General features: G+C 30.6%; 5 protein-coding genes and 1 long non-coding RNA gene across 17 annotated transcripts in view; 3 read left to right on the plus strand and 3 right to left on the minus strand.

The window, feature by feature from the left end:
• Positions 1-27,458: 27,458 nt before the first annotated feature.
• Positions 27,459-29,107, plus strand: LOC105125002 (E3 ubiquitin-protein ligase ATL6). Its single transcript, XM_011025249.1, has one exon. The coding sequence runs from the start codon at positions 27,635-27,637 to the stop codon at positions 28,775-28,777; it is 1,143 nt and encodes a 380-aa protein (XP_011023551.1). The 5' UTR covers positions 27,459-27,634; the 3' UTR covers positions 28,778-29,107.
• A 2,402-nt stretch (positions 29,108-31,509) lies between these two features.
• On the minus strand, positions 31,510-33,416 carry LOC105125001 (uncharacterized). Its single transcript, XR_842170.1, has 3 exons — positions 33,398-33,416; positions 32,433-32,503; positions 31,510-31,775 (listed from the first exon to the last, which is right to left on the minus strand). It is a non-coding gene; the product is annotated as an uncharacterized LOC105125001 (long non-coding RNA).
• Positions 33,417-40,178: 6,762 nt separating this feature from the next.
• LOC105125003 (serine/threonine-protein kinase CDL1) lies at positions 40,179-42,798 on the minus strand. The gene is made up of 6 exons (XM_011025250.1): positions 42,359-42,798; positions 41,911-42,155; positions 41,224-41,603; positions 40,748-40,880; positions 40,532-40,621; positions 40,179-40,438 (listed from the first exon to the last, which is right to left on the minus strand). Exons 1-6 carry the CDS (start codon positions 42,651-42,653, stop codon positions 40,277-40,279), a joined length of 1,305 nt encoding a protein of 434 aa, XP_011023552.1. The 5' UTR covers positions 42,654-42,798; the 3' UTR covers positions 40,179-40,276.
• A 1,221-nt stretch (positions 42,799-44,019) lies between these two features.
• On the minus strand, positions 44,020-47,763 carry LOC105125004 (UDP-N-acetylglucosamine transferase subunit ALG13 homolog). Of its 3 annotated transcripts, none has more exons than XM_011025252.1 (4): positions 47,625-47,763; positions 46,550-46,873; positions 45,511-45,610; positions 44,020-44,530 (listed from the first exon to the last, which is right to left on the minus strand). In XM_011025252.1, exons 2-4 carry the CDS (start codon positions 46,730-46,732, stop codon positions 44,274-44,276), a joined length of 540 nt encoding a protein of 179 aa, XP_011023554.1. In that variant the 5' UTR covers positions 46,733-46,873; positions 47,625-47,763; the 3' UTR covers positions 44,020-44,273. The 3 variants fall into 3 exon arrangements, with proteins under 3 accessions (XP_011023554.1, XP_011023553.1, XP_011023555.1); XM_011025251.1 differs by having other exon boundaries at positions 46,550-46,768; positions 47,625-47,762; XM_011025253.1 differs by lacking the exon at positions 47,625-47,763 and adding an exon at positions 47,050-47,618 and having other exon boundaries at positions 46,550-46,768.
• A 6,507-nt stretch (positions 47,764-54,270) lies between these two features.
• LOC105125006 (probable E3 ubiquitin-protein ligase LUL4) lies at positions 54,271-57,895 on the plus strand. Its single transcript, XM_011025254.1, has 3 exons — positions 54,271-54,981; positions 56,793-57,309; positions 57,425-57,895. Exons 1-3 carry the CDS (start codon positions 54,368-54,370, stop codon positions 57,539-57,541), a joined length of 1,248 nt encoding a protein of 415 aa, XP_011023556.1. The 5' UTR covers positions 54,271-54,367; the 3' UTR covers positions 57,542-57,895.
• A 14,093-nt stretch (positions 57,896-71,988) lies between these two features.
• The window catches only part of LOC105125007 (collagen alpha-1(XI) chain-like), a 3,207-nt gene continuing 3,106 nt past the window's right edge, over positions 71,989-72,089 (plus strand). For 8 of the 10 annotated variants that reach the window (XM_011025255.1, XM_011025258.1, XM_011025261.1 and 5 more), the window contains exon 1: positions 71,990-72,089. This exon is cut by the window's right edge and continues 340 nt beyond it. The gene's annotated coding sequence lies outside the window, so the exon portion shown is untranslated. The other 2 variants (XM_011025260.1, XM_011025265.1) reach the window with 2 other exon arrangements.

Here is a 72,089-nt window from a genome sequence, read left to right on the forward strand (position 1 = left end):
GAATAAAAAGTAAAATAATTTTTTTTAAGGAAAAAAATAGAAAGAAAAGATAGATATATATTACTTACTAGATTCATATTTCACAATATAAGACTCATATGTACTTGGACTCAGCTTGTAACTGAGGCCAAAAGTGATGGATCTCGAAGCTTGCCAAACCCATATATAATTGAGCTTAATGCGTACCTAAACCCAATGATGTTGGATTTGGCAACTCACTAAACCCGCATATACTTGAGCTCATCACGTAGTTGAACTCAATATCATTGGAAATAGTATCATTGGACTTAGTACATAGCAGAACCCAAAGATATTAGGTTAGACAGTTCGCCAGACCTATATATACTTGAGCGTAACACGTAGTTGAAAAAAAATTTAACTCTGACAACTCTTTAAACTCACTTATACTTGGGTTAATATATAATTAAACATAAAAATGTTATGTTTTGAAATAAGTCAAACACATATTATATAAACTTGGTATTCTATCTAATTTAGATATGTTGAATTATCACCCTACCTTTAAATTTTTTAAACATGATATATATATTAGAGAGAGAGAGATAAAAGCTATCCATTGATTTTTGTATTTTTTTTGTTTTAGCTATTTTAATGAAATATCTAATTTTACATTTTTATCTAGCTTCCATCTATATTAGGTTTTCTAAAAGATATAATTTTAAAAGATAGTATCTAAAATATAAGTATATAAACATAAATCTAGCATTCACTAATCAATCATTTAAGTAATTTTGAACAGCAGTAAACAATATATATATAAGCTTCCTCCAAATATCTCGTACCCAGTAATCTTAACCCATTAATTAATCAATAATCTAAGTTGCTTTCTGAGGTTCTTTAGCAACAACAACATTATTGACATCTTTTCAGTGGTCCTAGTTCTACAGCAAGTAAAGTACACAGTAATTTTATAGCTACTAGTCGGCCTGTAGGTTTAATTATGCACTTGGCACTTTGCAATGGGAACTGAAAATTGGATCTTGTAATTTTAAATCCATCAGTCACGAATAATAGTAAAGTATGCAGACATTCCATCACCAAGAAAAAAGAAAGAAAGTTGTAGGACATCATAAAACAGATGCTGCACTGCTAATTTTTTTTGCTTTTGTGTGAGCAATCAATCATCAAGCAATATGATTTGATACACAGAACTGTGATGCAAATATTAAAATTCATTAAACATTTTGATTAATTAGTTGGGTCTTTAGATTATAATTAAGGTTAATTAGTCGGCTTGAACATTTTGCTGTCTGCTACTGGTTTTTCTCCATATACTTTGGCTGATGTTGTATCTTACATTCATAAAATCATTTGATTGTCTTTACTTATTTCTTGAGTATTAAACTAAGTGAAAGAAAAAAGAAAAAAAAAAAGCAGGACAAAAGATTGGAGTATTTATGAATCTTATGAGAATGTTCGGACAGGTAGACCAGACAGAAAAAAAATTAATAAACATTTTGTCTAAAAAAAGAAACTGTCTCACTATACTTGATATATAATCAAAACCCAAAATCTTTTATTAAGTGGTTCGTGCATCGGCAATCCAACAAATTTAGGGCAATTGACTGATTGTCTTTATATGAGAAATGTCGTCGTTGCCTATTGCTGCCAATATCTATACCCAATCCGTACCATCTGCTTTCACACTATTTATAGGTTTTGTGTGTTTTTTCTTTCTTACTTACTAATTTTATTTGAGAAGAATAGTGGAACTTGAATAGGAGAGTTCACTCACTTCCATCTAGTCATATTGATATATATGATATTTGTTAATGGTCATGGTTTGGTTTGGCACTGGTAGGGTTTTTTTTTTTTTATCAATTTCCTTCTCTTTTTTACCTTTATAAAAAATTATAGTTTAGCCATTTTGATTGTTGATATTTTAATTTTAATTCTTATTCTTTTAATTTTTAAGTTTTGGTGTTGGCTCTTTTTGGGTAAGTTTTATTTGTTTTCAATTTCATCCTTTAATCTCAATTTATGAAATATTCTATTCTCCAATATGATCCTCATTCAATTCAAATTGTTGCTATTATGTTTTTCAATTTAGCCCTCATGTTTTGTTTTGTAAAACTTTCTTTTTAGTTATACCTTTTTATTACAATATTGTTTTTTTATTTAGCCAAATACAAAGTTGCCCCTGAGCTGATTTGATAATTACAAAAAAAATTATAATAATAATAATAATAAATGGGCCATGTGAAAATACTCAAATTCCCTTAGACGCCTCTGTTATGTTTTTTAGATGGAAAGAAAAAGGAGTTTTTACACTGTTCCAAAGAGCAATGTAAATGTATTTGCAGCTATAGTGGTTTCAAAAGGCCAATTAACTCCTTTTAATATTAGATCAAGAATATTTTCAATGATCAAATTAAAGAAAAAGAAGTTAATAGCTATTGTGAAAACACTATAGGCATAGATTCATTGCATTCTGAATTAGAACAATGCAATAATATCTTTCCCTCTAAGGCCAAAAACGAATGAACTTCGTTAGGGGGTAAAATGATCTTTTTCACAAGATATGTTTGTCATTTTAAACTTATTAGGGTTTTAATGACATTTCCACTTATTTATAGCACAATAAAAACTATGTATTTACCCTCAAAAGAATAAAAAAGATACAAGGGGCTTTGACATCATTTCCTTTTTAAAAAAATGATAAAATAAAATTAGTGCCTTTAAAGAAAAAATTGTAAAAATAATTTCTATAAGCTTTTTCATTTTTTTTCAAGTGTTTTTTTATGTTGTAATCAAGTTGGTTAAAGGCAATTTACTACTTTAATAAATATATAATATTAAAGAAAAATGGCTATTACATGCTACAACAAAGGTAAGAGGCAAGATTGAAAAATAAGAGAGCATTCAAAAATAAATAGGTGATCATATTGAGAATTGAAGAAAATTGCCCATAGTAATGACACAAGGCAAAATTGATTATGAAAGATTTTAATTACATGAAGGGAAATGATTTTGAAAAAATCTTTTCGCTCGAGGTCAAAGATGTCTTTAATCCGAGTCGTGCTCGATTTAGCTGCTAGTTTGAGTATTAAAATTGAATAACTTGGTGACTCATATGAGAACATCTATATGGAGAAGCTTCATCCTTTGATGGTAGAGCATGGTTATAATAGAACCATTTACAATCATAGGGTGGAAGCATAGTAGCCACCCTAGCCATGTCTCTCCCCTGTTTTCTCCTATAAATATAGGGGAGATGAGGGTAGATGAAAAGAGGAATAAAAAGGAGAGATAATTGAAATAAATGAAGAGGAAATAGAGAGAAAGGAAGGAAGAAAGGCAGAAAATAGAAGAGAAAAAAAAATAGAAGAGAAGAAAAAGAAGAAGAAACCACCGTCCACTTGCCACCCCCAACTCCCTAGTTCACCACTGCTAGCACTAGCAACACTTCTACAAAGCCATTGCAGATAGGGAGAGCGTTATTTGTAAAGGGAACGAAAAGCAGAGGAAGAAAACAGAAATGCAATAGAGGGGAGAAGAAGAAGAGCCATTGTCTGCCGCTACAATCATTCACTGAGACAACAGCACCGCCGCCACCAGCAGCAGCACTTCGACGCCACCCCAAGTAACCTCCTGTTGCCTCGTTTATTTCCTTCTTGCTTAGATCATGCTTGCATTTGCATGCAAAACATAAAATAATTCACGTTATGCAACAAATGATAAGGGGCTTGTTACTCTACTTATGCATAATAACTAACCTATTTGGTTTTGGACCGAGTCTGGCCTAATTTAAAAAAAAAAAGAATATATATCTCAAATTTGTGATTTCCTCGCATGTATTGTTTTACGTTGTTTTGTTTAATCTCAATCTATACTTTTTATTTTAAAAAAATACAAATCTAGTTTTATAATACCTAATTTTTGTCAACTCTGAAATAAAAAATAAAAAACTTTTTTAAAAAATATTTTTGTGCATACGGCTAAGTGTCTCAAAGCTAAAAAATAATTTTGTGTTTTTTTTATATACCAAGAAAAAAATATTTTAGCATGTATTTTGGCTTTAATAACCAGTTTATTAAAATCAAGAGAACACTGACCACTATTTCAAAAAATTCAAAAAAAAATTTTGTTTGGTTTTAGTGTTAGGAATTATGAATTTATATGTAAAAAGTATTCCTATTATTATTATTTATTTAATTTTGCTTAGATTTTTTATCATACTATAAAACAATGCAATTTACCTTAGGTATGGCATATTTAGGATGCTAATACCTTCTATTTGCACAACCAGTCTCCGTACCTCATCTCTAATACTAGTTAGGGTTCCTTGTGACCAAAATATTAGGTGGCGACTCCCATTTTATATTTTATTGATAAAAAACAAGAATTTTTTATCTCTTCATATTTACCAGATAGACCTTTATTGAAGAGTGGACGATTCACCGCGATGTCGCGCAATCACGTACGACAAAGGTATACAATACCTCATGTTTAAAAGCAAAGGGAATGCATTTTTTTTTTTAGAATATCCAACCATCCTATACAAATTTTTGTAAATGTAATATTCAAAATTCTTAAACTATCAATCAAGACATTTATTTTATTTTATTCTAGAAAACATTCCAAACCATGAATAGACGCATGGTTCTAAGATGCATGGTTCTACGATATCTCTTTGTTAAAAAGTATTAATAATGTTTTCTATGTAATGTTGAAAAAGCTCAAACTATCTCAAGACAATTTTCTATCTCATCCCTGAAAACTTTTTGAAACTATGAAAATGCATGTTTTGATATACTTCATGTTAAAAATAAACGTAATGTCTTTTGTTAAAACGCATTGAAGTTTGAAATATCTAGTTTAACATATGTATCATAATATCGCATGTTAAACATCTGATTATATCATGACTCCGTTGAATCAGATGTTTCAAACATTCAGCCATTTATTACAGATTTCTGTATCAATTATTCAAAAGTTTCAAACATCTATCAAGACTTTTTTCTATCTCATCCAAGAAAACATTTCAAAACTAGTGCGAGTGAATCATCCTAGAAAACATTTCAAAACTAGTGCGAGTGAAGAATCCGAAAACACTTGAGAAAGTGCCAACAAATGTCATAGACCACTAATGCAGCTGAAGTTAGCAGGTGTAAAATTTTGATTTCTTTTCCTTGTGGCTTAAAATTGGTCTGTCAGAGGTGTTGGCTAAGTGGCATGCATAATCCATTGGATCCTATAAATGGGAAGAAAAAAAATTGAAATAGCTAGATTCTAGACCCTCCAATGCATGTCCTGTTACGCGTTGTCACAAGTTACGACAGAACTTTCTGCCTAATTGTCCATTCTTTATTAGAAAACTCATTAAATTTTGGAACACAAAATCCCATATTTTATGCCTCCATCCTCCCTGCCATCATATAGCCAATATTTTATACCCGCACCCTACAAAATAAAACTTGGATATCGACTAATTTGGTAATAGAATACCTTTGACAATTTTCATTCTGCTTGTGTAACCTAATTTTTCTGATTTCTCGAAATCCATGCTCTAAAAAATGAAAGCCTCCGTGCGTGTCTACACACATACACTCAACTCCCCGATAGGTCTTCGAATTATAACATCAGCAACTCCTCATAATTGCCTGGCAACCAAACACACACGTAATGAATAAAAGAAAACAAAAATCAATATTCGACCACCACCAAGAATTAAAATAAGGGAAAACAAAATGAAGTGTCTAAAAGGGATTGGATGACCGGTCCGAGGATCCTAAAAATTGAGCAGGTGAAGTCCTTTGCTTTCTAACATTATTAAAGTGACCATAATTGAGACTAGCTAGGCCGATTACACCAGGCATTAGGGCTAATTAGGCCAATCAATCTTTAGACTACTTCCAAGATTGATCCTCACAACAACCAAAAAAAATCGCAAGGGGCAACATGCTAAGCCACTAAAGGAAAGGGTCTTCTAAATGCAAGTCAAAACCTTCTCCAAATAAATAATTATACCAAGTCAACATTAAATTAATTGCATCAACTAACTCACATCTCTCTTTAGTGAGGTTTAAAGTTCAGATGCAATGGATGCCGCCTTCCTCAGGGAGTTGTTACTGTTCATAGAAAGCAAAGGGGCTTACCATCTGGACATATGTAGGTTTGAACTTTGAAGAATTGAGAAGGATTTGGTTTGACCAAATGGCGATCGATAGGGATACTGGCAACTTTGGCAGTATCCATTCGAGTTGTGAATGAAACCAAATTGTTTTCAAGGATTTAGATTTTGTTGTTGTTGATTGAGGGTGAATTGTGTTGCTAAGATCTCAGCTGGCCTATTTTAGGTTTTGTCCCTTTTCTGAAATCTTGAAATCTAAGGAAATGACCCCTATGTATCACAGCTCACCCTCTACTTAAATTAGGCCATACGTAAGTATGTTTAGACACAATAACTTACCTAACAATTAACATTTCATTCAATTTTTTATGTATTTTCTATAGGGTCTATACTAATTAATCTATATTATCTTCGACAAACGCGCATTATACAGAGCAATTAAGTCAATAAATGACCTCAAAAATTTCATAATATAGTTTTTTCTTCAGCTGTTGTCCAAAGCAGTTTAGAAAAGAGCAAGTCTTCAACACACACATGTCTAATCTGTTCCAGAATATAAGGATTCTTGCTCATAGCTATGGAAGACTCCAATTTAAAAGTCCCAAGGTAATGTTCTTGGTGGTGTGTGTGTGTCTATATATATATATATATTCCCATATCATAAATTGTTGATCCAAGTAGTCCCCAACTATGTATAACTTGTGATCAGATGCTTTGTATCTTGATTGTATATATGTCTCTTCTAATTTTATATATAATATCAAGATAGATTATGCCAAGCCAGTATAGTTCTACAATTTGTTTTATAGGCCAATTACCGTTATATATGTGAATAAATGTATGAAGAAAAACAAATAATTATATATATTAGACACAATAAAAAATTGAAAAAATAATGAATATTACGGTATTATGAAAACTTCTTTCTGGAATAAGAAATTCGGTAATATGGAGAAATCTTAGTGAAAGAGATCATTAAGCATTCAAAGGAGGAAGTCTGCTATTAATTATTTTATCTAAAACCCAGGTATAAAACTAATTCTAATATTATCAATCTCAAAAATATGAACTATGTACGTATATAGTGACATTGACAGTTCATAGTATGTCATCAAGGGAACACTTTATAAGAATTAAAATCTTGGATTTTCAATTCTTGACTCCGTTGGATAGATCATAGATTAAATTCAAGACTAAATATTTACTGTTTAATCAAAGATCCATCGAACTCTCAGTGAACAAAAAATACATTCATGTTGTGAATAATCCTGTCATATATTCTACCTGTAAATACTTGTAACTATCTTAATTAAAAAAAAATCTCTTATAATTGTAATTATAGAAAACCAAATTCATATAGATCAGTTTATAAAACCATGTTTATGAAGATTAATTGAATTTTAATGAAAAATATGTTTTCAGTGAAAATCTTTATTTGTTCTCCCTTACTCTCTATTACCTTTTTATTTGTTTATTTGTTGTTTATTTTTTTTCTTTTTCGTTAGAATTATTAGCAAGGAGACTCATAAATTCTTGCAGAATATGTCAACCCAGGTAGCTAAGAGATCGCTACTTATCCATAAAAACCAAAAAGTTGCTGCTTTAATTTCTTTCCCCGATCATGCATCCAAGCAACAGTTTGAGCATGGTATCGTTAAATTTCAAAGGCATTAATGTACACAGAGGGATCATTTCACATTCGTGGTAGTACTTTAGGCCATGCAGGGAGACGTTCTTTGAATTATTTCAACAAGATGGCCAATAAACATGAAGCAGAAACTGCAAAACCACTCCAGAAAGAGTAGAAGTTGTGTGCGTGCGTGTGTTTAATGAGTTATAGATGAAGCTGAAAAGACAACGTATATGACCAATGATGCAAAGTGAGAAAAAGATACCAAAATTGCAGAATCCTCACATGCATGTTGGATAAAATCAACGATAGCCACCATCTTAATTAATTCGAAAGCATTTTAAATTTATGATTTCTCATTTTTTTTTTTCCCACAAATTAATCTAGCCAACAATCGTGGATTGTGGACTATCCATGACATCAAGCCAACATACACTGAATTTCCACCAAATATGGTGGGATTCACAATAGCAGTATGTGGACGAGATAAACTGAATTTCCATACTTAACTAAATAAACATAAAATGGGGAGGCTTCTCCTTTTCAGGCCAGGAAGCTCGTTTTCCAATTCTATTAAAGTCTTCAAGACCCATGATTAAAATGGAATTAAAATGCTTTTTTTCCTCTTGGAATGTCAAATTTTTCTACTAGAAAGAGAGCCCAGATTAAAAAAAAGTACTAATGAAAATGCCATTTTTTCACTGTTTAAGACAAGGCTGCACACGGAATATGAAAAGGTTGATTATAGAAAAGCTCTCTCATCAATGGGGTAGCCTTTGTTTTTAAAAATATATTTGAAAAGAATATTTTAATATATTTACTAACTAAGTATATTTTTAAAAAATATTATGCATCATATAAGAATTAATCCAAGGAACATATTTCATTTGAAGACTGTCCTGCTAACAATGTTTATTTTAATATAGCTAATCCATGCTTTGTTGAGAAAAATGAGAGATATGACATTGGTATGACATTGGCTTTACACCCATTTCATATAGAAAAACAAAGGATTAATTTAGAAGATAAAAAGAAATTAAAAAATGCGACAAAGACTCCTCCCTTTTAAGTCATTTCATCAGTGAAAGCACAAATTTTTGTGGGGTCTCATAATCTATACTATATATTCCCTCAATCTCTTTGTCTTTCTCCAGATTTTAGTGTTTCATGTGAGTTTTTGGCATTGGCATGTGAGTTTTTGGCATTGGCTTCTTCTCATAGGACAGAAAAAGAAATCCAGAAACATTTGTATTTAGTTCCATTAATTGAACCAGCCCTCGAAACGTCTCTGTAGACTATATATATTATTGCTCGAAGCATATAAAATAATTTACAAGAAACGTAATCATAAACTAATTCCAAAGGACGCACTTTTTCCAGATCAATATCCTAACAACCTGGCAAAAATCATTGTCGTCTAAAACCCTAATCAAATCTATCTACTTCTCACAATCCTCACCTACCAACCCCACATACGATATACCTTTGATTCATTATTATTTGAATCTCATAGCAAAAAGTCGATTCCCATCTAATCAATTTCTTCTCAAGGTTAATTCTAGTGTTGTGCATGCAGTGTTGGCATCGCCTACCCTATTGTGTAAGGCATAATAATTACCTTTGGATTGCCAATGAGTCCAAGGTTGGCTCTTGTTACCTTGCAGCAAGGGAATGTGACCTGCAAATAGTACATGGTCGGTACCATAAAAGAGGTCAGACGACAAAAAATAATTGGAGAATAAAATGATATTAGTTTGGATTTTTTTACAAATATTGGAATTACTTTAACTTGGATTATTTGAAATCCACTTTCACTTTCAACCGTTGAAATGATACGTTAAAGGCTATTCACACACATCGAAGTCTGAGTGTGTAGTTACTCGACCATGGATATGGATGATACCTCTGATCTAGGCTGCCGAGTGGATCTGGGATTTGATTTTGATTCTTTTTCATTAAAAAAAAATATAGAAAAAGATAAAGATCAATGTCTCTTGAATAATCTCTGGCAAGGGCTTCAAGGCGAGGGGGCACGGGTGTTGTTGGAGGCTCACTTTTATCTTCTTTTTTCTTTTCTTCCTTTTCTTTATTATCATCTCGGTATTAATGCCATCTTTTATCGATTATCTTAAATGTTAATTTTAATTTTAATTTTTTTAATTATTACTATTTTTTCCTTTGAATTCTCATTTAATTAAATTATTTTTTAATTGTATCATTAAATATTAAATTGTCATATGATTGAGTTTCATAAATTTTTTAAATTAATCCGAATTAACTTGAGTTTTTTCAATTTTTTTTTTAATTTACTCTTCAACACTATATTGGTTTATAAATTGAGTTTTGCAAAAAAATTTAATTTCTTTTATAAAATTATTTTATTCTTGTAACTCGATTCACGAGCCTAACAAGTTTAATTGCAAGTGGTTTTTTTATTTTTTTAAATTAAATTTATTTTTCACATTTTTATTGGTTGACACATTGAGATTTGGACTTTCTAATTAATTTTGATTTGCTTACTATAGAATTATCCCTATCTCATTATTTACATCACATATTTTATAAGTTGACAAGAATTGATCTAAATCGTTAAATATATTATCTAATATATTATTATTTTAATATTAAAAAATTGTCATATGATTGAGTTTCATAAATTTTTTAAATTAATCCGAATTAACTTGAGTTTTTTCAATTTTTTTTTTAATTTACTCTTCAACACTATATTGGTTTATAAATTGAGTTTTGCAAAAAAATTTAATTTCTTTTATAAAATTATTTTATTCTTGTAACTCGATTCACGAGCCTAACAAGTTTAATTGCAAGTGGTTTTTTTATTTTTTTTAAAAATTAAGTTTATTTTTCACAGTTTTGTTGGTTGATATTAGATAGATTAAGATTTAAACTTTCTAATTAATTTGATTTATTTACTATAGAATTATCATAAGAAATATTATAGTCTTATCATTTAGATAATATATTTTATAGATTAACAAGAGCTTATTTGAATCGTTCTAATATATTATTTAATATATTATTATTTTAATATTTTAAAAAATATCATTCAATATGCATTAAATTTTAAATTTATAATTAAATAATAAAAAAAAACTTCTCTTTATATTTTTTAAAATTTTAAAAAATATAAAGAGAAGTTTTTTTTTATTATTTAATTATAAATTTAAAATTTAATGCATATTGAATGATATTTTTTAAAATATTAAAATAATAATATATTAAATAATATATTAGAACGATTCAAATAAGCTCTTGTTAATCTATAAAATATATTATCTAAATGATAAGACTATAATATTTCTTATGATAATTCTATAGTAAATAAATCAAATTAATTAGAAAGTTTAAATCTTAATCTATCTAATATCAACCAACAAAACTGTGAAAAATAAACTTAATTTTTAAAAAAAATAAAAAAACCACTTGCAATTAAACTTGTTAGGCTCGTGAATCGAGTTACAAGAATAAAATAATTTTATAAAAGAAATTAAATTTTTTTGCAAAACTCAATTTATAAACCAATATAGTGTTGAAGAGTAAATTAAAAAAAAAATTGAAAAAACTCAAGTTAATTCGGATTAATTTAAAAAATTTATGAAACTCAATCATATGACAATTTAATATTTAATGATACAATTAAAAAATAATTTAATTAAATGAGAATTCAAAGGAAAAAATAGCAAAAATTAAAAAAATTAAAATTAAAATTAACATTTAAGATAATCGATAAAAGATGGCATTAATACCGAGATGATAATAAAGAAAAGGAAGAAAAGAAAAAAGAAGATAAAAGTGAGCCTCCAACAACACCCGTGCCCCCTCGCCTTGAAGCCCTTGCCAGAGATTATTCAAGAGACATTGATCTTTATCTTTTTCTATATTTTTTTTTAATGAAAAAGAATCAAAATCAAATCCCAGATCCACTCGGCAGCCTAGATCAGAGGTATCATCCATATCCATGGTCGAGTAACTACACACTCAGACTTCGATGTGTGTGAATAGCCTTTAACGTATCATTTCAACGGTTGAAAGTGAAAGTGGATTTCAAATAATCCAAGTTAAAGTAATTCCAATATTTGTAAAAAAATCCAAACTAATATCATTTTATTCTCCAATTATTTTTTGTCGTCTGACCTCTTTTATGGTACCGACCATGTACTATTTGCAGGTCACATTCCCTTGCTGCAAGGTAACAAGAGCCAACCTTGGACTCATTGGCAATCCAAAGGTAATTATTATGCCTTACACAATAGGGTAGGCGATGCCAACACTGCATGCACAACACTAGAATTAACCTTGAGAAGAAATTGATTAGATGGGAATCGACTTTTTGCTATGAGATTCAAATAATAATGAATCAAAGGTATATCGTATGTGGGGTTGGTAGGTGAGGATTGTGAGAAGTAGATAGATTTGATTAGGGTTTTAGACGACAATGATTTTTGCCAGGTTGTTAGGATATTGATCTGGAAAAAGTGCGTCCTTTGGAATTAGTTTATGATTACGTTTCTTGTAAATTATTTTATATGCTTCGAGCAATAATATATATAGTCTACAGAGACGTTTCGAGGGCTGGTTCAATTAATGGAACTAAATACAAATGTTTCTGGATTTCTTTTTCTGTCCTATGAGAAGAAGCCAATGCCAAAAACTCACATGCCAATGCCAAAAACTCACATGAAACACTAAAATCTGGAGAAAGACAAAGAGATTGAGGGAATATATAGTATAGATTATGAGACCCCACAAAAATTTGTGCTTTCACTGATGAAATGACTTAAAAGGGAGGAGTCTTTGTCGCATTTTTTAATTTCTTTTTATCTTCTAAATTAATCCTTTGTTTTTCTATATGAAATGGGTGTAAAGCCAATGTCATACCAATGTCATATCTCTCATTTTTCTCAACAAAGCATGGATTAGCTATATTAAAATAAACATTGTTAGCAGGACAGTCTTCAAATGAAATATGTTCCTTGGATTAATTCTTATATGATGCATAATATTTTTTAAAAATATACTTAGTTAGTAAATATATTAAAATATTCTTTTCAAATATATTTTTAAAAACAAAGGCTACCCCATTGATGAGAGAGCTTTTCTATAATCAACCTTTTCATATTCCGTGTGCAGCCTTGTCTTAAACAGTGAAAAAATGGCATTTTCATTAGTACTTTTTTTTAATCTGGGCTCTCTTTCTAGTAGAAAAATTTGACATTCCAAGAGGAAAAAAAGCATTTTAATTCCATTTTAATCATGGGTCTTGAAGACTTTAATAGAATTGGAAAACGAGCTTCCTGGCCTGAAAAGGAGAAGCCTCCCCATTTTATGTTTATTTAGTTAAGTATGGAAATTCAGTTTATCTCGTCCACATACTGCTATTGTGAATCCCACCATATTTGGTGGAAATTCAGTGTATGTTGGCTTGATGTCATGGATAGTCCACAATCCACGATTGTTGGCTAGATTAATTTGTGGAAAAAAAAAATGAGAAATCATAAATTTAAAATGCTTTCGAATTAATTAAGATGGTGGCTATCGTTGATTTTATCCAACATGCATGTGAGGATTCTGCAATTTTGGTATCTTTTTCTCACTTTGCATCATTGGTCATATACGTTGTCTTTTCAGCTTCATCTATAACTCATTAAACACACGCACGCACACAACTTCTACTCTTTCTGGAGTGGTTTTGCAGTTTCTGCTTCATGTTTATTGGCCATCTTGTTGAAATAATTCAAAGAACGTCTCCCTGCATGGCCTAAAGTACTACCACGAATGTGAAATGATCCCTCTGTGTACATTAATGCCTTTGAAATTTAACGATACCATGCTCAAACTGTTGCTTGGATGCATGATCGGGGAAAGAAATTAAAGCAGCAACTTTTTGGTTTTTATGGATAAGTAGCGATCTCTTAGCTACCTGGGTTGACATATTCTGCAAGAATTTATGAGTCTCCTTGCTAATAATTCTAACCAAAAAGAAAAAAAATAAACAACAAATAAACAAATAAAAAGGTAATAGAGAGTAAGGGAGAACAAATAAAGATTTTCACTGAAAACATATTTTTCATTAAAATTCAATTAATCTTCATAAACATGGTTTTATAAACTGATCTATATGAATTTGGTTTTCTATAATTACAATTATAAGAGATTTTTTTTTAATTAAGATAGTTACAAGTATTTACAGGTAGAATATATGACAGGATTATTCACAACATGAATGTATTTTTTGTTCACTGAGAGTTCGATGGATCTTTGATTAAACAGTAAATATTTAGTCTTGAATTTAATCTATGATCTATCCAACGGAGTCAAGAATTGAAAATCCAAGATTTTAATTCTTATAAAGTGTTCCCTTGATGACATACTATGAACTGTCAATGTCACTATATACGTACATAGTTCATATTTTTGAGATTGATAATATTAGAATTAGTTTTATACCTGGGTTTTAGATAAAATAATTAATAGCAGACTTCCTCCTTTGAATGCTTAATGATCTCTTTCACTAAGATTTCTCCATATTACCGAATTTCTTATTCCAGAAAGAAGTTTTCATAATACCGTAATATTCATTATTTTTTCAATTTTTTATTGTGTCTAATATATATAATTATTTGTTTTTCTTCATACATTTATTCACATATATAACGGTAATTGGCCTATAAAACAAATTGTAGAACTATACTGGCTTGGCATAATCTATCTTGATATTATATATAAAATTAGAAGAGACATATATACAATCAAGATACAAAGCATCTGATCACAAGTTATACATAGTTGGGGACTACTTGGATCAACAATTTATGATATGGGAATATATATATATATATATATATATAGACACACACACACCACCAAGAACATTACCTTGGGACTTTTAAATTGGAGTCTTCCATAGCTATGAGCAAGAATCCTTATATTCTGGAACAGATTAGACATGTGTGTGTTGAAGACTTGCTCTTTTCTAAACTGCTTTGGACAACAGCTGAAGAAAAAACTATATTATGAAATTTTTGAGGTCATTTATTGACTTAATTGCTCTGTATAATGCGCGTTTGTCGAAGATAATATAGATTAATTAGTATAGACCCTATAGAAAATACATAAAAAATTGAATGAAATGTTAATTGTTAGGTAAGTTATTGTGTCTAAACATACTTACGTATGGCCTAATTTAAGTAGAGGGTGAGCTGTGATACATAGGGGTCATTTCCTTAGATTTCAAGATTTCAGAAAAGGGACAAAACCTAAAATAGGCCAGCTGAGATCTTAGCAACACAATTCACCCTCAATCAACAACAACAAAATCTAAATCCTTGAAAACAATTTGGTTTCATTCACAACTCGAATGGATACTGCCAAAGTTGCCAGTATCCCTATCGATCGCCATTTGGTCAAACCAAATCCTTCTCAATTCTTCAAAGTTCAAACCTACATATGTCCAGATGGTAAGCCCCTTTGCTTTCTATGAACAGTAACAACTCCCTGAGGAAGGCGGCATCCATTGCATCTGAACTTTAAACCTCACTAAAGAGAGATGTGAGTTAGTTGATGCAATTAATTTAATGTTGACTTGGTATAATTATTTATTTGGAGAAGGTTTTGACTTGCATTTAGAAGACCCTTTCCTTTAGTGGCTTAGCATGTTGCCCCTTGCGATTTTTTTTGGTTGTTGTGAGGATCAATCTTGGAAGTAGTCTAAAGATTGATTGGCCTAATTAGCCCTAATGCCTGGTGTAATCGGCCTAGCTAGTCTCAATTATGGTCACTTTAATAATGTTAGAAAGCAAAGGACTTCACCTGCTCAATTTTTAGGATCCTCGGACCGGTCATCCAATCCCTTTTAGACACTTCATTTTGTTTTCCCTTATTTTAATTCTTGGTGGTGGTCGAATATTGATTTTTGTTTTCTTTTATTCATTACGTGTGTGTTTGGTTGCCAGGCAATTATGAGGAGTTGCTGATGTTATAATTCGAAGACCTATCGGGGAGTTGAGTGTATGTGTGTAGACACGCACGGAGGCTTTCATTTTTTAGAGCATGGATTTCGAGAAATCAGAAAAATTAGGTTACACAAGCAGAATGAAAATTGTCAAAGGTATTCTATTACCAAATTAGTCGATATCCAAGTTTTATTTTGTAGGGTGCGGGTATAAAATATTGGCTATATGATGGCAGGGAGGATGGAGGCATAAAATATGGGATTTTGTGTTCCAAAATTTAATGAGTTTTCTAATAAAGAATGGACAATTAGGCAGAAAGTTCTGTCGTAACTTGTGACAACGCGTAACAGGACATGCATTGGAGGGTCTAGAATCTAGCTATTTCAATTTTTTTTCTTCCCATTTATAGGATCCAATGGATTATGCATGCCACTTAGCCAACACCTCTGACAGACCAATTTTAAGCCACAAGGAAAAGAAATCAAAATTTTACACCTGCTAACTTCAGCTGCATTAGTGGAAAAGGATTGGAGGAATTGTGATAAACCTTAATGGAAGAAATTTTTATAAATCTAGAAATGTAAAGAGAATAAATTTCAAAATGAACTGGTTTAGTTAAAAAAAACCCTGATGCCTTAAAGCTTTATTGGAGAGTCATGCCATTCCAATAATACATTAGAGAGAAGGAGATTCGATATTAATCCCTAAAGTTAGCATAAGACTTAGAAGCCTCTTTGGAGATTCATTCTAATTTGAGATTAAATTGGAGAGCATGAGATTCAATATCAATCATTAGAGATTGCATGAGGCATGGAAACTCTATTAAAGAGTTATGTTAGTCTCAGACTTCACTAGAGAGCAAGAGATTTAAGATCTTTCTTAAAGATTATCTGAGGACTAAGAGACTTACTAGAGAGTCGTGTCAGTTCAAGATTACACCGAAAAGTGGTAGATAGAAAGTGTATGTTAAAGATACAAAATTTTTATTATATATTTCTATCAAAGATAATGTATCCTAAGGTGATCTAAGTGCTAAGTATGAAAGAGATTTGTCTTAACTATTCTGATATTTTTGAATGGATCATCCCATTTGTTGTAACTTAATTTCTTACCCTTATTTTTGTATATATTTTAAAAAAATAAAAAAATCTAAAAATATGTCTTTTCAATATTATTTTGTTAAGTTAATTTTGTTGTTTTCTTTATTTTTAATTAATTCTTATGTGTCAAAAAAATCTTAGAAATTACAAAAAAAAATGTAAAAGAATTGAAAAATATATATAAAAATAGATAGCTAGGGTTTGAAACTATACCAATAATTAAGTATCGCAAGCAAAAATAAGGATTGGAAATTTTCAGGCTATAATTGAGGGATTAATTGAAGAAAATGGCTTAATTTAATTTAATTTAATTTGACTAAGACTCAAAGAAATTAAGGTTCAATGATGAGTTTGGAACAAATAAACAAGTTAGAAAATCAATTAAGAGCTTAATTAAAGAAAAAAATTGAAATTGAAAATCAATTTGACTTAAAAATGAAAAACTATTGAACCATTGATTGAAATAGAAGCCTTGAATAAATCAGAGGACCTAAGATAACTTGGTTATGGGCAAATTTTGAAAATATTAAGGAAAGAAAATTGTCGCACCTGGCATTACAACAACCTTTAAGATTTCTCGTAAAACAAACAAATATTTGGAATGTTGTTCTCAAATGAGAAAAATATCTGCTTTAAGGAATCGTCACACAGTATTATGGTCACTAAAAACCCTTGTTGGTCAACATAAATTCTATGGTACGTGACTGGTTCCTTAAAAGGAAAGATACTATCATCCCTAAAATATTATACTTGATGTAGATTACATTACTAGTTTTGTCTTAAATTGTTAAGGGTTTATTTTGTTTTGTTTTTTATGGTCTATTTATAATATTTTTTATTCTAATACTAGTAAATAATTAACTACGAATACTTCCAATTCTAATATTAGTAAATATTACATGACCAAAAAAAATTATGGTATTCATAACTGCCCTAATGAATAAATCAGTAAAGTATGAATAAAAAGTAAAATAATTTTTTTTAAGGAAAAAAATAGAAAGAAAAGATAGATATATATTACTTACTAGATTCATATTTCACAATATAAGACTCATATGTACTTGGACTCAGCTTGTAACTGAGCCCAAAAGTGATGGATCTGGAAGCTTGCCAAACCCATATATAATTGAGCTTAATGCGTACCTAAACCCAATGATGTTGGATTTGACAACTCACTAAACCCGCATATACTTGAGCTCATCACGTAGTTGAACTCAATATCATTGGAAACAGTATCATTGGACTTAGTACGTAGCAGAACCCAAAGATATTAGGTTAGACAATTCACCAGACCTATATATACTTGAGCTTAACACGTAGTTGAAAAAAAAATTAACTCTGACAGCTTTTTAAACTCACTTATACTTGGGTTAATATATAATTAAACATAAAAATGTTATGTTTTGAAATAAGTCAAACACATATTATATAAACTTGGTATTCTATCTAATTTAGATATGTTGAATTTTAGTATTCTATCTAATTTAGATATGTTGAATTATCACCCTACCTTTAAATTTTTTAAACATGATATATATATTAGAGAGAGAGATAAAAGCTATCCATTGATTTTTGTATTTTTTTTGTTTTAGCTATTTTAATGAAATATCTAATTTTACATTTTTATCTAGCTTCCATCTATATTAGGTTTTCTAAAAGATATAATTTTAAAAGATAGTATCTAAAATATAAGTATATAAACATAAATCTATCATTGGAATAATTTTAAAATAATTTTTTATTATTTTAAAACGTAAATAGAAATGCAAGATATCATTCCAGATTCTTGTTCACCTGATAATTAATCAGCTTTTGTTTTCTCTCATTTGGGCTGAACTCTAGACATGCGTATTCGGAACAGAGGGAGAGACAGGAAAGCATACTGAGCTGGGTCAAGCTAAATCAAAACTCTAATTTTGGACCAAGAAGCCTGTTTAAAACATGCATATATATATATATATATATGTTAAACGGCATCTAGGACAAGAACCAAGCCTGGAGTCATACATATTGACCTCTATTTTCTTTTTAAAAGAAAAGGGGTAAAAAATAACTTTATTTTAAAAAATATTTTTATAAAAAATAAATAATTTTTTTACTGGTTTACAAGTCAACCAGATTAACTTCCTTTATTTATCATAAAACTCAATTTAAATTAAATCTCAGACCAATTAGGTCTTGGATTGGGGAATCACATTAGTTTAGGATTAATAACAAGGCTTCTCCCTCTTCCTATTGTTTTTTTGGGAGGAGAAGAATCAAGAACACGTCAAGAAAGAGCATTTTTCGTCCGACGAGTCCATCTCTATATTTCCAAAAAAGGAGGAAGAAGAAATGGAGAGCATTTTCTATCAATTAACCATAAATTTCCATCTTTCATTGCATTTTGATGACTCTATAGCTTCACGTCGTCGTCGTCAAATTTATGAGCAGAAGCAAGCCCAACAAGAGATTCAATGGCATGCATATGCTTCATATTTCCCACCTTCAAAATTTAAATCTGAGATTTATTTATTTGTTTGTTTATCTAAAAAATAAAAGAAGATCATCCCTTAAAGTACACCAACAAATTAAGGGCATGTTTGTTTTAATAAATTAGAGCATGTTTATTTTTGTGTTTAAATTATTTTTTTTTGTGTTTTTAGATATTTTGATATATTAGTATAAAAAATATTATTTTGAAAAATATTATTTTATTATATTTATAAATAAAAAAATATTTTAAAAAATAAATACAGCCACTAAATAATAAACCATGATGTCTAGCCACTTTGTGTATTCCTTTTTTTTTTCTTTTTTTTTTCATGGACATCTTCCAGTTCAATGTCTAGCCACTTTGTGTGTTCCTTTTTTTTTTCATGGACATCTTCCAGTTCCAGAAGATAGGGCTAAATCTAAATTGACTTCTCAACACCTAACAAGTGCACTGATTAATGTGCTTTCAATCAATTGATTAATAAGCTTTCAATCAATTTATTGCAGCCGCGCATTAATTATTGTGTTAGGTAACATGGTGAATTATATTTATTAAAAATATTTTTTAATTAAAAATATATCAAAAAAATATTTTTAAATAGCAATTTTATTTTTGTATTAGAGTATTAAGATCATAAGAAACAGTTAAAAAAACTATTAATTTAATATTTTTTAAATAAAAAACAATTTAAAAATACTTTAAAAAAAACTTCACAAAATTATAATTATTACAAAAGTACATATAGAAAAACATCACGTTGCAACCAAGATTTAAATGTGCCTAAGGTCTCTAACATTGACTTTGCACGTTGATTTGTCACCGTGAACTCAGTTTGAACACAGTGCTAGGGAGGGTGGATTCCTTTTTGCAAGGCAGAGGTTTGATTCAAACTCATCATGGAACGTTTTATATATTTATCTGGAAAAAACGGGAGAAAGAAAAGGAAAAGAAAATGAATCATGGAACTTTGTATATATTTATCCAGAAAAAAGGGGAGAAAGAAAAGGAAAAGAAAACGAGGAGGGTATGTTTTCAAGTCTATGAAATTGCAATTGTTTTCACACGTGAGTCAAATTTGATATCGAAATTTATGTTATATTTTGGACCACAAATACCCACATAGACTAGCGTGCCTAAGGGAAACTATAGATTGAATTTTGAATTTGGAAGAAGACTTTAAGTTTTAACTAAGAAAAAAAACAATGAGAAAACTAAATTGCATGTTCGTTATTTTATTGCATTGTGTTTTTCATTTAAAAGTATATTAAAATGATATTTTTTTAGGTTTTTTACATCATCAAATTAGAATCATAAAAAAAAAAATTAAAAAATCAATTTGATATTTTGTTAAGGCAATCATGCTTTTCAAAAACACCAAAAAGAGTTGTTGAACAAGAAATTGATTTGTTTAACAAAATCAACTAAATAAACTTTGTGGTACCCACTTTTGACTCTATTTTTGTATATATCTAAAAACAATTAGAAAAATTTAAAAAATATATCTTTTCAATAAATTTATCTACTTCATTATTTTTATTCAATTTTTTTGTATTAAAAAATCTTGAAAATATAAAAAAATACAAAAAATAGGTATAGATGGTGTCACACTTGTACAGCATCGCAACAATTATCCTTCAAATTTAGAATTATCAAGAATAATATTAGTGGAAATTACATAAAAAAATCTTATTCTTCATCATTAAAAAAGAGAAGGAATGAGAATCATTGTTTAGTATTTTAATAAGTAAGAACTTTGACTGGTCTCAAAATTTGAATAAAATGATTAATTACATAAATGGAAGATTTTAGTATTTTTAGTATGTAAACTATATTATTTATTTGTATGATTTAAACTAAAATAATGTCATGTTTTCTAACCATTGGTTTATCTAAAAATTTTAAAAAAACATCCTCAATAAAAAAGTTTTTATGTTATCTGAGTAAAACATAATCATTTTAATACAAAAATATAAAAAATAAAATGAATAATCTTGTATTATTTACTATGAAAAATATATCTTACATATGATTTTATAATTTTATATATTAAAAGAATAAAAATAATTTTTTTAAGTGTTTTCGAAATGTTAGTCAATTTCCAACAAATAATTATAAATTAGCTACAATACTAAATTTTTACAAATGATGAAATCACATCATGTATTTTAATTTTAGAGGCCGACCACAACATTTTTTACAAGATGATTTTTTTAAAATAATAATAATAAAGAATAATTAGGATAATGAATGATAACCACAATAATATCATAAAGGGTACCCAAAAAAAAAAAAAACGTGAACTTGAGTTAAAATCAACATGTATGACTTCCACTACGATAACTAGTCTTGTTTGTTTGGTGGCATTGAAAATCAAAAGTCAATTATCCTGTTTTCTTTGAGTTCTTGAAAAGAATTGATTCACAATAACATGCATGATGCAATATTAGTGTTGAATTTTCACTTTTGAATTTAGTTGTCAACTCGGTGTAATTATGACTCTAATATTGTTTAGCAAGTGTTTTTGAAAAATAATTTTTAATTGAAAATATATATTATTTAAAAAAAAATTGTTGATATCACCACATTAAAATTATTTATAAATATTTAGAAAAATTAAATTGATGTTTTTTATAAAAATAATTTGAAAAACATTTTTAAAAAAAAATTACAATTTCAAACCGTCATGATTCAATCCATTTTAAAAAAAAAATTGCAATTTCAAACCGTCATGATTCAATCCATTACACAGTAGCTGCATTGTCAAATTATTAAATACCTTTACAAAAGCTTAATTTAAATGTGCGTAATTAACTAATTGTGCTATGCCCACGTTGGTTAAAAAAGAAAATCACTACTTCATATATATACAACGCAAAGAAGAATCATGACGAGTCAATTATAGTGAAAAAAACAACCCACTCGTTGGAGTGCTTTTCCATGTGAATTTCTGTCTTTCTGGTAGTCAAATGATGTTTGTGTATTTTAAAAAAAAATTAATTTTTTAATTTTTTTACTTTAAATTAATATTTTTTAAATTTTTAGGTCATTTTAATACTTTAATATTAAAAATAATTTAAAATAACATTATTTTAAGATATTTAAAAAAAAATATTTAAAAAAATAATCATAATTATACTCTCAAACAAATTATAAACTATAAGAAACGTTAAAAGTTAAAATAAAAGGAATAACAAGTACTTCGAGCATGAATTTTGATTCTTCAAGAAAGGCATATTACAGTATGTTCTCATCATAAATGAGCTATCAATCTTTATCATTGGGATGGTTTTTTATAATATAGTAATGGTTATTTTTTAAAGTATTATTTGTTTAAAAATATATTAAGATAATATTTTTTATTTTTTTAAAATTATTTTTGATATTAACAACTACAAATTATATGAAAACTTTAAAAGATATTAATTTAAAGAAAAAAATATTTTTAAAACATAAAAATAACTGAAATACATTTTATTTCCACGTTATGAAGCAGGATGCCGGAATCTCCATCAACATCTCTAATTCAAGACAGCCTCAGTTTTACATGTACAGATTCTTTCGTGTGCTTTTCTCTTTGCCTCAAAATTCAATGGAAGAAAGGATAGCCATTAAAAAAGATAAAAAGATAAAGATAAGAGCACGTAGATCTACTTGTCTTTAAGAGCTTCCAAGGAATAAGGCATCATCATATAAAATTAAAGATTTCTCGTTTTGTGATTGACGAAGAGCACATCTTGTGTTTTGTCGAGCATATTTGCAAACATTTCAACCATATATATGATCGTTCCAAATTAAAGATTCCTGCTTTGCATGTGGAGTTTTTGTTATAATAGCTTGAATATTAGGTAAAAACAAAGAGAATTCTATTCCACATTGAAAAAAGATAGAGATTTTATTGTATTCTATCCCAAATTGTTCCTGGAATAACTTTATAAATAAAAGGAAGAAAACAAATCGAGGATTAATTAAAAGAAATATGTGCAACCTTATCTATGAAACTGAACATTTATCCTTGAAATTGAGAAAATATCTACATGAATGACTATGATATGTTTGACATTGATGCGGCTGGAAAGCGAATGCAATGGAGTAACCATATGCTATCAAAAAATCTGAAAAATTAATTAAGTTATAGAAATAAAAAAATAAAAAAAAATAAACTATAAAAAAATCAATTAAACATATTAAAAATTTTAAAAAATTAGCTGGTTTGTTTTGATTTTGATTTTATAAATTTGAAACTACCAAATTAAATCTAAATTAAAAAATTGAGCCAAATTAGAAAAAAACTGAATCCAATTTAAAGATCAAGTTAAATCTATTTGAATAGATTTTTATTTTAAAATAATCATACTAAAATGTTTAGTTTGAACTTATTTTAATTTAGTTTTAATTTTTTTTTAAATCAGCTTAATTATTTTTTAATAAAAACTTAACTAAATAAAAAGAATCGCCCGTTGTAGCCACTGCAATCCAAAGAACAGCACACAGTAATCTTTTGCAGGGGGAAAAAATGCTTTTAAAGCTGTAGGTGGCTGAAATTGTCATATGGACAGTAAACAATCCAAATCATGGTGACGACAATCACCCAAGTGGCCCAACAATGGCGGCCTTGGCTATGAAGCTCCCATAGTTTGACTTCAATATGGGATTCAGATTTAAGTCTTTAATTATGCCTACATTTTCCTTGTGACCACTCTAATTAAGGAGCCTCTAGGCTTCTTGACTATGATATCTTGTCGCTCGAGAATCACATTCTTGATCTACAAGATAGAACAGATTATCTAATATTATTTCAAATTGTTTCACTCGGTTTAGGATCTGTAATTATATCGTGGAGTCAACTTGTAAGATATTGTCCTACCTAGGGTTAATTATTTTATCTAAAACAAATATTATTTTAATTTAAATTAAAAAAAACATTCTTAAAACTAATCCGATGAATCACAAATCTTCCAATGTTAACCGAATTAATATCTAAAATAATTTAGATAATGATTGAGGACAACTTCCTGCTGATTAAATTTAATAAATGCTGGGCAAACCCTTCGCAACCCTTAGATGCTGGTATGATAACACGGAATAAAAAATAAAAAATAAAAAATAAAAAATAAAAATAAAAATGTGTGTGTGTAAATGCTTTCGGCCATTAAGTAATGTTTGTTCAACTACATGCCATGTAGTTGACTCTTTTATTTAAAGACTTCGTATTACAAGGAATTTCACAGAAATTGCAGATGACACGATGCATGTTCTGATCTTCAAGTTCAAATGTTGGCTGCGTATATAATAGGGAAAAAAATAAAATAGAAATGTTTGTATGAATATCACAAGTTTTTAATATAATGTATAGATACGAAACAAAATATTTTAATTAGAAAAATCTTAATTAAATTAAAAATCTAATATAAATAGAAAAAAATTCAAATACAACTAAAAAATAAAAAAAAAAATCTCAAACGGTGACTCCTGAATTTTATTTTAAGGTTTATTGACCTTCAAAAACTATGAAGTTTAAACCCTTCAAAAAATAAGGTTTTTATATTTTATTTTTTTGTTAAAAATTCAGTCAAATTTAAGTTATTTTGATGTTGTTGTTACTTAATTAGTAAAATTATAATTAAATTAAATTTATATTCTAGATAGAACATAAATTCAAATATAATAAAAAAAAGAAAATCTCGAATAACAACAATAACATATGTGTCTTATTTCAAGGCTTTACCGACCTTTAATGAATATGACATTTACACCCTCTAGCAAATAATATCTTTAGAATTTTCTATTAATATTTCAATCTTATAGTTGAATAAAATCTCATGTCAATTTTAGTTCAATGTAATAAAGCTGTCAAAGTCACATATTTCTTCCACGAAGATATTATAATGAAAATTAATGAGGATAGCATGATACACATACCTTAGATAATTGACTTGTATTTTGTCGTAGGTCTTTTTTTTATAAAATAAAAAATTTATGCACACAAGTTTTTTAAATATATTTTTCTAGTTAAAGAAATTTTAAGTGAAAATAAAAAAGTTTATCCATATATGTAATAAAAAAATTATATTAATAAATAAATAAAATCTATAAACAATAACTAAAAATAAATATAAAAAATAAAAAATAAATATAAATTAAAATATTTGATCTTACAAGTTAGGATATTTTTCCAGTTGTGTTTGCTAAATATATTTATCAAATATATTTATTGAAATAATTGTTTATTCAAACATATAATAATAAAAATAAAGATGCAAATTAAATTGATTAAATAAAATAAAAGAAGAAAAAACATTATATAAGGCCTCATATATTAAAATTCTTATTTGAAAATAATTTTTTATTTTAAAAAATAAAATTTATCTATACAAAAAATAAAATCAAATTTTAGATGAATCAGAAAAAATCTTCAAAATTAATATGTATAAAACAAATTATCATTTAAAAGAGGTTTTCTAAATAAAATAAAAATATATCAATCTAAATATAAAAAAAATTAAAGAAAAAACTATATAAAAAAGAGTTGATTTGAACAAGAAAATTAAAAAAAATATATTTGATAAGGCTTTTTAAATGGTGCAAATATGAATTCAAATGATATCTGAAAAGGCTTTTAACATGTTAACAAAAACTTTTTTGTGGCATGTCCGGTTATTCATGGTCATGGCTTACTAGAATTATCAAGAAAAAAAAGTTGCATTACTCATTATTAAATTCATAAATTAATTAATATAACTCAAATAAATAATGATTTTTGGAGTATATTTGTTAAATAATATTTATATAGTTTTATTTATTAATGATAAAATAATACTTTTATTTTAACTTATATATATTTTATTTATATTTAGATTAAGATTAAGCACTCATAATATACATATCATTTAGAATTTTAGCTTTCTTTTTATGTTTGATCTTAATTATCTTAACATGGTATTAGAACTTATTTTATGGAATGAGGGTTAATTTTCAACATGATTTTCACGAATCCAACTAATTTTAACATGGTAAAAAAAATTAATTAATTTATGAATTTACTCAGTTTTTCATGAGCGAACTAAACACATTGAGATTGATTGTCATCTTACTTATCATCATCTCAAGCATGATACCAGTACTTTGCTTTTTGTTTCTTCTTTCTTGTAGATTGCAGATTTGTTTATCAATATGCATTCGATCTCTTGTTTTCATTTTTCAGTTAGCAAACTCACTTTTCATTTTTCAGTTAGCAAACTCATAATGCAACGCAAACTCTCGATACTTGTAGCTGCTATATCGTGAATTTGTGAGGAGATGTTAAATAATATTTATATAGTCTTATTTATTAAAAGAAAAATAATATTTTCATTTTAACTTACATATACTTTATTTATATTTAGGTTAAAACTAAACATTTATAATATACATAACATTCAGAATTCTAGCATTCTTTTTGTATTTAATCTAAATTATTTTAACATGTTTTTATTCATTTCATGTATGTCTTAATCAAATTTCATATATTGTTTTTCTTCTGTTGATGATGATTCATAAAAGGTAAAATAAGAAAAATAATGTCTTATATTTTTTTTAATACATTATAGATGGTTTTTAAAAAAAAAACTTTCACATGAATAGTGAATATGCAATATTTAATCAAATTTCACTCTTGACCAAAATACAATTATAAATTACTCAATTTAATAAAATTATTATTTAAATTAATTTAAAATAAAACTGAATAATCAAGCTAATATCTTAAAAAAAATAAATTAAAATTTAATTTTATTATACTTTAAATTAAAAAATTATTATTTCATCAAGTCAAATTTAAGGTTTATAAGGTGTTTTTTAAAGTTTAAAAAGCATTTTTAAATTTTTTTACTTTAATTATTTTCTTATGATTCTAAATAATTTTAATATAATAATTTTAAAAATAAAATTTTAAAAATAAAAAATATTATTTTAATATATTTTTAAATAAAAAATAATTTAACACAATCATCTTAGATACTACCTCTTCGAGGAACACTCATCCAATCATTTCTTTGGAACCTTCTAAGCTGGTCCACGTGGGCTCACTCTGACCCAAGCACTTACATCACCGCCAAACAAATCAATGGACCCCACTTTCTTTACAGTCTTTCCGCTTCTGTTCGACACCTGATCACTTTTCCATCCCATCCCTCTTTTATAAGGCCCCCATCATCTTCGTTTCGACACCTTACCTCGTGCCCTCACCGGAGCACTTTAGCAACCACAACACCCCTGGAAAAAAAAAAAAAAAACACCACCTAAACTGAACTCAACTGAACTACATCGCTCCTGTCCGGAAATCACAATTTTGTCTTTTTTTGGAAAGTTTGTTCGATTTCTGCCATCATGGATTCTTGCGCGTTCATACACAGGATCCTTCCTCTCTTGATTCTCTTCTTCCTTATAACTCCTGGCGGTGTCGTTTCGCAAAACAACAGCTCGAACGACAGCGGAGTGTACAACAACTACGCGCAGGTGACACCGTCGATGGCGATTATCATTGTCGTTTTGTTAGTTGCTCTCTTCTCCATGGGGCTCTTCTCAATCTACATCCGCCGCTGCAACGAAGCCAGCGCAAACGGGAGTATCAGGGCATTGGATGTAGTCGGACTCTCTCGACCCGCCGCACCGCGTGGGCTTGATCCTGGCGTTATCGAGACGTTTCCGACTTTAATCTACTCGGTTGTGAAAGGCTTGAAGATTGGTAAAGGCGCGTTAGAATGCGCCGTTTGTTTAAACGAATTCGAAGACGATGAAACGCTGCGTTTGATTCCGAATTGTGACCACGTCTTCCATCCTGATTGCATTGATGCTTGGCTGGAGTCTCACACTACCTGTCCTGTTTGTAGAGCTGATTTGACCAAACCCGCCGACCCGGTATCCCAACTCAGCGATTTGCACAGCCCCGAGTTGGACCTCGAGGCCCAAAACGGCGCCCTTGGGATCGAGCCAGAAAACGGGAATGCTAATGTGGAAGTGCAAGTGGGTGGACCTGAGCCTGACGTTGTGAGTGTGCATGTGAATAAAACTTTGAATAGGAACCGGACACGTGGGTCAAGATCGGGTAGGCCACCGAGGTTTCCTCGGTCACATTCGACCGGGCATTCTTTGGTTCAACCTGGAGAGAACACCGATCGTTTTACTTTGAGATTGCCGGCTGAGGTTAGGAAACAGGTGATGAACCGGAAGTTGAACCGGTCTACGAGCATGGTGGTGCTGCCTAGACAAGGAAGTTCAAGGAAGGGTTATAGGACCGGAGTTGGTGAAGGGAGTTCAAGAAAGATGTTAAATTACAAGAGACTTGAGAAACTGGACCTAGAACCGAGGTCAGACCGGTGGGTTTTTGGTAGGAACCCGTCATTCTTAGCAAAAGCGTCTTCGTTTCTATCGAGAGCTTCATCGTCGGTGAGGTCACCGAAAGTGGTAGCTAGTGACAACCAAGGGGGTTCGTCTAGACGCGGTGGATCAGACGTAGGTGAATCTAGCTGACCACCGGTTTAGAAGGGTGATCTTGCTTGTCCAAAGCTTTAGGATGCTACTATTAATTTTCCTTTTCTTTTTTTTTTACTTTGTCAACATTTGTAAGATGTATTTTTTTATTAATTTTTTTGTGATTAATGTAATCTAATATAAGATCATCAACATGGAAGAGGTCAGGTCAATTTGAGAAGGACTTCCATTTTTTTTCGCAATTGTGGAGCATTTGTCAAAGAATCAAACGTGATATTGCTTGCTCGTTCTGACCATTATTAAGCTGAGCAAGGGAAGTCCAATTTTGTTGGTCCATGATTCAAGAGAATGAATGAATGTTCCTGGAAATGTTTTGCCGGTGGAGGGTGAAGTTCATCGGCAGTGATGCCACAACATATTCATGGAGAGTCAAGTGAAGATTGTGTATAACACGTTACGAGTAACAAAATCAGTCAGCTGTTCTAGCATTTTTTCTTTTAGCAACTGTAGAAGACCGAACTAACTTATGATTATTTTAATTAATTTTTTAAAATTTTAAAATTAATAATTATATAAATTTTTAATAATTTGAATTTTATAATACTCGAGTTGTAATATTTAAAAGGTAAAGTTAATATCTGAATAGTTGAATTACATCTCTTAAAATTATTTTTTAGCAATTTTGTAAACATTCTAGCTTTTCTAAGCAATTCATTAAGAATTAAATTTTAAATAGAATTTCATCACTAAAAATAATACAAGCTAATTCCTTTTATTTATTACATAAAAAGATAAATTATATTTATCTATCTATCTGTATTTTTTTTAAAAAAATTTAAAGAATAAGATTGAATTAAATTTAAATTTATTTATTAATTGAATGTGATAAATTAAACTGAACTAAATACCATGATTAAATTGAATTTTCTTCTTCAACTTTCAAATAAAGAATTGATTCTAAACGGTCTAATTGTTTTCATGAAGTGGGGATATGCTCACGAGAGATTGAAGGATGGATTAGTCACAGAATTCAATGCACCAGAACTTGCAAGTTCCTCGTTGGACACTCATATCCTCTTAGGTTTTTACAATTTCCCTTCCCTTCTTAGCATCTTTGCTGGCCTGCATTAAGATGTCAAGGGCAATTGCATGTTTATTTTTATATTTTAAAAAAATTAATTTTTTTATTTTTTATTTACTTTAAATTAATATATTTTTAATATTTTTAAATTATTTTAATATACTAATATCTAAAATATTTTTAAAAAAATAATAAATATTATTATTATTATATATTGTAATATAAAAATTATTTAGAAATTAATTACAACTAGACTCTCAACAACCCTTAAATTATAAACTTCCTGCTACTTTTGCTTGACCGAACTAAAATACTTTTTGGGCAATGAAACGACATAGGATTCTGTGCTGCTCACTATGCATGGTCCTTGTTCAATATTACTGTCAATTGGCCAAGCGCGGAGCATCTCACTCTGTTATCATAAATGAATAAAGTTAATTAGTTGTCGTGTGTCTGGTTAGATTTTATATTGATTTTTTAAAAATTATTAATTTAAATTTTATAAATTTCAAGATTACTAAAGAATTATATAATTATTAATTTTGAAATCTATAAAATTAATTAAAATATAAATAAACTAATCCAAACATTAATGTTAATAATAAATAAATAAATAAAAACCAACTAAAGTTATCATAAAAGCCCTCGAGAGCTTCAGCCTGCTTGGTCAGAGATTGTTGGATGCTAGCTAAGTCAAATGGCCAATATTTTAAAGTTTTACGACGGTCAATCTAATGTTCTAATCATGGAGATTATAAACATTTGTCGTTCATAACGGAGGGTGATTGATTGTGCTGCCTCGTGTTTGTTTGTATGCAACCACCGTGATTGGTTCATAATTAGTGTTTTTTTTGTACTGTATTTAATTGTATTTTAAAAAATATATTTAATTTGAAAAAATATTAAATTAATAATTTTTTTAATGAATTTTTTTTATTAATATAAAAAAATATTTTACACCACAGACTTGCCACTTGGAGGATTTAGTTATCAAACTCTCTTTTTTTCTTTTTATAATAACCAGCAATTTATCTTTAATTTCAAAGAATCATGTCAAAACTTTAAAAAGTATTACGATAGTGCAGTAATTTATATACATTTTTTTATGTGTTCTGAAAATAATTTGAAAAATATCAAATTGATTTATATTTTAGTATTTTTTTTATTATATTAATGAATTGTTGTTAAAAATAAAAAAATAAAAAATATTATTTAAATTTATTTTTAAATAAAAAATATTTAAAAAAATATTTTTATACTACAATACCGAACACACATGAGCAACTTGACCCTTGAAACAATTTTTGTGAATTTCACTTTAGATGTGAGTGATATGTGGCTCTTTGAATTACAGTGTATATTTTTTTATAAAAATTTATAATAGTTAGAGTTTTATTCATTTATCTAAACTTACAAAAGTATGTTTTTAAAAGATGGGATTTTCTTCAATAAAAAAAAAAGATATGTATCTCTTCTAACAAGTAATTATCTTATGAACTCATCTTGTTAATTGCCAATTATTTAGTTGATCATAATTCTTTAATATTTTTACCCACGAAAAGGAACTGTCACGACCTGAATCTTGGGTTCATGACCGGCAACGCAGGAGCCGTGTCGAAAGAACACCCCACCTACGCTAAACCTCAAAACAGACATATCAAAAGAACAAGATATTCAAAAATACGCAGCATTTCATAATCTTGAGAAATATTATATTACTCAAAGCTGATGAAATCAAAGGATAGTTCAAAACTCTTCATCAGTAATTAAAACAAAAATAATAATTCATAATACTCATTACATTGTCAAAATCCAAACTTAATTAAAACAGAGTAATAGTGGAGCGTCTAAGACATCGAATCAAAACAACCTTGAACAATAAGCAAGGCATACCGACCCAAAACTGAAGAAGCAGAAACACTCAACAAAGTCCAACTGCTATCAGAAACTAAGAACCTGAAATAATATTAAGAATGAGGGGTGAGTTCAACCAACTCAGTGAGGGAATAATATTTAATATACATTTTAGATATTTTCATATTAATAATTTGTCAGATGATTTATCTTGATATACATATATATATACATACTAAATATATTATCATAACGTAGTAGAATGATATACATATACATATACATACTGAACATATTATCATAACGTAGTGGAATACATGTCAGAGATCAGATGACACCCGAAGGTGACCAGATGACACCCGAGGGTGACCAGATGACACTCAAAAGTGACCAGATGACACCCGAAGGTGACCACTGTGGGATGATCAGTCGCCACAGGCTGATACTTCTCTCATCAGTTAGGTATACAGAATACTATGTGCACATAGGCTAACTACTCTCCGTTAGCATGGAGTTACTGACAAGTCCTATATCAAGGCATAATAGATATTTACAGAATCATCAAAGAAACGTATATCATATCAAACAGAATTTAGCTCGATAAAATGCGAGTGCAAATTTCAAGAATAGATGAGTACTCGGAAAACAAAGCAAAATATATAAATATAAATATTCAAGAGATTAACTAATCGTACTCATCATATAATCAACATACATATTTACTTATATTATATGCATATTAAAGATTATCCCACTCACCCGGAAAATATAGAACTAAAGGAACGTTAGACGAAAGACCCGAAAATCCTATTGAGGATCGTTAAGAGAACCTACAACAATATATGACATATACTCAAAAACAACTCAAACAAAATATCTCAATGCATAAAATAAAACTAGGTTTACTCTCCTAGGTTTAGGGACTAAAACAATAATTATCCAAATAGGGACCAAAATGTAATTTTACCAAAACTGGATCAAACTGTAAATATATAACCATACTGAAATTTCACCCATAAACCATCCTTCATTCTTTCTAGAACGAACTAGGGACCTAAAGTAATTTTTATAAAGTTTAGGGACTAAAATGTAAATTCCTAAAATTTAGGGACCAAACTAAAAATATTCCAAATCAATTATCAAACTGAGATTTATCATCCTTAACCTTATAATAACACTGTCCAGAATCTCAAAATACAATTAGGGGTCAGATTATAATTTTCCCAAAGTTTAGGGACTAAAATGAAAATTCTTAAATTTAGGGACCAAACTGGAAATATTCCAAATCAATTATCAAACTGAGATTCATCATCCTTAACCTCATAATAACACTGTCCAGAATCTCAAAATACCATTAGGGGTCAAATTATAATTTTTCCAAAGTTTAGGGACTAAACTGTAATTTCCACAAATTGAGGGACCAAATTGAATTTTCATCATCTTCAACCTCAAAACCAGAATTGTTCACAGATTACCTACTGTTCTTTCCAGAATTCCAACTCAAAATTCACAATTTACACAAATCATAACTCAACATCATCATCTTTATCAACAATCTCTCAAAATCAACTAATTAATCAATTACCCACAACAATCAACCCTATAACATTCAAATTAATTCATCAATTAACCCAAAACACAAATTTTCAAAACCCTAATATTTATCAAAACATAAATTTAAATTTAAAACAACACATTTATACATTTAACAACCTAAATCTTACCTTTAAAGTTATTTCTTCTCAATCTCTTCCCTTTCCCTTCTCTTCCCCTCTTTTCTCTTCTTCTTCTTCCTTCTCCCCCTCTTACGTTTGCTCTAAAAAAAAACACAGCTCCCTCTTTTGTTCTTTTGTTTTATTTTCTTCCTATTTATATTTATCAACTATTATTCAATTACCACAATACCCCTCATTTAATTATACTTACTCTTTAAGCCACCAAGGGCTTGGTTGCCCTTTCCTACTAATTTTCAAAACATCACAGGAACAGTCATAGTTTTCAGAAACACAAAAGGGTCATGGCCATTGCTAATTGACTCCTGCAAGCCTTTTTACAAATCACATAGAAACAAGGCATTGCTTAGTAAATCCCCATATCAATTGTTTGTTTTTCTTGTGACATTTTTACATATTATTAGATTGTATATTTGTTTTTGTTCTATATAATGCAATGCCGCTTATGAAACCATTACACTCTACCATATTTATTAAACTAATCGGAGCATAACACTTAGGTTATATAATTAAAATAATGTTATTTAAAAACAAAATTAAAAAGTCAAACTAAGTTAGGGGTTAATTCTATAAATTAACTTTTTCTTGACACCCGGCTCGTCCCAAAAGCCCGATCAACTAGGTCCTGAAATAAACAAGAAATCTTACTCAAGTTTATTAAATGTGCCCTCTGCTACTACTCTAGACATGCATGGTGATTAGTAAAGCAACCTTTGTAATATCTTTGCTTCAACAAATTGATTTTAGTGTTTAATTTGCTCATCAAAATTTTATTTTGAATAATTCAGTTTTTCTAGTCCAAATTAGCACTTCATTGTCTAAATATAGAGATAAATTTATACCTAGATATCAATATATTAGAATGAAGGTGAAGAATTTATGGTTGAAGTAAGGGATAAAAATGAAGTATAATAGAGAATAAAAATAAAGTATAATAGAGAATAATAAGATTGAAGAATATTGTAATACCTTATACTCCTAACATTACCAAAATAAAAAAAAAAAAGCTATTAAGAAAAGGAGTTGATTGTTCTAATTTACTGTGGAAACACTCATTTTTATTGATTAACATGTTATTGAGAAGATAAAGAGTTTCATTGTTAAGTACCCTGGTCAATGTTGAAATTGAAAGGCTTGTGAAAGATTATACAATAATGTTTTGGGGAACCTAAAAGTCTTCCACTAGTTAGGAAATTTGATCACAAGATTTCATTGAAACTTGAAGTTCAACTTGTTATTTACATACCCTATAAATTGTTCTATTAAAAAAAAAAAAAAGAAATTGAGAGTCTAGTCAATAAGATGTTGAGTAGTAGTATAATCCAGTAAAGTGTGTGTCATTTTGCTTCACTTGTACTGTTGGTAAAAAAAAGGATAATATATTGTATTTTTGTATACATTATAGGTAGACAAATTAATTAACAATAAAGAATAATTTCTTAATTCTACTGATAGATAATAGATTATTTATTAGATGAGTTGCAAGGTTGAAGTTTTTTTTTTTTTAAATTGAACTTAAAATCTGGTTATCTTCAAGTTCGTATGTATAAAGAAGATGTCGAAAAAACAACATTTTGAACTTATCAAGAACATTATGAATTCAAAGTAATGTCATTTAAACTCACAAATACATCTGTTACTTTTCAAACATTAATAAATGGTATTTTATAACCTTTCTTGAGGAAGTTTATTTTAGTGTTATTTGATGATATCTTAATTTATAATTCTTTTTTAGAAGCACATGTAAATCATTTAAAGCTGGTCCTAAAGACTCTCAAAACTAACCAATTGTTTGCAAAGAAATCCAAATGCACTTTTGATGAGCCATGGGTGAAATACTTGGGGCATATAATTTTATCAAAAAAGATGGCAACTAACCCTAATAAGACTAAGGCAATAATGAATTAGCTAGTTCCTAAGTCCTTGAATGAACTAAGGGGATTTCTAGTGTTAGTTGGCTATTATAAGAAGTTTACTAAGAGATTTAGTGTTATCAATAAATTACTAATAAATCTGCTGAAGAAGAATAATTTCAGATGGTACGAAGGAGCACATGAAGCTTTTAACCTTATAAAGAAGGCATTTTATGAAGATTTGTGTTAGAGACCAATGCTTGTGTTAATGGTTTAGATGCAATGCCTAGTTAAGAAAAAAGACCCGTGACAATTACTAGCAAGACTTTGAGAATTAGGCATTTATGACTGTCCATCAATGAGAAGGAATATCTAGCAATTCTAACAGCTATAGATAAATGGAGATACTATTTAGGACAAGAACAATTTATAATTCAAATTGAGCATAAAAGTCTTAAACACTTATTACACCAAAAGATTCACACAACAATTTTAAAAAAAGGATTAACTAAGTTGTTAGGTTTGAATTGTCAAATTCTATATAGGAAAGCAAGGAGAACTTGGTTGCAAATGCACTCTCCAGAAGAGATTATTATGTAGAAGACAAGCACGCTAGTGGAGGCAAGAAAATCAGTGGTTTAAATGCAATAACCAAAATGGTGCCAAGTTAGTATAAAGAGATATATGATTCCTACAAAAATGATGCTATATTACATGATATTGTCATGAGTAAGATTATTGATGCTAATAACTATTCAAACTATAACTATGAAGATAAAATTATAAGTTATAAAAAAAGGATTATAGTGGGAGTTACAGGGTCATTAAAAGAACATATAATCATATTTGCAAATGACTCTTACATTGAAGGTCATGCTGGAACCCAAAATTTTTATAGAAGACTCAAGGCATATTTTTATTGGCCATTAATGAAAAAATCAGTAAAGAGGTTAGTCCAATAATATGATATTTGTAAACAAGTTGAGGTAGAAAGGATGGTTTATCCAAGGTTATTGTAACCATTACCAGCTTCATTACTATAAATTTTATAAATTTCGTAGAAGGTTTGCTAATATAAAAAGAGAATGACACTATTATAGTAATTATGAATAGGTTTACAAAATATAGACATTTTATTGTACTAAATCATCCCTTCTTAGCTTAAGGTGTTGCTCAGCTTTTCTAGACCACTTCTACAAGTTAATGGTTATCTGTCATTGACTATAATAAACTCTTTACACTAGCCTTTTTTAAGGGAACTATTTAAGAAGCTTGGAGTGAAGCTATTAATGAGTATTTTTTATGACCCACAAACTGATTGACAATTTAAAAGGGTAAATTAGCGTTTTTAGATATATATGTGACACATGTTATGCATAACCCAAAGAAATGGTGTTTATGGTCATCTCTAGTGTAATTGTGGTACATTTCAAGCTCTCTATAGTTATGAACCACCAACAAAGGAAATGGTCCATACTAAGGTTACTCAAGTTGCTGCTATAGAAGAACTGGTGAAGAGAATGATTAATATATGCGGATCAGTTGTTGAAAAGGGCAATAAACAGGATGAAACAACTGGGATATAAAAATAGATCTTAAAAAGAGTTTGTAAGAGATGATTGAGTATTTTTGAAATTGCAACCATATAAATAGAGAAGTATGTCCTTTAAAAAGAGCGTTAAGTTGAATCTTAGATATTATAGTCCCTATCAAGTCATTAAAAGGATTGGAGTTGTGGCTTACAAGCTAAAATTGTTTGTTGTCTAATCTACATTATTAGTGGTGGATGAAGTAGGCAGTATCAAAATTTTTCCTGTTACAATCTTAGACAGAAAGCTTATGAAGAAAGCTAACAAGGAAGTGGTAGTAGGATTGATTCAATGATCAAATCATTTCCTGATGATGCAACATGGGAAGAACTGGAGAAGATTCAAATACAATTTTTAGAGTTTTGCACAAATTCTTAATGTCTAGAATCACTTCAAGGGAGTGGTATTGTTATATTACGCACATTCTACAGATTTTATAATCAGAAGTTGCACGTGATGGAAAGAAGGAAGAAAACAGTAGCAATGGCTGCTGTTGAAACCATTGTTGAATGGTTAAAGAACAATCAGCACGTGATTCATCTAGTTAAAGTGGTCAAGCTCAATTAATTAGATAATTGAGATTAGATGGAAGTCAAGAGAGTTAGTTAGTCAAGCTAGTTAAAAATTTGCAGTTAATAAATATTGTAAAATGCATTTTGTGAAAAGCAAGTAATAAAACAACAGTACATTTCTCTTCCTTCCCTGTTCTCATCTTTTCTGTTTCTTTCATTTATTTCCTTAATAAACCATTAGCTTAACAGTTTTCTAACATTGGATTGGTCTTTTTGATGTTGAAGTGGCATTTTGTGATGAAGTTAATATTTTTACTTTTTTTGGTCAAAGCAGTGTAAAGGTTTCGCCTTCTCCATTGGCATCAACTTCCGCTGATTCTTTTGGTGTTGGAGTAGTGCTTCAGGAATTTGCAACATTGAGGATTATGAGCATCAAGATAACATAATACATGAGTCTTCCTTACTCTCCATGTCAAGTGTTGTTGAAGGTTAACATTCTTAACCAACTTTTTTCTAACTTACGATTTTGATCTGGGGATTAGAAGTTCTTGAGGTTAAAGTGCAACCTCAGCTGTATACATGTAGATTTCATGGAATTAGAATGATTCTGTGCCTGTTGACAATTGACAATTGACTACCACTCTCCAAAAGAAAAATGCAATGCAGTATTTAATTTTCTTCTCTTTTTTATGCTGCAAAATGACCACAGATGAAATGTTCATGTGACAAGTTTCTTTGAATGACACCCGTAAATTGGGCACAAAAAACTGGCAAGTTTTGTATTCAAGTTTTTATCAGGAGAATATTGTTAGTTTCTGCTTTCAAGGCCTCCTGAAACAGTTTTGGTTGTCCCGAAAAATGTTCATTGATGTAAATTGAGGGTGCTTTACCGCTTTTCCATCCCAACAGGAACCGCAGCGAGCACGTTGTCTTACATATTGGAGAGCGAGACAACATATTGGAGAGCGTGAAGGTTTTACTTGATTTGTATAGAGGATAAAAGAGGAGGAAGTAGTTTCTGAAGTTACTTTTTTCGCATGGACTACCCATATTAGGTGAAGCAAATCTGGATGTGATGGTTAGTTCATTGATAACCGTAAGACATTCTATCTTGATAGACGGAAGGGTCTATTGCTCAAAACACAGTACAATTTTGGATTGTGTCGGGGACAAGGACTTGAGAGGTAAAATCTATGCACAAGTTGATTCTGTTTTGCATTTTTCATAAGCGACAATGATGGAATATCTGTAACATTGAACTTTACTGCTAGCTTTTGAATAAGTTGAAGTTCATTAACATTATCATACAATGGTAATGTGCAACTGTATATGTACTTGCCATGTTTCTAGGCAGCTTCCGACCCTTTGAGTCTTTCTCTTCAAGATCATGCCCCTTTTGCTTCCATTTAATATATACACTCACATGGGAGTTGTATTGGTGGTGCCACCCCCAATTTTGTTCTATCTGAAACCTCCTTTTTGGAGGCTGCATTTACAATTTTCACTTGTAATTTCTCACGCTTTGGACCCCCCTCTTTCTTTCACAAGCTATTGTTTCCCATGTCAACTTTCTTTTTGTAACGCATGTATACCTAGCTAGAGAGAGCAGTTACTCTCCATTACCCGATTTGTAATGCACCATATTGTCACGCAAATACGACACATTACCCGAAGATTCATTGCTTTGAATTTGAACCAAAAAGATATATGATGTTAACACACTGCCAAATGACATGTTGCTTCTTTTCCTTGTTTCTTTTCCATCACTAGTTTGATCCAGAAAGTTGGATCCAGAGGGGCCTTCACTGAGATTATGGTTTAACCAAGTGCATAATGTCTACTTTCGAAGACTCCCTTAATCACTATAACCTGTATGATATAATGCTATAACCTGTATGATATATTGCCTTGTCTGGTCCACGAGGAACTGCAAGAGTAGTAGTTAAGAGAGATGAGCAAACCAGGGCTGAAAGACCAGGCTCTGAGACCGGGAAAGAAGCTGCTGAAGTGAAAAGCAAGGCGACCAAAGGCCTTGGGGAGAAGTAGAGTTATAGAGTTAAGAAAGCAAGCTAAGAAGCCGAAGGCTAATAAAAAGAAGAGTCGACTCTCCCCTGGGACTGCAACTGGAAAGGTAGGAGTGAAATTTGCTCTGCTGGTGGAATTCTCTTTCAGCTCTTACTGGCTTCGTCTCGTACTCTTGTTTTAGCTACAGCACCCGCATTAACAGAAACTAGTCCTATCACTAACCTCCCTAATTCTCATTGCCTGGTCAGCGTGAAATCAAACTATCTGAGAGGATCAACTGCTTTGGCAGCTGGGGCCATCACTTTAGAGCATCCTATTCCCCACTAATCTATTCAAACTCCAGCGATGGAATGGCAACCAAGAGGAGGCCCCATAAGCTTCGAAGTTTCTAGGGCATATCAGTTACTTCCTTCCAGGGCAGACTGACCTGGGGCCGCATCCTTGGCTCGCTGAAACCCATATACCAGTCTGCTTCACTGCTGTCTGATATCCCCATCTCTCTTTCTTACCTACCCTCTCAACTTCCCGTTGGGATATCACAGAGCAAATCCTATACTCTAGCTTTCATTCCCCGCTAGCTAACTTGCCTGCGCTTGGAGGTTCGAGCACAACAAAGAGCTGATTTACGGAATTTCTTCACATCTGTCTGCTTTCAACTCAAGCATGAAAAGTCAGTCCTTTCTTAGATTTTGATAGAGACAAAGATCTTTAAGCTAAAAACTGGAGTTTAGGGTGCCTATAATATGAGGTCTGAAACCATATTTGGTTTGAATCTCACGTGCCTATTGGTGACTTTAAATGCCAAACAAAACATCAATTTCCAAATTCAAAGCTTTGATTTTTTATACAAGTGGTAAGAGTTCCTTTTATTAGTCTTTATTACAGCAAAATCTACATAGGCCTTGGACTTGACTGATTCATAAATCTAGAGGAACCAGTGGAAGATACAGAAGAGAGGTTCTTGACCAGAGGGACGAGTGACTGAACAACATCTGTCATTAAAGGTCGATAATCTGCTTCTGGTTGCACGCACACTGCTGCAATAGCAGCTACCTGTGAGAAAACAACAGCGTTCACCAATTTAGTTGAAAGTTTTAGCTTTAGGGATACGTCAAGATGCTGAAAGGATTAGAACTAAGAGGCAACCTGAATCAAATCCTTCATTAAATACTGGCCTTGCAATGCTGGATCAATCATTTCCATTACCTTATCTCTGTTAGTTAGCCGTGGAAGAGCCTGCGAATTCATATAATAACAGGAACTCAGGAATTTGTAGCTAACAAACTTGGAAAGTCCTTACTGCTTATCTATCATAGCTAGCTAGTGCATTTTTTACAGTGGATAAATGGTTGGTGAACTAACCCAGGAGACAAGAACATGTTCACCGGAGGGCCGCTTGGTATCAATCGGTATACGACCAGTTAAGATCTGTAAAAGGACAACTCCGTAGCTGTATACATCTGATTTTGTGGTAAGCTTTCCAGTTGAAGCATACCTAAACATGACAGAAAATAATCAAGCATTAACACAAGGAGCTTCAGAACCAGCTAATTACTTTCAAGTACAATTTTTAACTTGTTGGTTGATGAAATCATTTGATGTTATCCCAAGATATGTGGTATCAATAAACTTGGCAGTGAAACTAATTAAAAACCTAATGTAAAATTGTCTTTTGAGCATGACCTTTTGCTTTTCATAACAGTCAGAAGATGAAGAAAATGACATGCTGCCTTTTGGGAAATTTCATTGCCATGTGCAATCTTATATGACAATTGACAATGCATTGATATTGTTTTTTCATTCAAAAGGAGATGCGAGACAGATGATGGATCACTCACTCTGGTGCTAGATAACCAGTGGTCCCCAGAACACGCGTCAAATTCTGACCATTGATCCTGTCCGAACCCATCTTAGCCAATCCGAAATCAGAAACCTTAGCCCTGAAATCTTGGTCTAGTAAAATGTTACTACACTTGAAGTCACGGTGGATAACTGCTGGGATAGTATGCTCATGAAGGAACTCCAGGGCCCTAGCACAACCAAGGGCTATCCTCAATCGTGTCCCCCATTCCAAAGGTCGATATTGCTTGTGATGGAGATGGTGTTGAAGACTACCATTATGCATAAATTCAAATATTAGGAGCCTATGGTTTTGGTCGGCACAATAACCAAGTAGATCCACCAGGTATGGTGAGTGCAACCTGCTTAGCAAATCTACCTGCAATATGGAGATAGAAAATGGCACAATGTATCACACCCCATGTGCAAGGTTTGGTAGCATTCAAATACATATGAGTAGGTACCTTGATAGATAGAAATATTTATGCGGATTTCAAGTTCTACAAGCAACTTTTCTCTTAAATTCTTATTGACTTTGCAACCCCATTTGAGCATTTGAAGTTTTGACTTTAAGCCTCTCAGGTCATTAGACTTTAATGGCAAATATAGAGTTTGGGAAACAGGAAGATAACAGACCAAGAAGAGAGGCCAGATGGGGCCAAGAGTTAATAAATGAAATCACTTGCCTCTACCCTGAATGCCCGCTCTCCTTGCTTCCCTTCTCTATGGAGCATCTTAATTGCAGCCACAGTCCCATCACTTAGGGTACCTCTATACACCACTCCATACCCTCCATTCCCTATCACATTTGATGCGCTGAATTTGTTTGTGGCAATCTCAAGCTCTTTGTATGTGAAAACTTGGACTCCTTTGTATTTACTTGGAGGCTTATGACCCAAATTGCTTCCATATAGACATCCACCGTTAACATCTGCCATGTTTCCAAACATACACAGCACAAGAGAAAATATGCATGAACCAAGTAATTCACATTTTAAGATGATTAGAGATAAATAAAATGCTCTTGATAAATAAAATGGTCTTGAATATTAGATGTTGAAAATTTACTTCCAAACACAATGAAAATCAAAATGAATAAAAATCATAGTAAGAACTTTGACATGGAGCAATTACCTGGGCTTGAAGTGAAGCTTATGGTGTTATGAGCAACGGACTTGCTAGTGTTGCAACTGCTCAAGTCTCTGCAACTGCCTCTATTCTTAGAAGATTTGAGTCTTCTTAGCATTGCTATAATAAGAAAGATTGTGAGAACTAGAACAACAGAAATAGTTGATATGATGATTATAAGGATAGAGGTGGAAGAGAGGATGCCGTGATGGTGAACATGGAGTTGAGAATGCAAGCTATGATGCTTAATGGTATGGTTTCTATGTGACTTTGCAGATTCACCAGTGGTGCTAGGTTCCATGAGCACAAAGAGCAAGAAAGAAAAATGAGAGAGAGAGAGAGAGAGAGAGAGAGAGATGGGAATGATAATGTGTGGTGCAAGGATGTATAAGAGAGGGTTGAGTTTCCCTTCCTAGGAGGTCACATTGCCTAGGCTGACACAGAATTCCACTAGCTATCCCTCTCTTGCTCGTGAGTACTGAAGGTCTTTTGTGTACTTCATTCGTCCCTTCTTTTGTATTTTCTAAGGAGAAGTCATTGTCGCTATTGTAGCAGGAAAAGATTAGAACCTTTTGCACCATTTTCACTTCTATACTCATTAGCTCAATCAATACATATGTTTGACTTCTATCCCTAGTTGGAGCTGATAATGCTGATTTCTTAAGCAATGGCATAAACCAAATTTTGTCGTAACCCTAGGCATGCAATTTCCGCAAGGCTAAGTTACCACATAGGTCAGAAATTCCTTATTATGGTTGAGGCTGTCTTGCAGGATTATTCCAAGAATTGTGATCATAGACTTATCTGTTGCATTGAATTCAGGGAAACCAGAAGTACTCCGTGATCAAACAGCCATAGCCCATATGTAAAATATTTTTAATTTACAGGAAGATTGCTAGTCAGTGAAGCTAAAATCACGTCCTTTATCCGATCCCTCTCAAGAGTCAAGTTGCCTTGCCAAATATTTTGATTTTTAATGATACTAGAACACAGCTCATTTTCTACTACTATAGTGGATTAGACCATTGGACTCTTCACCTTAGTTAAATTGGTGTCATAAATTTTCCTTGTACCTAAAATTCTGCTCCTCCTCCCCCACTTGAGCATTGAGAAAGACAGCAAGACCTGGCCTCCCACCCCCCACCCAACCCCAGCTATAGCAGGATATCACTATCTGCATGGGCTGGGCCTGTCCCTTTTTTCTTCCATGTCTCCAAAACAGGGACCCTCCAATCCATGAGATAGAGATAATTAAGAGCTGTGAATGCTCATCTGCCAGTCACACAGGTCATGTGGCAATCACAATTTGATACAAAACTGCAAGCCTGTGGTTTAGGAAAAGAAATAAATTCAAGTTGGGACCGGGTCCGATATAATGAAACGAAGTTAGTGCTATACTACAATGCCATCTCATGTTACCTCTATCAGAAAAGCCATTCAAATTTCAGATCCAGTATGATATTCTCACCTACCTAAACCACCAAGTTGCCATCTTCTTACGTCAAGGGCTCTGGCATTGATCAATGTCAATGGTGTCGTCAAATGCTAGCTAAAGAGACCAGTTTACGTTTGCAAAATGGAACCTTTGATTGGCGAACTGACCATCAATATATACAGAATTTTCATGCAAAATCTTAGCATTAACCATCCTACCTCTTCCAATTGAATAGCCGTATAAATTTCCACATGTTTGCCATTCCATTAAACAAAACTGTTACACAATGTGACATGAAAGTAAATATTAGTACATTAACTTGTAAGCAAAACCAACCGGATTCCCATTTTTGTAGGAAAGCTAGACATGTCCTTCGACAATGCTTTATGCCTAGCCAAAACAGGCAACTCAATAGCCTGGCAATGATTCTATTGGCGGGTGCATAGCTACAGTTATCCACTTCATTTACAAGATTTTACAGTTTCATCAATCATCTGGGAAACCAAGAAACGTGTTCATAAGCTTGGCAACCAGTGTGGCATCACCTGATGGGTACGGAAGGAGGGACTCCACATTCATATCAGATATTGTCTGATGAAGCGTTTGAGGATGAGCACAATAAAAATGCTTCCTCTCTGCTAGTTCTTCTGCAAGTTCACTTTGATTATTGTCCATCAAATCTTCATTTACCACTACAATTAGAGGTTTACCAAGCTGCAGAGTTTCATAAATGCTCCCAGACCCTGCCCAACAGATAGAACCAGTTAGTGACCACTCCAGCATCCAAATTAAGCGCTTATCACTGTGGTAGCACATAGTTACCCGACTTTTTTTTATCTCAAAGATTTTACCTTGAGATAGACTTCACTAAATTATGAAGACATCAATGCATATCAAGACATCGTATAGCTTTGACCAGCTTAAAATTTTCCCCTTCCATTCCCTCCCAGCTCTTCCCCTCTTTCATGTAAAAAGTACGGATTCTCTAGAACTTTCCAGGTAAAAACTGAAAAAGCCGCAGTGCAACATCACAATCACCCGATTAATAGTTAATCTGAAAAGTTCCAGTTGACATTCAGCAACCAAATTAGTAAAATTTATCTTTACTTTAAAGAAGTTAAGCATTCTCCTAAATACTCACAGGCACATGATAGGCTACATTTACCAAATAGCAGAGAGCCTCAATTATTTCGTGAACCACATTATATCGGCAACTCTCTCAATGATCTGCATCATTACAGATAAGAATAAAGCAGTAAAATGACTTTGACCAGTTTACCACTTTTGTGGACACAAAAGGGCGGGAATAGAAATCCTTATGGGCTATAAAACAAGTTCAAGGAGCACAAGGTATCTACCTCATTTTGAATAATGAAACTTTCTGTGTTGATGATTCTAATGATGAAATCTGCAATTTTCCTCCAGATAGGTACTGACAATGATGTTTCCCCATGTTTACTAATTCACATTATTTCAACTATTGTCTAAAACTTTCAAGTCCTAGCCTATGGTGCTGTATACTAGAACAGAACCTGGCTTAACCTCACCAGCATTTTGCTGCCAGGTAATCCTCAATTGCTAAAAAAAGGTACATTTTACCAACATTTTCTGTCATGCTAAAATATAATAGTTTGTGAGAGCTTAGGTGTGAATAATATAGTAGTAGTAAAGTGGGAATATAACCCTGACATCCACCGAATATCAAAGATAAATAATAGCTTACCTGCATGGCTGATGACAGGAGATGCTGATCTCAGATGGTCTGCAATGCTTGGAGAAAAAGTGGAGTAATCAACAGCCAGAGATCCATGTTCTCCATCACACTGCATTTAAAAGGAACTTGTAAGAAATGTGAAGAAAGCATGAATTTGAAGAGTGATATGTCAAAGGAAAGAATCAAGTGGAAAAGGAAAGACCCAATAGTCCCAAAAAACCCAACCTACTAAGAATCTCATAAACCCAAATTATAAGCCTTCACTAAAGGAAGATGTAGTTAGGCTTGTGATAACGGATGATTCTGAGTAGTCATGATCTGCCACAACTAGATGAGGATTTATCCCAGACAGATTACGTGGAGGACCAAGCAGATACAGTTATGGACCCGTGGAACAGGTTAAGGCTCAAGAGGAGGTTTGATCATGCCAAACCAGAATAACAATTTAAAAGAGCCATAACTTTTGATACGACCATTGAATCGCGTTTAAATTTTTACAGGAATTTTCAAAAGCCATTTTCCTGAGTAGCCAAAGAATCACTATTTTGACCATCAGATCTTTAGATTTTAAAAATCTCGCCCCGAGACCTCGGTTTTGGTAATTTTTGTAATTTTCCTTGTTATTTTTGGATTTCATGATTCTTTTCTTTGTAATTTTGGATTTTTATTTTGTTTCCTAGTTGATGTTGGGTTTCTAGCCTATTTAAGACTTTGTAAACCTCCTAAAGAGGAGGGCTTGAGGATTGTTATTATAAAGACAATAAAACCTGCAAACTTGGGGTGCACATCTGCAGCCCTTTCACTTATTAAAATTCTTGTGTTCTTTCTTTTTTTATTGTTGTCTTTAGCTTTTGCCTGCTTCAGTTATCTCAAGGAGAGAAGAGCTGATACAAGAATTTAAGTTAGAGCCAATTATCCAACATATTTATGACAAGACATCTCTATAAAAATCCCTCCCTCACCCTCAGGAATCAAAAACTCAACATCTGATCAAACCAAGAAGGACAAATGCAAGAGTGAAAGGGGAATGAACTATAAGAGAGAATACCTTAGTAGGAGTGTAGGATCCTCGACCCATTTGAATAACAAGGTCGGTATACCCTTTTCTTAATAACTCTTGTTTGACTTCCTTAGTATCCACTGTTCTCACTAGATCATCAAACAATGTAATTCCTACAGTTACAAATACCACTTTCTTCTCTTGCTTCACTATATCCCCGGAATCTCCCATTTTACCTTGTCTGGTGATTTTTCACTATCCAACCAACTACAAAACCCAAATAAAAACCCAAGGAACACATTACAAAACAAGTACGAGTGTCTTCATTTAACTTCTCGGCTCCTTATACTTGCACATTTCCATATTCACATTCTACATGTTGAGAAAATTATAATTATAATCTCACATCTTATTTCATTCTTAGATAAAAAGAAAAAGGATTAGAAGATCAAATCATAAAATTAGCAAGACTGTACAAACTATAGATATGTAGAATTCCAAAAATTAACATTGTATCATATATTAAGCATGAAGTTAGAGAATAATACCTTACACATTTTTAAGTAGCATTTTAATCACCAACCCATCATTAACAGCAGGGCCGATTCTCATAAAAATAACCAAAACGTTAACTTCAAAGTTCAAATTCACACTAAACTCAAATTTCACATCTAGTTAATCAAGGTGGAGGAATTACAAGTTACAACTCAAACTACTTCTTCCTTAAAAATTGAAAATTTATGTTTTTTTCATGTTAAAGTTTCCTACCTGACAGATTAATATGTTTTCATATTGCAACGAATTAAATTTCACCAAATGGGAATTTAGAAACAAGATTATATATCTAGCAAAACCCACAACTTGAAACCATGAGAAATAATATAATTCTATATCCATATCTCATTCCACATTGAATTCAATTACTAATTAGACACTAAAATTCGCTTCAAAGGAACAAAAGGAAGATTGAAATGAATGCAGATGATGATAACAGAAACTGGGTTTTCTGTATTTTGCTCATTTTGATAGTAAAGTTTAATCTTTACATCTCTTGATAAGTCAAAAATGCAATCCTAATGACAGTGAAAACAAGGAAAAAAAAGGGTTTTTGAGTTTGGGTTACCTTGTTTTGATGGAAGATGAATTAGCCTCAGCCTTTGTATTCTTGATTCTGTTTTTCCAATTCAATTAGGCAGCTCCTTCGACAGAGAGAGAGAGGGACAGAGACAGCTAAAAGTGGGGAAGAGGTGACTCTGTTTTGTCATTGGTTACACGTTGTTCATTATTTGAAAGTAGGGAAACCTTATATTTGGTCCTTAAACTAAACATTTATTCATTTGGGTCTCTCACATGCTGGAATTTCTTGGTTGAGTACCATATTTTAAATCCATTAATAAATTGCATTTAGGATGCATATTTTGTACGATAAAACATCACTAGGTTAAGGACCATTTAACATTTCTTTTCCTAAAAAAATCTGCTATAATTTTAAAATGGTGGACAGTGGACCAAATTGGAAAATTATAATCATTGAAGATCTGATTAAGAACATGTTTTAATTTACTACCTACCCTAATTTGGGTGCAGATAGTTTATCCTTGACAACAGAGTTAGGTAATACATTGTGAGGGTGTTAGCTTCGCTGGGAGGTGCTATCATGGCTGGTCATGGAGAAAATGCAGCTGACAATGTCGTTGCTGATGCAATTAATGAAGTTGATTACCATGCAGATGGAAATGAATATATAGATAGTGATGATAATGGTTTTGATGAATTTGAGGTTGCTAGGCCAGATGTTAATGTAGTGGATGATGATAAGGACTGTTAAGAGAATGAAGAGAATGAGGCTGATGAGGAGAAATATGATAATGAAGAGAATGATGGTGGTGATTATTATGCTCAGGATGAGGAAGAGATTGAGGTGGAAAGATTCATTGATGAATCCTCCGAGGATGAGGACATATTTTGAAGTGCAAGTTAAATTGTCCATGATGAATCTAACAAAACCAGTGCTCATAACAAGCCTAGAATCCCAAGACAGAATGTTAAGGAAGCATTGAATGAAGCGGATGATGATGATGGGTCTGATATTGGAAAAGTAAGAAATTAGAATCTCCATATGAATTTGGAGATGAAAAATTGAAGAGTTTAATACTGAGAAGGACATGTCCAATCCATACTTTAAGAATGGTCTCAGATTTGCCAACAGAGATTATTTAGGGAAGTGTTAAGAAGGTTTTTAGGTGTTCAGATGCTTGAAGGATGACAAGTATAGAGTTACGGCTAAATATAAGGAGAGGTGTGGCTGGAGGATTCAGGCTGCAAAGTTTGGTAGGAGACATTCCAGGTTAGAACATGTAGGCGAAAACATGATTGTGTCTGGCATTTCAAGCACAGAAATGTTGGGGGGGATGGTTAGACCAGAACCATGTAAAGCCTTTTGGAGATGATAAGGACTGGAAGTTAGAGGCCTTTATAAGGGATATCAGCAGGGATTTTTAAGTAGGGCTTTCATGTCTACTGCGTATAGGGCAAGAAGGGCGGCTCTAGAAGAATTGTTGGAGATCACAAGAAATTATGTTAACAATGAAGCTATCCCACCAGCACCAGGCTTGAATCCTGTTTTTGAGAGTGTTTATTGGCTATGCAGGACAAATGCAAGGCTTTCTTGCTTGTAGATCTCTAGCATAGATGGAGCTTTTCTGAAAGGACGTTATGGCGGTCAAATACTCTGTAGTTGCAAGGGATGCTAGTGACAATTTCTACCCACTTGCAATGGCAGTTGTGCTACAGGAGTCACGTCAAAGGCAACCTGGCTGTGGCTTTTACAGCATCTTTTCACTGCTATTTGACCTGCAGAGACAATTGGATGAAGTATTATAGCTCCTACTTGTTATGTTTTTTTAATATATGTTATTCTATATTTTAACCGTACATTTGATTAAGAACATCATAGTTTTGTCAACCTGAGGTAAATTGGGTGATTAGCACGTAAATTTAAAAAAAAAATAGGTGAATTAATAAAACAACAAAGACATTTGACAAAATAGCATATTTTTACTTGTTAAGACGTTTAAAAACTGCAACATCAATTATTTTATAAATGGAACCAATCAAACTGCATGAAGAACTGAAACTACAAGAACTCAACTAAAAACGAAAGCCTGGATATCATGCAACAGGTAACCTTAGCAAAAAAAAAATACCCTTTAAAACAATAATATCCTTTGATTTTAAAAAAAGGAAGCAAAACTAAGGAAAACAGCGAAGATAATAACGGTGGACCTCTTTTCCGGGAGGAATCGATTATGAAGCATCAATTTCAAGCTTTCTCACCTTCTTGTTACTCTAAAATTATTTATTTTCTTTTGTCCCAACCCATAATTTGTTGTTGTGTGTTATAGTGGTGGTGGAAGAGGCGAAGAGGTTACTATTTATGGTGGTGGTGGAGCAGGATGGTTGGGGATGGAAAGATTATTTCTATGATTTTTTAACAGGTATACTGTGTTGTGCATCTTTGAGCCAACTTCAGAGATACAGGGCACAGAGGGGAGCATCTTGACAGCATTTCAGCAAGACATGACAGAGTTTCAACAATCCAGATGGATGCAACATATGGTTTGCAAAGGATCGAATTTCAACGAAGACAAATATACGCAATTTGCACACGGAATGTAGAAGACAGAAACTGAAAGGAAGCTACTCCAGAGCTCCTCCCTGCCAGGGGCGGAGGCAGGGGGGGCAAGCAGGGTCCGGGCCCCCTCAAGACATTTTAAATATACAAATGCTGAGAGATTAAGAATCGCTAAACCAATCATCATACATGAAAAGAAAAGGAGTCAATATGAAATACAATGTACAATGCAATTACAACACAGATACGTATGAAAAGAATTGAACTTTAAAAATGAGTTTCAATCATAAGCAACAAAATGAAAACCAAAGATACAAAATGCACCTGGGACACAATGAAATTAGGTAATTAAGTGTTAGCTGGAGGTGTTATATTTTTTTATTTTAAAAAGGTGGGCCTGCTTTTGATTTTTTATTTACTCATTACCGACGTGAAAAGACAAAAAAAAAGATTAGTATCTTGTGTAGTACTAATATAAATTTTATAGCTGATAAAAACACAAATAAAAATATAAATTAGAAGTAAAAAAATTTATAAAAAAATTGAAGTAGAGCTATTAATTAATTAATTTTTCATCAAATAAAACAAAGTAATTTAAATTTAAAATCCATTTTTATTTTATTTTAAAATGTTTGTTAATAATTTAATGAGGTTTTTTTATATAATTCTATCATTTTTGTTTATTTTTTTTTCTCAAATATGCTAGTTCTCTCTATTACTTTTTGAATTCTTGCTATAATGATTTTTTTCTAATTAATTAGATATATTTTATTGGTTTTGTTTTGGTTATGCTTAGATTGTTTTATGTTTTGTTTTAAACAGAGCCGGCAAAATTATTAATTTTTTCATGTTTTGATTTTAGAACATGTCATCCAATCATCCAAAGTTAAAAAAGATATCATCGATTACTAAGGATTGATTGAAACAGAAAAATCAACAATTTATCTATTAGTTGATAGGTTGATTCGATTTATTTTGACTCTTTTTATTTGTACAACAACTACTAAACAAGTTTTTTCAATGATAAAGATTATTAAAACAATACTTCATGATCAGATGGAGAATGATTTTCTTGTAAATTATTTCATTGTTTATATAGAAAAAAATTGCTAAAAGATTCACAATTAATATAATAATCAATGATTTCTATTTTATAAAAAAACGACGAGCACAATTAAAATAAATATGTAAAAATTATTCTTTATTATTTTTTGTTTTATTTTAAAGTTTCGCAAGCATAAATAATACTTCGGTTTAGCTAATATTTCTTATATACTTTATATGTTTATACTTGATAGATATAAAGATTAATAATATTAAAATAATAAATACATTATAAAAATAAAATTAACTTCATTACATTAACTCAATTTGGTATTGCTCTAAACCTTTACATTATAATAAGATTATTATATGTTTATATTATTATATGTTTATAATAAGTTATTTAAATAAAACTAAATTATACAAGTTTTGTTTTATAATTCATATATAATAAATTATAATAAATATTATAACTTATTATATTAATTTTAATCCTCTCTAGTACATAATTTTGGCTGTGCCCCTCTCACTACTCTATGAAATCTGACCAAAACAGAGCTCTTACCGTATGAGGATGCAACTAAACAAAATAATTACTCATTAATATTGCCAATGGTAACACGGTTGGGAGATGACAGAGATGGCATGGATAACCTCATCCCTTACATCACCAACTTCCACCATTTTATAAGCTAGAAAATCAGTAAATGCCAATGAAATATTCCGTAGGCATGAAGATTCAATCAGCATTTTTAATGCTAATAGAATAAACGATAGAACACTATTATTGAAAACTTCTCTCGACCAGATTTTCTATTTCGTCAGCACAGCATTGTCGTCAATGTTTCTATTTTATTTTTGAAAAAAATGGGAAAACTCTGCATTTTCAAAGCTAAAGGATCTTCAGGGGCTGTGCCCACAGCAAACACAGCCGACCCAAGTTCAAGGACAGCTTCCTACGGATCATAACAGGAGAAAGAAATGCACAACACTGGAATGTGACGAATTAAGTCAATTCCATCTAAAACAAACTCTAAAATACAAATTATACATTAATACAGCAAAACTATTATCATTAAATAGATAGAACACTTGAATCAACATACAAGCTACAAATTTTAATAAATTAACTTTAAATTTAAACGGGTATTGCAATAAAAATGGATGCGGTGGTTCTTTGCCTGGTGAAGTAAAGCTCGACAAAAATAGAATCAAGGAAGGGAGGTTGTGTCATTGCTGACAGGTTGAGCGGCTGGATTTTAGATTGAGCTGTTAAAAATTCGAAGAAATGGGGTTTGAATTGAAATCATAAAAGAAGAGGAAGGGATTGGAGGGGAGGGCTTTCAGGTTTTAATTCCTTTTGAAATTATTGATGAAAGTTTCATCAGCGAGTTGACAAGTTAGAAATACCAAAGAATTGCCAAAGAAGAAAAGGAAGAACTTGGAGGGAAGGGCTTCAGTTCAGGTTTTTATTTCTTTTGAAATTATCAATGAAAATTTCATTAACAACCTGAAACGTTAAAAATACCGACAGAATTGCTAAATAAAATTTCTATTATTTTTTATTATTTCATTGCTGTTTACGTCAGAAATTACATATGGAAGATTTTCATCACCATTTCCTTTATTTTCTTCCAATTTTACAGTAGCGATCCCCCCCTCTCTTCTTCCTTTCTACAACCTGGATTCTTAAACATTCAAACACTGGATCCCTCCTCTTTTTGATTCTCTTAAAAATCCATTAGGTGTCGTTTCTGAAAACTACAATACGAGTGGCCGGGGACGGTACTATGACGACGAGAGGGGTGACACCGTTGAGGGCGATTGTCATTGTTACTTTGTTAGCTCTGCACCTCTTCATCTTTTTAATAAACTAATGCTTTTAAAAAGCACACCATGAACAATATTAGAGCTGACAAGATGACAGTGGCAATCGCCATGGAGGGTGTCACCCCTGGTAGTAGTTTTTGGAAACGACACCTTAAGGAATTGTAAGAGAGAAGAGAATCAACAGAGGAAGGATCCTGTTTTTGGAAGCGCATCGTGTGGGCTTCATCCTGCCATTTTTTCCCGACGTTAATCCACTCGGTTGTGGAAGGCTTGAAGGCTGGTAAAGGCGCGTAAGAATGTGTCGTTTGTTTAAACGAATTCGAAGATGATGAAACGCTGCGTTTGATTGCACCATAAATTCATCTTGCTTGTCCTGCTCAGAGTTTTTAAACCCGGGCCCCTCATCGTCCCGCTCCAGGACTTGAATAGTGAATTTTCACTAAGTTATTCGATCAAAATTTTTTTAAAATCAATATAATATTATTTTAATTAAAAAATAATTAACAAATTACAATCACATTTTTAATTAAATCTTGTTAGGTCAATTTATCAGATTTTTTAAAATTTTTACTTTTTTTTGTTATAAATCCGGTTCAATTCTAGCATTAAATCAAACAAGATTAAAATTAAGTTTTAAAATTATGATCTTATCATTTATATTGTTCATTTGATCTAACATGCTAGTTTGATATCGAGAGTTGTCCAACCCCTAGTTGGAACTTGAGATTTTAAATTGATGTTATTTTGTTAAATTTTTATATTTATTATGCTAATTTTTTTTAAAAAAATCAAATGCTTATATATATATGTATAATTCCATGGGAGATCGGAATTTCTTTGTATATGTGTGTGTGTGATTGCTGGTTTCTAACAAAAAAGCAAACTCATTGGCATCAAATTAATATCATCTGGAGGCTTCTTGCACCTATGGACGTGTGACCAAACCAAACCGCGTGTGGATTTATTATTACCGTTAGTTAGGACCCTTCTTGCCTTCTTCTCCCCACTGAGCTTTCCCAGTCAACCAAGAATTATTGCCTTCCAAGTCAGATAAAAGAAAATAATGCTAATCACATTAAATATTAATTATCTTCTCTATTAGCAGACGCCAACATTGATTTTTTGTTCCAAAGCATATAAAAATATTTAATAAAAAAAATCTCATCAAAATTGGCAATTATATTAAATTTATTGTGACTCAAATAATTTAAAAAAATAAAAATAACAATAAAAAATATTATTTAAGTATCAAAATATGAAGAGCGCGTACGTAGATCTTCCGCCAACTAATGTAGGTTACCCAGATCCCATCAAAACCAAAGCAGAAAGTCTCCGTCTGAAAACTTGGCTGTTCAAAGATGGGTTCCTCCCCAAGTAGACATGGAAGAAACCAACCCCAGAACAACCATCTCCACCACCGTCAAAACCAACCAGACCCTTCCCTGCCTTCCTCCACAACCACCCCAATTCAACAACTTCCCTCTTTCTCCACCAACAATACCAGTAACCTTCCCTCGCAAAGCAGTTCGATACCATCTAGTAATAATTTTTATACAAATACTACACAGCCATCATCATCACCGCCACTGCAAGGGCCACAAAGTTACTATTTTGCAGCAAATGCACCATATACTACTCCTCCTATGATTCCCACAAGTTCTGCTAACGATTCTTTTATTTACCATCACCATCCTCCTCCTCCTCCCCAGCTTCCTCTTCCTTTCAACAATAATGGGTGGGCCCTGCATAATTATCATCAACCTGGTTTCATGGGCCCACAAATACCACCACCACAGTTGAAGCCTCATAATTCAGGACTTGTGCGGCAGCCACGTTATATTGACCATAATCACGCAAAGACAATCAAGAATGTTGTGAATGTGAACAAGGCTAGTATTAAAGTTGTTGCAGATGAAAATAATTTGGATTGTCACTTGGTTTCCTTCACTTTTGATGCTGTTGTTGATGGCAGGTACTATTCAAATTACTTTTTTAATGATGCTAGTGTTTGTGATTTTAGTATCTGGGTAGGATTAAAAAACAATATGCGGGGGGGCGCCGGGGGGGGGTTGTGGTTTGTGATTTGAAGTGTGAAGTTGAATAATTTAGGATTGGTAATTGAGAATTTTTGTAGTCTAGAGGGAATTGGTGCTGGAAAGATTTAGAATTTATGTTGTTTGGTGTTGTGACTTTCAAAAATTCTACTGTTGAATTTTGTGGTAATTTGAGTTGAAACTACTCTGTAAGAGCCTTAGAATGTAAAATCCTTACTTGAATTTATGTTGAAAGCAAATGGATGAGTGAATCAGTATGTGTACAGATTAATTGTTCTGTATCATGATCAGAACCTCCATTGGGAAGATAGATGATTCAATTTTGGGAGGGATTCACAATTGAAAAGCTGAATAATTTGAAAAGATTAGAGGATAACGATATCAATAAGAGTAACACATTTTATCTAAGTTTACCGTCATTGAGATATGAATTACATGAGGAGATTTATCGTGGTTTATAAAGTTGCAGGCTATTATTGGTTTCCTGGTTGGAACAAAACATCAGTCCTCTTTAGTTATCATTTTCATATTAAAGGGATTAGGATTTTCTTTTTGGTTGGTTTTAGATTGGTGGATGGAATTTAGTTTATTTTAATTTGTTTTGGTACTTGGTAGTAGTTCTTTCTTTCCAATCGGCTGTGGTAAGTATTGAGGCGATTTGGCAATTATCCTTTGGCAGTTGTGATAGAGCTTGTATTCATCATACGATAAAAGTGGCATGCTAGTCATGTTAATATACTTTTGGCAATGATTGGATGGATGATTGTGAGCCTGCTAGCCTTTCTGTGATGGGGGGTGGAGATTGGTATTGAGGTTGCTACTGTGGAATGGTGCTGGCTGGACTGGCATCTGTAGTAGATTATGAAATAACTTCCAGTAAAGCGTTTGTTTTCATCTAGGGCACTGTATGTGATGCTTGATGTTAAGTATTTCATCGCATCCAAATTGACACAATGACTTTAATTTGTAAAAGTGGATCACCATTCTCAGCGCTCAAATACAGATCTGTGCCTTCAAGTACTATTCTAGTTGATGATTTGTAGGAGTTGAAAGTAAGAGCAGTTGCCTTGGTTCAAGTACGATTTGATTTTTGGGTATTTAACCATTCATTGTTAGGTTTTTTAGTTGGAACTATGTTGGAGTGACAGCTTGATTTGTGAAAATGGATCTTAACTTTGAGGGTGCTCAAATACATTTCTGCACCCCTTTCAGGTACAAATCTATAGGGGATTGGAGGAGTTGAAGTAAGAGCACTTTCCTTGGTGGTTTGGATGGGACTCGTGGTTCTTTCCTGTAAAAATTGTGTTTCATGCTAGTTAATTTTTATTTTAAAATTTTGATCAGCTCGTAGCAGTTTGCTTATTAAGATCTTGTTAGTTTTCAATGTTCAGAAAATATAAACTGCTATCATTGATGTTTAGCTCCTTTTTTATTCTTTAGTTAGCTAGCTTGATCTAAAGCTCTTCTATTATCCCTCCAAGTTCTTTTGACAGTGACAGCTATTATACCAATACAAGTGACTGCTACAAAAGAAATTTTCATTTGAAATTCTTGGTTTAAGGCCATTAATAATGAAGATCTAATTTATGATTTTCAAGTTGCCTTTTACAATATGTTGCAAGCTTTGGAATGCACTCATTTTTATGCTGACCTGTGGAGTTCAAGGAAAAACTTGCTTTGATGAGAAAATTTTACAATATGTGACATTTCTTTTTCTTGTCAATGGCAGCATCACCATATTTTATTTTGGAAAGGAAGGAGACAATTGTACATTTATGCCAGTATACCCTGAAATCTATATGCCAAGGAAAATCCCCTTTGAGAAAGGAGTGGGTAAAAAATTCTCTCAACCATCAGGAACTGGCATTGACCTTGGATTTTTTGAGTTGGATCAGCTATCAAAGCCCTCACCCGAGGAAGATATTTTCCCGCTTGTTATCTTTGCTGAAGCATGCTCACCCTCTCCCTCTACTTCTACGAGCCAAGAGCCTGACAAGCCTCTGCCTACCATGTCTACTCATGCACAAATAACTGAAGCTGTCTTGGAGAAAAAAAAAGAAGGCCATTTTCAAGTAAAAGTAGTCAAGCAAATCTTATGGATTGATGGGATTCGTTATGAGTTGCGAGAGATCTATGGCATTGCCAATTCTGACAGTGCAGGCTTTGATGGGATTGATTCAGGAACAGAATGTGTTATTTGCATGAGTGAGCCAAAGGATACAACCGTTTTACCTTGTCGACATATGGTGAGTATGCTGGACTTTACCTGTTTATTTGCCAAATCTGACACTTTCTTACCATGCACCACCGTTCTTGCATCTGCTACTGCATCAAATAAACAACAAATTTCTTCATTGGCAGTGCTTGTGCAGCGGATGTGCGAAGGTGTTGAGGTCTCGATCAGATACGTGTCCTATATGTCGCCAACCCATCCAGGAACTTATGGAGATCAAGGTTAACAAGCGTGGGAGTTCTTAACCATTTTCGTTCATGCAAGATTTCCAGAGTGGCTATTTCTTATCTTTGTTATCTATTTATTTGTCTAAATGAAATCTTACCCTTGTCTTTTTTCTCACTTTCTTGCATAGCAATATTCCTGTACTCTTCCCTGTTTCCTTATAGCTCATCCTGAGTAAATAACCACTACACCATTGAACGAGGATTGCTGAAAGTGTTTATGAAGGATTGAAGCACTGATTTTGTACACTAGAGCTGCCCTAGGGTTTCTGAGATGGCAATTTTCTTTATGCAATGAAGGGTTGATATAGTTTTTTCCTCCTTCTGTATAAATTTGATACATTTTTAATAAAGAAAAGAGCATCGTCAAACTTTCTTCTTCTTATAGAGATTGTAATGTATTTACTTTCACAAGAAGGATAAATTCATTTTTACTAATTACTGTATGCTCTCTTTCACACATCCACAATGCTTTCAAGTGTTCTGGTAATTATCTCCACGGGGCCAGATGAGGAAGTCACTTGTGCCTCTCTGTTGTGTGTCAAAATACAGTGTTGATACCAGAGACGTAGCTGATTGCATTTTATTATATCTCTTTACCTGTCTGATAAACAAATTAGAATCCAAAAATCGCATGACATGGGCTGAGTTGATCCTCCTTTACGTAATTACAAATTTAGAAATTATAGAGCGTGTTTAGGGTTATGATTGTAGTTATTTTTTAAAATATGTTTTATTTAAAAATATGTTATTTTTATTTTTATTTTAAAAAAAATATTTTTAAAATTAATATATCAAAATAATTTAAAAACATTAAAAATATATTAATTTAATGTATAAAAAAACTTAAATTTTTTCAAAAATTATTTTAAAACACAATTCTAAACAGGCAGTCTTGTACGCATTCTGCTGGGGCAAAACAAAATAATAAAAACCAGCTATATATAAATAAAAACAAATTCTTCAAGTTATAAATAAATAAAAACCAGCTATATATAAATAAAAACAAATTCTTCAAGTTATAAATAAATAAAAACCAGTTAAGGTACTGGTATGATAGTCTTGTAGATATTAAAATTTAATTGATTTGAGAGGTGAGAATTTTTTTTGCAATTATATTATCTAATGAGGTATAATTACTTTACATAATAAGTAATTAATAAAATTAAGATATTATCAAAGTCAAAGAAACATGAATCCGAAATATATATTTATATCATAGAATATTTATAACTTTCAAATTTAATATAGTATATATACATGTATAGTATATATAATTTTATAATTACATGTGTAGATATACATTATTTTTTATATTAATAATAAATAGTAGTGAAATAATGAATACTTGATAATGCTAAGTTCGTAGTCTAAGGGGGATTTATTTTATATATATATATTTGGATTGGATTTTTTTTGTGTATGTTTATTATCTTTATAATGTCTTATCTGTTTATTAGACGTACAAAGTATTCAATGACTTTGAGAATTAGTCATAATATATGTAAATTACCCCAACATCTCGGATTTTTTAAAAAAAAAATTACTTGATAATATCATAATAAACGTTATAATATCTAAATTTCTTGAGTCAGATTCATCATATAAGGCCTTAATTCTCTCTGGCTACAATCGGTTTCATCGGGCCTGGGTAATGTTTTGGGCGTTTCTTCCATTATATTGGATTGTGTTCCACTGTCTCATTTTTGTTGGGTGTTGATCCATGCAGTGAAGTCCATAAAATGTAATCAATTTAAAATATTACTTCCACAAAGAGGTCATATTAAATCCAAAAATTTAATTAGGTATAAAAATCACATAGAACATTAATTAGAAAAATCACTACCCTTAAAATCCAACTAAATTTTAATTTTTGCGCGTTATTTATAATATATTTCAAGTTAATTTATTATCCTTCTTTATTAAAAGATTTGGAAACGTAATAGAGCTTTATGATACATATAATTAGGGAAAGGGTTTTTTTATATAATTTTACACCCCTTTGCTCCCATTTACCTTTTTTTTCAATTTATTTTTTTAATTTTATCTTTACTTTTTTTTATATTTTTGAACTAATGATTAAATCATGTCAGAATAATTCTTATATAATTTAATTTTAATTTCAAATCTAAATTAGATAATGAATTGAGTTAAGAGGTTTTTTTATTAATTTTATTTATTTATTTTTAATTTTATCTTCATATTGTTTTTTAGTCATTAACCGAATTGTGTTTGGATTGATAAGTAAATTAAATCATGTAAGTAATTATTATATATTTTAATTTTTAATATAAGTTAAGTAAAAAATTAAATAGATAAGTTTTACAATATCAAATAAATTTTTATAGCTTAAATATTTATCACATTAAACAAAAAAAAAAATGATTTGCAGCGTAGCCCAACTAATGATTTAAACTAGTCTTCTACTAAAAGTTCAGAGGTACCAACTTTCCTATTCTACAACGTACAAAAACATCAACGCCTAACATCAAATCATAAAAATCAAATTCCTTGAAATGTTTATATAGATGCATGCTGAAGGATTATCTGATACTATGAAATGGTGGAGACTTGTGATATTATTATTATTATTTTTTATGTTTACAATTATCAACCAAACTACATATAATTTCTAAGATTATTACTATAATGGTATGGTATAGTTACAGTACTGAGATTACAAGGTGGTTCAACTCTCATCTTAAAAATGTCCAGATCGCTAGTTGATATGAAAGAATTAGCATGCTTTTCTTTTGCAATATTCATTCTGTAAGGAGAGAGAACCTTGCACTTTTCTTGCTATAAGCTTTTTAAAAAGAAATTGAAGAAGAAAAAATCTTCGTCCAAGAGTATTAGTTAATGTCCAAGATTATTATTTGAAGATAACAGTGATCTGAAAAGAGCCGTTATCAGGGCTGAACTCTCTCCACCTCCTGCCTCTCAGCCAACGAGCTAGAGAGAGAGAGAGAGAGAGAGGAAAGGAGAGAAAGGGAGAGGGACATTGGAATATTTGCATTACAAGTTATCAGACGAGGTGAAAGCACTTTGAGATGTCTAAAGCATGGAGAAATCATGGTTTGTATGACAAAAGGAGGGGGACAAAAGTGGAGCCTTCGATGTTGAATAGTGTCTAAAGATGAAGGGAGAATCAATGACCATACGCTTTTTCCATGGAGCTTGAATCTGTACTGGACCATCAACTTTCATGTCAGCTGCAGTATTTTGAATGGCATGTCTAAGCGTCTCTTGTCGCAAGTAAATAATTTCATGTAAATGTCTGGTGTCCCTTGCTTCATCCCTGCCTCTCTTGCATGGATGCTTCAGAGGACAAAGTCACCACACCCGCCATGAAGGAAAAGTGATGAAAAACAATATCTTTCTCTGTACTAGAACAGAATCTATCTTGGTATTCTTTTCTTTCTTGCCATCGCCTTCTTTCGAGGATGTACACTCGTTTGAAAAGAGAGGACTCTAGTCATTACTTGATCGAACTTTTAATGATTTCTTTCTTCTTTTGGGATTTTCATTTCTAAAATATTGCTATTATTTTCTTCTTTTTGGAACACTTGATCCAAATTGATGTGCCCTGCGTCTAACAGAAGCTGTTCTCGCTGGATTTAATACGTGCTTTGTATTGGGCTTTTTGAAAGATTTTTTTGGTTAAAAATAAATTAAAATTATCTATTTTTTTATTTTTTAATAAAAACATCAAAGTTATTGAAAAGTACCAAAAAAACATTAATTTGATATTTTTTTCAAACAAATTAAACTTTTAAAATTATCGCACTAAAAAAACAAAAGTAATTACCACACTATTATTCAATTCAAAAGCAAACTATCATGGTGTTATATGAGTTCAATTAGTTTCCAAGGTAGTTTCTTAAAAGCAAACAAAAGTAATTTTGATTTGCAAAATATTCAAAGTAAAAAGATGTAATCTCATATTATAAATTTTTTAAGTAGTTTATATAGTGATGTTTTGAAAATTAAAAATTAAATTTGTAAGATATTCAGTTTCTTAAATAAAAGAAAAGACCTGAGTAATTAGTGTGGGTTTTGAATTAAAAATATAAGCGTGCAGTCGACCTGAACTTGGATTAATCAGTCCGCCTATGTTCATTATTCTATTCAAATTCGTTGAATCTATCCGTTTTAATACATTATCCTAACAATTTATTTTAAACATTTAAAAGCTTTTTAGAATTATTTTTTAAAACTTTTAAATATTAGAGTAATTTTTGAGACACGAGAAAGATATACTCTTCTCTCTTGACCTATTGTCTTCTTGTTCGACCCTTTAGGTTCTTTTGTGGTCGAGAAAATCGTGTAGGCTTAAATCGGAAGTGCATTCGTTTGAGATATTGTTAGTTTTGGTGTTGTTTATAATTGTATTTTAAATAATATTCATGAAAAAAAATTTAAAAAACTATTTAAAAATAATTTTTTATGTTATTGAAATTTTTTTGATAAGCTAACGTAAAAAATAAAAAATATTATTTTAATATATTTTAAAATAAAAAATACTTTAAAAAATAAACATTAATATATTTTTAAACACCCAGAAAAGGGTAGATTGTTTGCACTAACTTACTGCTAGTTTACCCTTAAAAATGAATAATAGCCTTTGACAAAAATGTTATTTATTTTCTTGTTTTTCATCCAAAGTTATGCAAATAAATACTTTATATGTACACTAAGTTTAACTGATATATTTATATATTGTTCTCTTGATTGTATCGATTACACTAAACATTTTTTCCCAACAACTAGAAATCATGGGATGAGCATAATGACTTCTGAACATGTCTGTCTGATTTGCAAGTTGCTTGCACCTTTGATCTACAACTCCAAACAGAGACCTGATGCATGCTTCTTCTGTCCAGGGTTTTACTCGCACCTTTTTTATTAGGAAAATAAAGAAGTAGAAATGAACAAAGGAGAAGCATTTACGTTATATAATGCCACTAAACAAAAGGACAAATAAAAGGAACACAAGATTAAAGGTCGGGTTTGGCAGCAGTGTAGAGGGTGAACCTTCATCGACAGGTTAGCTTTGCCATATCCCACCTAACCCAGACATGCCCGCTCCTCAAGGAGGCCCATTTTGGCAACGGGTTCAGCAAGTTGTGACCCTTATCACGTCTCTAAGATTCTAACTCAGCCATGGCTGTCATCGGCCACACTGCCCTGCGTTGTTTGTCCAGCAACAAGGGTTCAAATCTGGCCTTCATGCAGGGGACCCCAGACTGATCCCGTCAAGTCTATAGAAAACGCCACTGAGTGTCCCTGATGGAATACTGTGCCTCTATAATTGTTTTCTACTGGGGAAAGGCCCTACTGAAGATTGTCAAATCTTCTTCACAGGACATCTTTACTGACTGAATCGTGTGAATGCCACTGTACATACTTAGATCCCCCACTTTAACATTTCTCATCAATTCTTTTAATAATAATAGATATATTGACAATACCAGTGTCATGGACGGTAGAAATAATGGGGCTCCTGTGTAAGTGCTCTTTCCTATTTTTGCTAATAAGTTCATGCAATTGTATGACTTGAGCTTAAATTAAGTTTGTGTTTTATATCTGGTAGTTTTTTATTACAATTGAAAAAAAAAGAGTTAAAAAAATAAATAATAAAAAAAGCTTTATGATTGAAAATATTAATTTTTCTATTACCAAAGTCCATCTCACTGTTTTTGAGAAATAACTTGACTAGTTTAGTGAATTGAGCGGTTTGTTTATAAAAATGATCAAACTATTTTGATTATTATCTTTTTAAAACTAACAGGTTCAATCAAGAAAGGTAAAATTTTCAGTAAAAAGAAAGGATTTGAGATATTAAAACACTTATACACTAAAATTCAAAATGAGAGAAGATTTAATTAGAGGAAGAAAGTAGAGGAAGAAGAAGAAAAAAAAAATTTTAAAAAATCTTGAGAGGTCGACCTTTGGAATACCTTCGGTGACCAAGTAAGACTTTCAAAACTTATTTGTATCAATTACAACAAGAATGTGGTGATTTAAGAAAAATTAATCAAAGAATGGAATTAGGGATCTTCATATAAATTTAGAAAAAAATATAAACTTTTTGAAAATTAAGTTCCTAGGACTCTTGTAGGTTGTTGTAGGAACCAGATAATAATGATGAAATAACAAAAAAAAAAATTAATAGATTAGGAAGCCCCTTGAGCCAAGCATTTAGGAGCAAAAATGAAAAAAATTGTGTTTGTGATAATGTTTATTAATTGTGTAATAAATGTGTGTATGAACATGTGAAAAATAATTTTTGATTGAGTTAAATTAATGAGATAATGAAAAATTGAACAAAAATTGGTTGGATTTAAAATGATGAAATCGTGAAATTGTTAAAGAAATTGCAAATTGCATTAAAATTTTAATAACTAAGCATATATTAATAGTTTTGATAAATGTTTCTATTTTGATGTGATTTAGAGGAATTTTTTTTGATGTTTTAGGAGTTTAATGTCTTTAACAAAAAGTTGAATTTTAAATAAGTTTTTATGGTATTAATGTAGTGACTTAAAATGATAAATAGTTCAATTCATGTTTCTTGATTTAACTCAATCAATAAATTTAGTTTTCAATAATTCAAATATTGAAACATGAAATGCAAAAAAAAAGATCCATTTGAAAAAACATAATTAAAATAGTAATGATTAAATTAACATAAATAAATATTAAAAAAAATAAAAATAAAAATAAAATTTTTAAAAAATTATTTCATATACAAAAAATATTAATTACAAAATAAAGATCAAATCTGTAAAATAAAAAAACTTAAAAGGAATGAAATTAAAAAAAATTAATTTTATAAATTATCTAAAATAACTAATAGTAATAAAAAGAAATAACTAAATATAAAGAAATAACAAAGTGAATTGTTACTTTTATTTTTGCAAGTTCAACACAAAAATCAATGAGAAAAGAGAGAGAGAAAAAATAATCTTATTCGTTAAATTAATTGTTATTTTGAAATATGCACTTCACCTAGACCAAAAAAAAATCAAGATGGATTTAAAGATATCCTAAAAATAATCGTATAACCACCGCACTAGATTCCACGCGATGTGACATTTCACACGCTGAAGCACGTGTGTTATGTGTATTTCATATTTTCAATAATATCTATACCATGTTGATTATCAAACAATTCCTTTAATAATGATATTATTACAAAAAGAAAATATGAAAAGACAGGAGGGCCCTTGGACCGAAGCTCTTAAGATTTTGACTTTTATGGCAGATGTGTCATTTAATTATTTAAAAAAATAAAAAGTCAATAAAATCCTGGATCTAGGCTTACAAAAATTTGCTTTTAATGGCTATTAAGTAATTTTTTGTACTGAATAAAAGTGTAAAGATCTTATTGCCCTAATAGTTTTATTACACGGTTGAAACTTGAGCCCTTATAGGGTCCCCCCCCCCCCAGAAATAAGATGTATCTTCGTTGATTTAAAGATTGGTGTGATCTAGCCCCATTAGTTTTTAAATCATGAACAGCTAGTTGCAATAGCTCAAAGAAATCAGATATATGATACAAGGAGGAAGAAGGTAGGAAAAAGAAATGAGTAATGATGGCATCAGATGTGATCACGAATTTAATAGTTGTGATGTTCTTCTTGCCACATGCCCAACTGAGTTGACAGCATGGAGCACAAGGCAGTATACGATGAACTGTGAGTCAGGTCCGAGCTCTATAGCTGCATAATCTATTGCATAATGTGCTAGAAATTCAGAATTAAGAATTCCCTGTGAACTGCCAGTCTTCTTCACCGTCTTCTCACCTAAACATCAAGTGATGCTCACGTGTGCTGATAGTGGACATTAGCGGCAGTGTAACTCCATGTATTTAATTATTAGCTTAACCTCTGCAAGGTGATTTTGCATTGATTACTAGCATAACACTCTCACTTTTTGGCTGCAATTAGGTACGTGAGATTGCTTTGATTTCTTCTAGGCGGTAGATACTTGACCAGTATCATGCCTCTAGTAATTGGCTCTTCTGCAAGCCCAAGGTTTCAAAAACTATTAAAGAAGTTCAAACTTCAAACATGGCCGTTTCTCATGTGATGAAAAGGGTTTGATCAGTCAAAGATTGGGCTAGAAAAGCCGATTTGTAACCTAACACCATCACAGCCTATAAAGCAAAAACAAATACACACACACAAGGTTGGATATTTTTGGGGATGGGTCCTGTGGCATGAGGATCACTTTTTGTCACCATCCAGACATCTTTTACAGGCAAAGGAAAGCATAAAAGAAGAACAACGAAGGGCAGCATTTTCGTCAAGAGGTTGGGCTTTTAAGGTGGACAGGCAATAATTTCGGTTGATAAAGAAGGGTCCAAAGCGAGAGAAAATCAGTGCTCAGACACTTTTTTAATCCTGTATATTTTTGACTCTGGTGTTTGTATGCATCTGGGAACAACTTGGAATAATTATTTCCAAGATGCCCGGTTCCTGTTCCTCATGCCTCCATGGAGCAGGCCATGAAATATCTCTCTGTGAGTGACAATCTGGCTTGCTATTTTATCAGTTTTGTTCATTAGTGGCACTTTCGCTTTTTGCCACCAGGGGAAATATTGTTTTTAGGAATGCATTATTATCAAGCTAGAATGGCCACCGTCCCTCTGAAAATGATGTTTTGACCACCACCAAGCCGTGCCAAAATCCCCTCCTCCACATTTTTTATATGCTTAGATTTCGAGCTGTCTCGTCATCGCCGGTAAATTTATTTTTACAGAATCTGAGAATAATGAATTTGGACCTGTATATGTATTTTAAAAAATGAATCGGAGGTTTTGACCATGTTCTGAGTAGAGGCATGGTTATCAAAACATGTCCGGCCTGCAGAGTGCATCATGTGATTCGCTGATTCAGAATTTGTCCTTTTTAACCCATTTAAGAAGTTTATCCTATGAAACTCCGGTGGTTTGATTTTCCTCGTAAAATATTCATGAGGCCGGAAATAAGTTAACTCCGATAATATTAGTATTTTTTATTCAAACTTGTTTTATTTTTTTATTTTTTTAATTTAAAACAATATTATTTTATAATAAATATAAATTTAGGGTAACTTGCCAACCTATCAATTAAGCCAACCAAATTATGAGTCACCCTAACCAATTTACAATTTGTTTAATTGACTCCAACCAAATTATGAGTCACCCTAACCAATTTACAATTTGTTTAATTGACTCGTAAGCTAATGCACTCGTAATTTAAATCTTAAGTCGAGTAAAATCCAAGTTGAGTTTTATAAATATGTTGTATATTGAAAACCCATGAAGAATTTTTGACTATACAAAACTTGCAATACATTATATTAAAAAATTAGATAATTATCTTTTTAAGTTTATATATTTTTATTTTTATCATTCTATAGTTATATTATTAGTGATTATATCCTCCTTTTCTTTTTCTTTTAATTTATTAGCTATATTTTTGTGAATTTGCAAAATAAATCAGGTTATTTTGAATCTTTTATATTTTCTTATTGCAATTGTTTTAGCAAATTTTAATTTTTATTCTAATAAACTTACTCTATTTTTATAATGTCAATTAAAAATTAATTTTTTTTAGTATTCTTTAATGTTGATATTTTTGTATACAAGGATTCGTGAATTTCTTCAATTTCTTTTATATCTTTTTATTCTAGTTTTATCAATTTAAGCCTGGCTCGAGTTGATTTATGTGTTTTTAAAGCTTGTTTTTTTATTTAATATTTTGTATGATTTATACTTTAATATTTTATAATATTTTTTATTTGCTTTCTATTGTTATTTCATTTATATGATCTGTGTTATATAATTTGGTTGACTTGTCAAGTTTGTTAGGTGTTTTGTTAATTTTTTAATATATTTTTTTATTTCAGTGTTTTATATTGAATTTGTTTGGAATTGGTCTTTAATTTTTTTAATTAATTTTTTTAATTAATTTATCCTCTACATCTATTTTTTTTAGTTTTTAACTAAAAACTTAGGTATTGATTGATATAATAGTGATTGTTTTTAAATGTATTTTTTATTTGAAAATATATTAAAATAATATCCTTTTATTTTAAAAAAATTACTTGTAATATTATCCTATCAAGATAATTTTAAAATTAAAAAAAAATCAAAAAACAATAAATCTGCAAAAACAAACGCTATTAATACCAAATCTTTTGTGTTTCAAAGTTTGTGTAACTTGATTTTATTTAATAAATTCTCCTTGACTTTTCTTCTTCTCATCTTGGTAAACGAGTGAGCTCTCCTTTCAATTTGCTGAGATCTCTTAGAATTGCAGATCGATTGTGCAATTTTTAATCATTGTAGTAATGGCCCAGAGATTTCTCGTTCAACTTCATGTCGGTTTTCCTCACAATTCCCCATGTATGGTGTTTTGCATAATTAATTGGTTAAACTAAGCAGCAACCGAGGCCACTCCAAGAAACTTCACAGATGGGCCATGAATATTCTTGCCAGACTTATCTCCCATGGCACTCTACCCTAGAAGGTTGGAATCTTGCTATAATCAAGAGAGGAAGAATATCTAAACATCATAGCTACCTTCCTTTGAGTTTTTCCAGTCCTCCCAAGAGTGAGTTTTATGGATTAATTTACATTGATTAAAATATGTTGTTGTTTTTTTTTTTAAAAAAAATAAAGCTAAACCAGAGTTTAACTTAGTTGCATGTGCATCCAAAATTATATATTGGCGTGATGTACAGTGTTTTTTAAAATATTTTTTTTAAAAATATTTTAAAAAATATTTTTATTGTTAATAGCAATACATAAAAAATAATCTAAAAACACAAAAAAATATTAATTTGATACTTCTCAAATTAAAAATATTTTTAAAATACATCTAAGATAACAAAAAAAAAAACATTTCAAAACATATCATAAGTTAACTCCTACCCGTTTTTTTTTTTTTTTGCTAAAAACCTGTCTCATGTAGGGCAAGACTGGCTCATGTAGGGCATGACTCTAGAGTATATTTACTTTTAAAAATATTAAATTGATGTTTTGTTTTAATATTTTATAACAATCTTGATATATTGATATAAAAAATAAAATATCAAAAAAATATTTTTAAAATGAGAAATATTATATAATACAATACCGAAAACAATAACAATAAGTTTAGGTATTATATAGGTTGCTTTGTAAGAAAAACCTCACTGTGAGAAGAAATGAAATTTGATATGAAATCTAAAGGGGTATAGTTTAAATAGTTAGATTTTAAATTTATTTTTTATGTATTATTAATTTGAGTTTTACAAATTATAGAATCATTGAAAATTTATATAATTATTAATTTTAAAATCCGTAAAACTGGTAAAAATACATATAAATTAGTTCATGTATCCATATTATTAAAAATAATAACAAGGCATGTTCATACGCATCAAGGCATGTTCTTACGTATTACTTTGAGGCAGATGTTTTAACTCTCCCGTAACAAGTTAAATGATTTAAAGTTAGATTAGTTAAGGTAAAAAAAAACTCATTATTTTTTTTATAAAACTGAGTTAATGAGGTAAAAATATAATTATCAATTTATTATTTTTTAATTAAAATAACTTTATCTTGATTTTTCTTGATTTTTTTTGAATTAATCCGGTATATCCTTTCAATTTAGAGTTCAGATCTCATCTCATCTCGAGTTTACATCCTGTTCGAGTTTAAAATTATGGTGGTGGCAGGAACTGAACTCGAAGGTGATGAAAATTGGGTGCCGCATTTCATTTAATAGCCATAATATTTTTTATCCTTTTCAAAACTCAAAAGGAAAAGAATAAAATTGTCAATCAAGACATCATAGGCAAAATGGTCAGGAAAAACGGCGAGTGGGGTACTTTGAGTCTTATTTTTCTTGGATTTTTTTTAAATTGCCATTATTAAATCAAAATTTTGTCAAAATAAATAATACATTTTATATTATAATGTATTAAAAAGTTATATTTACTTGAATAATATTATTTTTAATTGTAATAAGATAGTTATGATGTTTTAATATTAAACATTATATTTTTATGAGTAAAAAAATATATTTTCATCTAACATGTAGGCTATAAAACAAACTTCAAATAAAATTTTTAAAAATTATTATTCATACAATAATTTTTATAAATAATTTTAAATAATCAGATATAAATTTATTGTAATTAGATAAAAATCTACTTCAGAAAAAATCGTGTAAATAACCTAATAAATACATTTAAAAATCAATGAAACACATCTATATATAAAATAAAATCTGGTTATATCAAATTAAAACAAAGCTTAGTTGTGTAAAATCAAAAATGAAATCTCCTTTTAATCTTATCATTAAAATCACACTTAATTTTTTATTAGAAATTTTAAATATTACTTTCTTTAAAATAATTAAGAAATGCTCAACCATCTAATCTTTAAATTCGTTTTATAAAAAGATCCATGAGTTTAATAAATATATCTACCTATTAGTCATAAATTTAAATAAATATCACAGTTATAAACGGTAATATCAGTTAAAATTTTATCCTGAATATCCATTGCGGCATTAAAAAATATTTTATTTGACTATTTATTTGTAATATACACGCTAATTACCTAATTTATCGAATTTAAGTGGATGACTGTAAACACCCACGTGATGTGACCTAACTGATATTAAACCCATGCCGCTCAATATTCCCACAGGCGTAACCCCACCGACCTTCATTATTTTCTAATCTCTTTCGATCTAGTGAGTTAATTAACTGTAATTGCTTTGAAAAGATTATCATCGTTATGTGATTATGTTGGTTTCTGGCAAAGATAAACAAAGATTCATTGCTTAAACAATGGCATTGGAATCAAATGCTTGAATAATTTATTATATATTGATATTTTGATATATATATATATATATATAACATAATATTTAAAATTTAATAATATAACATGAATATTTGCAATGTATTGGATCTTGTAAGGAAATATACAATTGTAATTTTTAATTAATTCAATATTAAAAAAATAAAATTAATAAAAATAATTTGAAAAAATATCACAAAAAAACTATGCATAAAAATATTATAGCAAACTAAAATATTTCAAAAAAAATCTCCAATTGTAATTTTCAACCAATTTAATATTAATAAAAATAATTTTTTAAAAAATCATACAGAGAAATCCTATAACTATTAACTGTGTTTTAAAGAAAAAAAACTAGAAAATTAAATTTTCAATTATCTTAGTATGAAAAAAATAAATTCAATAAAGATAATTTAAAAAAATTAATAAAAAAAATATGAAAAAACACCATAGCAAGTAAACAATCATGTGGTGAAATACTATATCAATTTATTGTGTTTTAAAAAATAATCAAACTAAATTTTTACCTAGCTCAATATGAAAAAAAATTAATAAAAATATTTTTTTTAAAAAAATCATATAGGAAAACACTATAGCAAACCATAATATTTCAAAGAAAAAAATATCTTTTAATATTTTAAAAAATAAAATTAATAAAAAAAATTACGAAAAACAAAAAAAAGAATATAAAATGTAAAAAAAAGAAGATATTTTTTAAAAAAAATATAAAAAAAATATAAAAAATATACAAGGAAAGTTAAAATCAAATTTTCAACTAACTCAATATTAAAAAATTTAAAAATAAAAAATAAATATAAAAAATATACAAGGAAAGCTAAAACCAAATTTTCAACTAACTCAATATTAAAAAAATAAATTTAATAAATATAATTTTAAAAAAATCATAAAAAATAAAAGGAAAAAAACATGCAGGAAAACACTATAGTCATCTATAGTGTTTCATGAGAAAATCTACCATTGTAATTTTCAACCTACTCAATATTAAAAAAAAATTAATAAAGATAATTTTAAAAAAATATATAACAAAAAAAATCATAGAGGAAAATATTTTAGTATTTAACAGTGTTTTAAAATAACTACAAAGCTAAAATTTTAACCAGTTTTGTATGAAAAAATAAATTCAGTAAAGAAAGTTTTGAAAAAAATCTATAAAAAAACACATGGGGAAACACTGTAATAAAACAAAATTATATGAGGAAATACTATAACAATTCACAATATACACAGAGGAATCTACAGTACTTTCCTTCACGTTTACGTTTTAAAGTATTGATTAATAATTAACTATCATCCTCGATAACAGAAGACAATAATTTTTCCGTTTTACTAATAATGGGTTTTTCTAAGAATTTTCCATGCACAAAGCCAAGTGTTTTGTTGATTGAGTTTTCATTTATAATTTTTTCAATCTTATTCACATTTCGAATCATAAATATTTATTACCTTCAAGAAAACCTTTAACAAATTTCTTTTTATAAAGACCTTTAATGAATGATACTTAATTAAGGAAAATAATTATCCAAATCAATCAATATTCTAGTTATCTAAGCTGTAACACACCGAGGAGAATACGAAACTGAGATATATATATAAAGCTACTAGTCCAGCTGTGGTAGAAGCTAGCTACAAGCTTCCTTTATCATGATTCATGATACCTTGCCCACTGTACAACCGCTTCTTGTCTGATGAAAAACAAGAGAA

The sequence above is a fragment of the Populus euphratica genome, unplaced genomic scaffold (assembly GCF_000495115.2).
Source record: "Populus euphratica unplaced genomic scaffold, PopEup_1.0 scaffold28.1, whole genome shotgun sequence".
NCBI lineage: Eukaryota > Viridiplantae > Streptophyta > Magnoliopsida > Malpighiales > Salicaceae > Populus > Populus euphratica.

Coding starts and splice junctions, on each gene's coding strand:
- LOC105125002 (XM_011025249.1), top strand. CDS start 27,635: ATGGATTCTTGCGCGTTCATACACAGGATCCTTCCTCTCTTGATTCTC.
- LOC105125003 (XM_011025250.1), bottom strand. CDS start 42,653: ATGGAACCTAGCACCACTGGTGAATCTGCAAAGTCACATAGAAACCAT. Junction 41,604..41,910: donor AGCGGGCATTCAGGGTAGAG/GCAAGTGATTTC, acceptor TCCATATTGCAG/GTAGATTTGCTAAGCAGGTT. Junction 40,439..40,531: donor TAATGAAGGATTTGATTCAG/GTTGCCTCTTAG, acceptor GTTTTCTCACAG/GTAGCTGCTATTGCAGCAGT.
- LOC105125004 (XM_011025252.1), bottom strand. CDS start 46,732: ATGGGAGATTCCGGGGATATAGTGAAGCAAGAGAAGAAAGTGGTATTT. Junction 45,611..46,549: donor GATCCTACACTCCTACTAAG/GTATTCTCTCTT, acceptor TTTTAAATGCAG/TGTGATGGAGAACATGGATC. Junction 44,531..45,510: donor TCCTGTCATCAGCCATGCAG/GTAAGCTATTAT, acceptor TCTGTTGGGCAG/GGTCTGGGAGCATTTATGAA.
- LOC105125006 (XM_011025254.1), top strand. CDS start 54,368: ATGGGTTCCTCCCCAAGTAGACATGGAAGAAACCAACCCCAGAACAAC. Junction 54,982..56,792: donor GATGCTGTTGTTGATGGCAG/GTACTATTCAAA, acceptor TGTCAATGGCAG/CATCACCATATTTTATTTTG. Junction 57,310..57,424: donor TTTTACCTTGTCGACATATG/GTGAGTATGCTG, acceptor CTTCATTGGCAG/TGCTTGTGCAGCGGATGTGC.